This window comes from Tenrec ecaudatus, chromosome 2 (assembly GCF_050624435.1).
Source record: "Tenrec ecaudatus isolate mTenEca1 chromosome 2, mTenEca1.hap1, whole genome shotgun sequence".
Classification (NCBI taxonomy): domain Eukaryota; kingdom Metazoa; phylum Chordata; class Mammalia; order Afrosoricida; family Tenrecidae; genus Tenrec; species Tenrec ecaudatus.
In genome coordinates, this window is record NC_134531.1 from 175,535,911 (window position 1) to 175,607,999 (window position 72,089).

General features: G+C 41.3%; 1 protein-coding gene across 2 annotated transcripts; it reads left to right on the forward strand.

Moving 5' to 3' along the window:
- Nucleotides 1-1,575: 1,575 nt before the first annotated feature.
- MAT2B (methionine adenosyltransferase 2 non-catalytic beta subunit) lies at nt 1,576-19,297 on the forward strand. 2 transcript variants are annotated; one of them, XM_075541929.1, is made up of 7 exons: nt 1,576-1,728; nt 11,919-12,113; nt 14,276-14,390; nt 14,572-14,724; nt 16,752-16,945; nt 17,836-17,949; nt 18,326-19,297. In XM_075541929.1, exons 1-7 carry the CDS (start codon nt 1,699-1,701, stop codon nt 18,494-18,496), a joined length of 972 nt encoding a protein of 323 aa, XP_075398044.1. In that variant the 5' UTR covers nt 1,576-1,698; the 3' UTR covers nt 18,497-19,297. The 2 variants fall into 2 exon arrangements, with proteins under 2 accessions (XP_075398044.1, XP_075398043.1); XM_075541928.1 differs by lacking the exon at nt 1,576-1,728 and adding an exon at nt 3,998-4,154 and having other exon boundaries at nt 18,326-19,296.
- The last annotated feature ends 52,792 nt before the right edge of the window (nt 19,298-72,089 follow it).

The window sequence follows — 72,089 nt, forward strand, 5'->3', positions numbered from 1 at the left end:
GGTAGTATAATAGGTTACTCATTGGGCCATAAACCTCAAGCTCAGAAGTTTGAAACTATCAGCAGCTCCAAAGGTGCAAGATCAGCCGTTCTACTCCCATAAAGATTTACAGTCTCAGAAAACCCTAGGGAAAGTTCAGGCTGCTAACCACAAGGTCAGCAGTTTGAATCCACCAGGAGAAAGAAGTAGCTTTCTACTCCCATAAAGAGTACAGTCTCAGAAACCCATAGCTCTACTCAGTCCTTTAGGGTTGCTGTGACTTGGAAAATACATTTTATGGCAGGAGTCTGGTTTGGTGGAGTTTGGTCTCCTGATAACATGTCTAAGTATGTGGCTAAACATGTGCCAAGGAAATTACTTCATCTTGGCATAGATGTATGTTTAACTTTACAAAAACTGCTCAGTCATTTTTCAGTGTTTGCATTACAGGAAATTCCTAGGTTATAAAACCCACACTTACAGTAACTCCTACTTGTCCTTTAACAATTTATAAATTTGCCCTCATTTTGAAACTATTGAACAAATAGCTCCAAAACACTTCTATTGAATTGGTCTGACTCATAGTGACCCTATAGAACCGAGCTTAACTGCCCCTTAGAGTTCAGCATCTCTTCTTTCTCCATAATGTGGTTTCAAACTGCTGATCTTATTAGCAGTTCAATGTCTAATCCCTTCATCACAATCAACTTCACTTGAGGATAGCACTGCTTTTCATGGTTAAAAGAGTTTGAGCCTTTGCCTTCACCAAGCCCCCAAATCCAAACTCTCTACTCTCAGGTTCATATCGACCCTCAGGGTTCCTGTGGCTGTAACTCTTAATGGGATCAGAAAGCCTCCACTTTTTCTTGAGGAAAGGGTACGGGTTTCACACTGTTGACCTTGGGGTGTAAGGCCCAAGACTTAAGTCACTATGCCACCAGGCTAAATAACAGTATGCACCTGTTCCAATTCACTTACAAATTCGATTTAAAGGCTTAAAATAGTTGTGACTAGATCTTGTTGGTTGTCTATAGTTATTTGAAAAGCACCATACGGCCCTGGTGGTACTCAGAGTACATATTGGGTTGCTAAATGCAAAGTTCAAACCCACCAACAACTTGGAAGGCTGACCATGAGATTTTCTGCACCTGTGGGGATTTATAATCTTAGAAACCCTAATAGGATTACTGTGAGTCAGAATTAATTCAAGGCAGTGCTTTATTTGTTTAGGTCGGGGAGCTTAAAGTATTAGAGAATTTTGTTTAACATGTTGTAATAATACAAGAAAGCCATCATTTGCATTGTTGCTGTGCTTCCCAGCTGCTGATTCCTGCTTTGCTTCTGCAAGAGAAATTGCAACAAGTCTTGACTGGAAGATTTTGTTGTTCTGTTTTCTGTTGATATACTGCTTCTATGGTTCTGTTAGTGAACTCTTGCTGGCTGGCAATTAACCATGAAACTTCTCATTGGGTATTTTCAAGACTGCTGCAGGGAATCAGCTGCCAGTTTACTACAATGCGGAACACTGCACGAGGTCCTGGGATTGGAATAAAAATGCTAATCCAAAAGGTCAAGTCAAGCAGCAGCAGTGCCTTTTCAGATGAACGCGGGTTGGGCTGGCCGGCAGCAGCGGCGGCAGCAGACAAAGACAGTGTAAGAGGAGGCAGACGCACGCCTAGAGCCATCCGGATTTGGCGTCCCGGAAATATTTCTGGAATCATGCCTGAAATGCCGGAGGACATGGAGCAGGTAGGAGCCAGATACTCCAGAAAGGAAGCATGCTTGAATTAGAGTGCTTTAAAAGCAGCCCAGTGCACTCTTGCCAAACACAAAAGGGGTGTTTAAAGAAACGGCATAGTTACTTGTTTCAAATAGCAACAACAAAGCAGAAACAGAAATAAATCGCTGTCACAGAACAGGCCAATTTTAATTCTTGGCCAGATTATGGCGATCTCAGCAAAGCTCATTACTGTACTTACAAAAAGAAAGCAAGAAAGCAGCAAAACAGAACAGCAGTTGTATTTACTTAGCCTGCTTGCAACGCTGCCTGTGAAGGTTCTATGTAAATTCTGATTTAGTTGTATGTTGCATACTCCGATTCTGTGTAAATTCTAATTTAGTTGTATATTGCATACTGTAGCCTGAATTAAGTCCACCAATTTATCTTTAGTTCTCTTTCAAGTTGTAGGCTCCATGGACTAGGGTATTGTATGTATAACCATCGCGGTTTATTTACTTCCTACCTTTCATCATTAAAGAGGATGATAAAAAAGCAAGCGGGTATATGCTTTTAAGATATGCCCAACTTTTACCTGGCAAGTATCCAAATTCGGATTTTAAATGCAGGCAAACTCTGTTCCTCAACTCTAGACATAGCTGCATTTATGATTACAATGCTTGTTGTTCGCATGTCCTTAAATCATCTTCATGTTGAACATTTAATGTTTTGTTTGCCCGGAAAGGTTAGGTTGAATTATATGTTGCAATAGAAACTTAAAAACAAAATCCTCAGTGTTCGAGAGGAAGATTCAAGAGGATTTTATTCCCTCCTCCCCACTTCGCTGGCTCAACTGAGGGTACTGTGCTTGTAGTTCTGGGCCAATTTATAGTGCTCTCCTAAAGTAATGCTAAATTCATTAGCAAGAACAGCCTGGATTATTTTTTTAAATGGAAACTTGAGGAGACCTCATACTCTTCTGCTACTGCCCTTAAGCAACTAGGTTTTTACTGGAATAAGGAAATGGATGGGCTCTTGTTGGGGGTTGGGTAGGAACAGGATTTCGACATAGAAAACTTCTTTTTGAGAAAGCTGCTCAATCTTCAGCTCTAAAATAAACCAGAAAGCAAACAATGCCTTCTAAGAAAAACCCCAGTGGTGGTTACTTTTGTGGGCGATTTTTGGATCTCTGTGTCTCCGGGCTTGCAACACTGTGCGGTGACAGTCAGTCTACGTTTCATTTTGCTCTACTTTCTTCTTAAGTTTCCCAGCCGCGGGAAATCCCTTCCCTATTGGTTTTTTAAACTGGATGGGAAAAACTTGTTGCATACTCCAGGCTACTGTTTCTAATTGTTAATTTCAAAAAGCCGCCTTCTAAGGAGTCAATGTCAGTCACAGCGAACCCACAGGCAGGGATAACTGTCCCTGTGAATTTCCAAGACTGTAACTTAACAGAAATAGAAAGGCCCAACTCTGCCCCTTAGGTGGGCTAGTGGTTTCGAACTGCTAACCTTGCAGACCGCCCGCAGCCCCACGCATAACCATTAAACCAGCAGAAATCCGCTAAAATGAGATTCTCATTCTGAAAATCTGGGGCAAGGTCCAAGAATGCATTTTTAAGAGGTATCCCAAGACTCCCTCCTCATCTTTTTCTTTTTCAACTAGTTAAAATCTTCTGGAAGAGAAAATATAAGTGGAAAGGTGTGTAGGTGCTTGCTTGACCTTGATGAAATTTCACACAAGCTATTTTTAAAATTAACATCCCAGAAAGACAAATGGATCTCTGAAGTGTTAATGACTCAGGGCCAACACTTTTATTTTTATTCCTTCTTGTTGTTAACCCCCTGCTCCCTCCGGCCCCCACCCCCCTCGCCCAGTCTGTCAAAAGTACCTGTGTTGTGTGGAGATGAATGTCCGGCCGCCGCAGTCCCTGTCCTCTCCTCTCCCAGGACTTTTCGATGTTTTATTCTACAGTATTAATTACATGCGCAGTTGATTCTCAGGTACTGCGCAAGGTTTGCAAACTTGAAACCCCGATTCAGCTCTGCCAAAATTCAACCCTTTCCCCCAACCAAGGAATTAAAAATAAAAGCACGGTCCGTCCCTTCCAAATTGAATCAACTGTGTATTACTGGAGACCCTATCTGCCATGTATCACTTTAAGAGTTGCGCATAGGTTGGGCGCGTCCCGCACATGCCCCGCCCCTTTCTGGGCGTCCGCCAAGCGTGACCAATCAATGGACGAGGCAGTGACGGCGGAAGCCGGAAGCGACCCGCGGGGGCCGGCCTCAGCCTAGGAGGGGCGGGCCGAGGCGGAAGGCACTGCGGCCCGGCGGGGTCTGGAGCTGGAGCGCTCGGGTACGGCTGTTGCGGCGGCGGCCCTAAGGCGGCAGAGATGGTGGGGAGGGAGAAAGAGCTCTCCATCCACTTTACTCCTGGGAATTGCAGGCTGCTGGAGGTGAGGGAGTGAGTGCGGGCGTCTCCGAGGGGAGAGTGGGCACCGAGCAGGATGAGCCTGGGTGGTGGGATCCGGGGTCGCCCCCAGGAGCATGGGCCGGCCGGAGCCGCCATCCACCCGGCCCGGGAGCGGAGGGTGGTGCCACCGAGCTCGTTTGCCTGCGCGCCCGCCCGCCCGGCAGCGTTCCCCTCTGCAGCCGCTCGCTGCTGGAAGCAGGCACGTCGGGTGTCACTTTCCGCTCCCCACTCTCAGCTCCTAGGAATGAAGAGTTCCTGCTGCAGCCCTCAATTGCTTTTTCTCTTTGATTCTTATTACTCGAGCCTATCAGCTTCTAGCTCTAAGAATGGAGGGACGGTTCTCACAAATAAGTTACCGATGACGATTAAAAAAAAATTAGGCACTGTGGTTTGCACTCTATCGGCAATGGACGTAGTCTTCATGTTACAGAGGAGGAAACAGGCTTCGAGGTTGAATCATGTGCCTAAACTCATACAGTAAGGTTCGAGTGGGGATTCAAATCCAGGTCTGTTTGATTGCCTCAGCTCTGAACCCCTACTCGGGTTGCTTAAAGACTATTGAGATCGAGAGATGCACCCTTCTATAATCCGTACATTCCCACCTCCGCTTCTCCATTCCAGGTTTTCTAACATTAATTTAATCCACAGACTATCTGGGAGTGAAAACATGACTAATCCCCGGACTAGTATAGTTATGGATGTAAGCGATGACTTTGGTAAAGCTTCCTTTTTAAACCTCTTCAAAATGTAGCCTGCGTTAGTGCTTTCACATTCCTTTAGGCCTTTGAAGGCCTCAAATTCCAGATTGAGGAACATTTTAAATTTATATATTGCCCTTTTGTGCTGAGTGTATAGTGGGATGCCTTGTCTGTTTGCGTTAATGTGTAAACAAATCCGAGTTTGCATATGTGTATGTATAGCGTTTAATTGGTTTCCACAGTAAGAATTATGGGAACTAACAGAATTCGGTTTTCATGTTTTCTTTAAAATGATACACCCAGGAACTCTAGTGGTGGAGTGGATTGTGCATTATTGATCTGCCAACTCTAAGGCAGTGATCCGAACTCACCAGGTGCTCTGAGGGAGGGAGATGAGCCTATCCACTGTAAGGGTGTAAGATTCTTGGAAAGCCCAACAGGGCAGTTCCACTCTGTCTTGTAGTGTTGGGGTGAGTTGGAATCGACACATGGCAGTGAATTTGCGTTAAGAGCTCACCACCTGTTTGTGTCTTTCTCACAACCCTGGAGGCAACTGTAGACAACCCTAGACAGAGTGAGAGAAAATGAAGAATAAAATAGAAAGAAGGCCAGCCTCATGGTCCAAGAGATTGGTGGAACCCCAAGACAGGCTGCCAGACACCCTTCAAATCCTGGAATCAAAACCCACCACGCCCATCACCTGTGAGCAAACAACAGACAGGCCCAGAGATGAAAGGTAGCGCTCATATTCCTCGGAAAAATCAACCCTTCTAGACCTTTTGCCCCCAAAGAAAACTCAGACTGCAGAAAAGGCAGGAAAAAAGGAAGAGAAAAGGGGAATCCAGGGAGGAAACTGGAAGACTACTGTTACAGTTGATCAAATTGTAACTAATGTTATGAAACAAAATATGTGTAAATTGTTGAAAGGAAAACTAATTTTGTCTGGCTTTTCACCCAAACCACAATAAAAAAATAAAAATCTGTAAGGTACTTGTCTTAAATAGTTAATGTTAGGAAAGCAGCCTAGTGGGATATTTTTTATTATTAAAACTCTGGGGACAGTAAGTCCTGGAGGGGTATTGGCTTACCTGTTGAGCATGAGTTGAAAACACCAGCTGCTAGGGGGAGGAGGAAGAAAGACAGGCTTCTGGAGATTGATGTCTCCTCTGACACCCCTGACAGGATCAGTTCTGTCCTATAGATCGGCTATGAGTGGCAACTTACTTGGTGATGAGTCTGGTTTGGCTTGGGTGTTGGGGGACAATAAGGTGATGTTAGAAGTTAATGACTACTGGTTAATGACTAGTAGTCATTATATCTTAAAAGTGTTCTAAATCTCAGGAATTGGTCCTCTAGGATCTGCCTCACGGTGAATTTTGTGAGGCTTTGCCAAAGTTAGAGGTTCTTAAAATAACTACTTTATTACTTTTGCCATTAAAATGTAAGCTAACTCCTCAGCTTTTGGTGCTCGCTAGTACATTCTTTACTTTTTCTTGACCACATGTTAGCACAAATGTGCTGAATTGGACCTCATGATCCTGGAGCATTTTGTTGGACTATTTTGAAAGAACCAGCTATCTCTCACTACCAATACAATTTGATAATTTGCTCAAGTACCACACTAGGAAATGTAGTGCTACATTTATTTATGTATATATTTATATGTATTTATTTATTTCAAGCTTTTTTTCCTCTTTGTCATCTGGATGTAACTGAATTCTGCGCACTAAAGATCACCCAATGCGTGGCAAAAGGCTAACTTAAAATTTATGAATGGTCTGTTTTATCATATCATAAAAGTTGAGGTCAACTTTAAGTGGACAAAATATTTTCAGATGTTGTGGTTTGGATTAACAAAGCAGCTTTTTTTATTCTTCTAGTCTTAGTTCTTTGAGTGTTTGGATAATCTTATGTTTTGCTTTTGCATGACTAAAAAAATTGATGGTACAACAGGTCATAGTAATATTTAGAGGACCCTTTGCCCCTAATAAAGCAAAATGAAAACCTATGTGCCATAAAAAAACATTGAGTAGATACCTGCTTATATAGAAACTAAAGCATTAGAATTTTTTTTGTTATATATTTGCTCGCCTCTCATCTAGAAAGAAGTAAGAAGACCCAGTTTCGAGTCCCAGCAAAACTTTAATATCTCCAGACTTCAGTTCCTCACTGGAAATAATACCTACCCCACTGCATATCAAACAAGACTGTTGGTATGATCAAAAGGCACATATATTAAAAAAGCAGTTTATATCACACTTGATGGTCTCCAATAAGATTCTCCACATCACTGTGTCTCAGTAAACTTTTGCGTTTCAGATTCATACTCTTTGAATATAAGCAATCCTTCAGTACTGACATCCGATCACTGGGTACCAGTTTCAAATCTTCCTCCAGGGACCTTATATATCTATATTACTCCAGGTAAAAGGTGGCATACTCTCCATGCAACCCAACACCCCCGACAAAGTGCCTTGTTTTTCCCTTAATACTGCATGTCAGCTCTAAGACACTCCTAATTATAAGGTTATATGGTTCTTTTTTTAAGAAGCACTAAAAATGCAAAACAAAAACCACTGGTAAACAACAGAATCTGTAATAGATAATCCGTTGCATTTAAGAGAGACGTTAAAATCTGGGGAAACTGAAACAGAATGGATAAAATACCACTGAGATCTTAATTCACTGTATGTTCACTGTTGTGAACTGAATGTGCCTACTTGCTTAGCTGGGCCATGATCTCAGTGTTAAGGCATTCCCTTCCATTTTTGCAATTTGATAAATTAGTCTATGTATTATAAATCACCTCCAGAATGTTAATGTAACCAGTTTAGAGATAGTTAATGAGGCAGGATGCAGCCCACAGGCGTATATTATATCCTCCACCCACCCACCCACCATAGTTTGGATATATTGTTAGGACTGTCCTCCAGTCCCTGGAGAAGGACATCATGCCTGGGTAAAGAGGAGGGGCAATGCAAAAGAGGCCCTGCACAGGATGATTGGCATAGGGACTGCAGCAATGGGCTCAGCATGGGAAGAATGGTGAGGACTGCCCAGGCCACTGTGATGTTTCCTTTAGTGGAGCATAGGGCTACTGTGGCTTGAAACCAATGGGGTGGCACCTAACAACAACCTCCACTGGTCCTAAAAACGTGTCACCACCAGGCAGAGGTCATGTGAGACTTGCTCACTGCTGCTCACACTTTCAGCACACTGTCTTAACACTTGGCAGACAGTAAATGAACACTTGTTGACTGGAAGGGATAGGTAGATATTGGTAATGCCAAGGTCAGAGATTAAAATGTGTTCCTTGACCTTGAGCACCTGGATGAGTAATGCTTTAGGGAAATTCCATTCTTTCAATTACCTTAGTGAGTACATATTTTTATTGTAGTTTCATTTTACAGTTCTATGCACGTTTTGTTTTGGGGTCCCTTTGTTTCCATTTGTTCTTTTTCCTGGCCCTTTTTTCTTTCTGAACTTTGTTTATGCACAGCAAATGCTGACTGGTTGGTCTCCTGATTGGTTTCAAAGCAGGTGTGTTCCTCACTAGTGATTGCTTAGTGTATAGGCCTATCTGTTGTGTAGCTGATCTTGGGCAGTAGATCCCATTTCAGGTTTGAAGGGTAAGGCCAGAGACTCAGGAGTTCCACTAATCCCGACAGACCACCAACTCTGGTTTTTCTTTTTAAATGACTTAGAATTTGTTCTACATTTTTCTCGCAGGTTGACCAGTACCTCCTGTGGTTCTAAAATAAACTGGTCTGCAGAGGTAGCTAGACCGTCGGGTCTTCCAGTATTGAAGGCTTTATGTAGTTCACGTGCCCTGTGCGCTAGCCTTACGGACTTAATGTTTCTTTGAGCCTGCTTTTCTTCACCCTCCTTTCCTTTGGATGGGATGAGACCATTAAACACGAATGTCGGATGGCTACTTGCTAACTTAAGATCCCAGGTGCTGCTCAGCCACTGAAGAACGTTGTCTTTGTAAACTAGCTGTCCTGTAGACTGGAGGCCCAGTGGGCTAGGTTCATTTTGAGTCAGTCTCTTGAGATGTGAGATTAAACTGGCAATCAGAGATCAGAGGGATTCCAGACCACCAAGACAGCACCAGGAGAGTAGCTCCTGTGGAGCAAGAGTCCATGTGTGTGAACTTCTTAGGCCTAGAGAACGATGGGTTAGAAGGTCCTTCTCCTAGAGTTGACTGAGAGAGAACGCCTGTTGATGGCACCCTGAATTTGAATTTATTCTTTCTAAATTGAGAAAATAAATTTCTATTTACTGGTATTTTTTATAGCAGCACGAGGTAGCTAAGATAGTAAATTCTCTGGATTGCAAGATGCTTTTTCCTTTGGCTTTTATGCCCACTTTCTCTTTTTAGCGGGACAGATAACCATCACCAAGGACATAGGTAATTATTTGCTTTGTGTGAATTAGAGAAATGGATGTTTATCAGGCCTTGAGATTTGATTTCAGACTGCAGCCTCCAAGTCACCATCTTCAGTATCACTCTTGTACCTGTTAGCAGGCTGAGGACTCCTCACCTCCTGAATCTTAAAACTCAGATAATTCACTTTGAGAACCACCCATCTAAAAGCTTACCTATTCACTTTCTTCTTGAGAGTGAGGTAAACAGTAAGAAACCAAGAAGAAATCAAATGGTGCATCTCTTCATGTATTTTCCCAGGATTCCACAGCTTACTTTCATGTAAACTGGTTTTCTGATTATATCTACTAGATTTGGCATGCTTTCTCCTCTTCACAATTCAGTCCATGGAGAGCTGTTTTCTTGCCAAAATTAAGCTTGTTTTGTTGGCTGAAATTGTTGTTTCCTTAGACCAATTGGCTGAGGGTCAAGTCTAGATTAATTTTCCTTCAACTTTTAAAGTTTCTGGAAATTAGTAAAAGTAATGAAAACTATCTTCAGGAATTTACCTCTATACTGTTGTTTATTTCAGGTTTTTCCTCCAATGGAAATAACCTGACTGATTTTTTTTTTTAATGTTTCACTGGGCAAGTTGAACTAAATAAATGAATTGACCGGCTGACTGAAACCATGACACAGTATTGTTTTATTCTGTTACACAGAGAATCACAGTGAGTTAAAATGATAGTGTACAGCACCTAACATGAGCTCAGAAAAATCTTCAGATGTTTTCGCATAAAGCAACTCATAATTAAGTGACTATATTAAGACCACTCGAAATATTGACCTCAACTGTTTTGTTTTTTAGATAATAAATTTGACTATGTTCAAACATATAGGAGGAAACTTGGTGGCCCCCTCTTAGCAAGAAGGGGATAATTTGTAATTCTGCCTTGGAAACATAAAATGTATATTGTTTCCAAATCATAGTTGTCTTTTACTTCTGCACTTAAAGATTTTTAAAATTTTCCACAGCAGCATGAACCAATTCAAACCATTTCAGTGTTTTCTTTTTAGTCCTCTGTGTTTCTTCATGTTAACGTCTTGACGTAGGTAAATCTGGAACTTAATGCAGGAGTCTGTTGAACAGTTGGTTAATTTTATAAAGTATATTAGTGCTGTAAATACTAAATTTACATTTTTCAAAAGTCTTGTGAATTGCTGACGAATTCTGTAACTTGGGCCCATCAATATTTGGTATATAAATTGCTGAAGTTTTAAATAGAATCTGGAATTAAAAACTTGAAGACCAGACATGCCTGATGTGTAAAACATGGCAAAATACCAGCTTAAGTAAAAAAAATATTGCTTATAAAAAAGTATCAGAAAGTGAAGCTGTTATTTTCAAGATGCCCTTCAGCTAGGAGTGTATATACTTCTGAAGGTGGTGTTTCCATCCCTCCACTCTTTCCTGGAATAATTCTGTGCTCTTGAGTTTCCACCATGGAGACGGGAGTTTGGGCATTCTGGATCAACTCAAATCATGTTCCTTCTAAGTGTTCTTTGAGTTTAGGGAACGAGAAGTGTGAAGGAGAAAGATCAGGGTGCTGAGGTAGGTGGGATAAGATTTCCCAGTGAAATTCTTACCAAACAGCCATTGCTACATTTCAAAGAATGAGCAACTACATTATTATCATCTGATGTTGAGGAAAATTCCTGTGGACAGCCTTCATGGTTTTGTTCTCACTCATGTAGTTTTCATTAAAACTTTTTTCCGAAGTTTCCATAATTGTCCTGTGTTCTTCATGAAACTCTATCAAGGTCATTGCATTAGTGTTCCACAAGACAGCCTTCTGATGCCATTGCAGGGGTGTTAGGCATTGGGCTGCTAGCCACAAGGTCATCAGTTCTAAACCACCCCCAGCTCCCTGGGAGAAAGATTAGACTTTCTACTTTAGTAAGCGTCTACAGTCTTAGAATTGTACTCAGCCTATGGGGTTGCTCCTAGTCAGAATCCATGCCATAGCAGTGAGCTGGGCTTCTTGTAGTCCTCTGAATGGACCTCTCTGCCTTGAATTAAGTTGGTCCAGCATACTCCTCAAGCTGTTTGATTGGTCTTTTTTTTTTTAACCCTAGCTAGACTAAGACAAGTGTATGACTGAGCTGCCACCCCACTTGTGGTAGAGACCATCTCAAATCGGGTGCTGGTTTAGTCTGACCCCTGCAACTATGAGCTGGACTTCTAGTAGCAGTACTTTTTGACAACGGTGTAAAGTCCAAATGTATAATTAGGCTGTCAAATAAGCAGCATTAGTTGTGTATTTTTCTAAGTCGACAAAAATCATTGAAATTGGTGTTCCTTGGTCATTTGGAAATCATTGGTCATCATTAATGATTTTTTTCATTATTAACATGAAATTTGATTTATCCAATTATGATAATGCCTTGCAAATAGCATTATGAAATAAAATCTATAAATTGCTTTTTTATTATGATATATTAAGATTTTTCTTGAGTGGTAGCAACTATCAACAAAATTTGACTGATCTTTGTTCTAATTTAAGAACTGGCTTTTAAACATGAATCACCTGCTTAGACCTGAAGCATTTAGTAAACAATGATGGTGACCAGAGAGACTTATATTCAGAGGAATTAATCTCTTCTCCCTCCGTTCCCCTGTTAGGAGGAAGTTAACATCCCCAGCAGGCGGGTTCTGATTACTGGTGCCACTGGGCTTCTTGGCAGAGCCGTATACAAGGAATTTCAACAGAATAATTGGCATGCTGTTGGCTGTGGCTTTCGAAGAGCAAGACCAAAATTTGAACAGGTTAATCTGTTGGATTCTGATGCAGTTCATCACATCATTGATGATTTTCAGGTATGGTTTAAAGTCTGTGTATTTTAACACAAAGCATTTATTAAGTACTGTATATATTGGAATATAAGCCGACCCGAATAAAGCCGAGGTACCTAAGTTTGCCACAAAAATTGCATTAAAAAATGTGCTAAAAAACTCAGCTTATACTCAAGTAGATACAGTACATTCAAGCAAGTTGCTGTACTTAACAGTTGATGGGGAAAATCCATTATTTTTTAACTCCATGAGCTTTTGAAGTACTCTCTTTTATTGCTCTTTTCAGGGTTGGCAAGGTACTGATGTATACAGTTCTTAAAATGACTACATCGTTGATAGTGGAGGCCCCAAATCCACTTGTACGCGGATGGAGTCTCTGGGGACTCCCACTCACCATAGTCGAGGAATGTCAATTGTCTTAGTGTCAGACGGAGAGCATGCAAGAATGGATTTCAGCATCTGTCATTTGGCCGGAATGTAACACTTTGTCATTAGATCTCCCTTTTGACCCATTTTGAATTTGTTCTTTTTTATTGAAGTTTTTTTCTGTTTTATTTGGTATAATTGTTGCTGGGCTGTGTGTATGTGAGAGGGTATGTATGTGTTAGGGAAATCAGGATTTACAAAGACACTAAGGAGATTAATAATTACGTGGGGAAACTCAAGGGGTGGGAGGGTGGGGTTGGAAATGGGGAGCCAACAGCCTTGGCTACAAGAAGGAAGAAAATGTTCAAAAGCTGACTGTGACGAAGAATGCACAGCCCTTCTGCTATGATTGAACTGTTGAATTGTATGATGCTAATTATATCTCAATAGACCTGTTAAAATGATTAGGCTGAGAGGTCAAAAATGACTGAAAGATGAAGCATAATATTAAAAGTTAATATTGAGGGAATGCCTTCTAAATAGCACTTTCTATAAAATACTTTTTGAATGTTAACTCTAAACCTTACACACTGCAGACCAGGTGTCATCATTGCCATTGAGAGCCGAGAAAACAGGCAGACTCAGAGGCTAAGCAACAGAACATGCTGAAGGTGACTTGGGTTCTGATCTACCTCTGATCAAGTCTACAGTGCTTGTTCTCTCTAAGCATGGGCCAGGGAGCACCTGTGTCAGTCACTTGAGGAACAACTTCTCAGTCTGCACTCCTAGAGATTTTAATTCAGTAATTCTGTGGTGGAGCTCAGGACTCAGCATTTGTGAATAGGCACATTCACGTTGAAAACCACTGTCAGGCCTTCTTCATGCATTGTTGAGAAGGGAGGATTGGGGATGTGAGGATAATAGTCCTTTTCATCTGTGTCCATTTCAAATCTTAGCCTGGCTCATAACCTGTAGGAATTGGGTGATCCATCTGACCCTCTGCAGTCGGGTTTGAGACAGTTCATGCAGGCTACACTCCATGCTGAGAATTTGCCTTTCTATCCCAGATAGATTGAACCAGAATCTACATTTTAACTAGATCACCAAGTAGTTAAAGATCACATCCGGAGATCTATGCAAATCATTTTGAACATGTAGATTCATATACATCCATATATCTGGGTGGGAAAAGCAAATTTTCAATAGCAAGATCCAGCTGCAGTGAACAGTTCTGAGCCCTGCTCTGTAGCCTCTAGTTTAATTTCTAGCTCATTCTATTGAAACAGCCTCTTTAGCTGTATTTCCCCCTCTTAATGAGGTCCTTGCTTTTACAGGTCCTACCACAGATGCTGTACAAATGCTCAAAGAGAATATAATTTTCATGTATAGTTGATTTTCTTTAAAGAATTTGCCAGCATTGAATTTATGAACTAATATAAAGTTATTATTACTCTCCCTTTAACACAAATGTACTATTTAGTTTAGGCCAAATTAATCATACGACTTAGAGTTCCTTTTTCACATCCAAATTAGGGTCTGGAGCCTGTTTTGATGTAGAAAAAGCATTGTTGGCACACACAGCTTTCTTGGTAGGGATTACTAAATTGCTCTTTCATTTTATGGACCTATATATGTTTTTCAAGAAGATTGAGCCTCGCAAAGAAGCAAAATACAATTACATTAAAAAGGAAATTTATTTATTTCTTAGTTGAGGTAACAGTGACTTAACAAATATTTTTCTCTGACTTTACTTTACAAAGGCTGTAGCTACTCTTTCATTTCCATTTTGGCTTAAAAATGCGTCAATGCTTACCTTTCAGCCCCATGTCATAGTGCATTGTGCAGCAGAGAGACGGCCAGATGTTGTAGAAAGCCAACCAGATGCTGCTGTTCAACTGAATGTGGATGCTTCTGGGAACTTAGCAAAGGAAGCAGGTAATGATGACTGGATAACAGCATGATAACATTGAAAATCACGTTGTTTTTTAAGATTTAGCTTTTATACAATGCTTGTGAGAGGCTGCATTTTGTGTGTGTATGTCGTGGAGAATAAACCTTTATAAGTTCCTGTAAACAGTAATGGCAATTAATTTAATAGATATTTTTGTCTCTTTAGCTATGATTGGAGCATTTCTAATCTATATTAGCTCAGATTATGTATTTGATGGAACAAATCCGCCTTACAGAGAAGACGACATAGCAAATCCTCTAAATTTGTATGGCAAAACAAAATTAGAAGGAGAAAAGGCGGTCCTGGAGAATAATTTAGGTATGGTATAATCTTTTTAGCCTTTAATTAATGTTAAAAATAATCTTTTTTATGTTTATCTTTTAGGATGTATATTTTTTTTATTTGAAAAATTACCTAACTTAAATCACTGGAGTAAAGATAGAGACTAAAGAAAAGAAAAAGAAGAATCTTAGAAGTTCTAAAATGTAACTATTGTCTGGATCCTTTCAGACTTTGCTACATCAATATTGACATCTTTGTTTTACAGAAAAGAAATCATCTAGTACACATTTTTATAATCTATTTTCAAATTTTATAGTATATTGTCATTTTCCTTAGCATTAGGTATTCTGTTAATGTGCATCAAAGGAACCCTGGTGGCATAGTTATTTATTGGGTGGCTAACTGGAAGGTCAGCAGTTCAAAACCATTAGCCGCTCTGGGAGAAAGATGAGGCTTTTTACTCCTGTAAAGTGTTGATCTTGGAAACTCGGTGTTTGCAACTTTGCCCAATTCAAAACAAAACAAAAGTCACTGCCATGCATCAGTGCTGACTCAGAGCACCCCCCTGTGGGTTTCTTTGAGACTGACTCGTTCTGGAGTAGAAAACCCAGTCTTTCTCCTGCAGAGCTGCTGGTGGTTTCCAACTGCAACCATGCGGGTCACCAGCAGGGCTGCTTACTGTAGAGCGCAACTCCCCACTTGCACGAACCTGTACAGGCCGAGACTTGCTTCTCCACTGACACACAGGGGATGCTTCCATCTCGGTGCTGTTCTCTCGCCGTGTTAAAACATGTGTCATTGTCCTTTGTGTGTGCATGCGTGTCATGATTGGGAAAGGGCTCGGCAGCAACTGTTTTTTCCCTTTTAAGATTTTAATTTATAACGGGGTTTTCATTTTGCCGTGTCTCCTCCCTCTCCCCCCTCCCACATCTTTGGATTTCAGTGCATGGATCTCTAAGATACCTTATCTCGACGAATGCCTGCATAATACTTAATAGCTCCCCTGTACTAAACTGTTGCTTTGAGAAACATCCCCTAAGATCAAATCCCTTGTTAATGGATAGTTTTTCAGTTTATCATTCCTTTAGGATTCACCCTTGAATCTATATCTGAATATAATTGTCTAGTGAGGTAGTTTAGTTTTTAAAGAAAATGTTCATGGGTTTTCAATTACAAAGTAACTTATCCAACCACTAGCCCCTGGTTGGCACAGTTGGTGCTCAGCTGCAAATGAAGGGGCTTTGGTTTAAAAACGAGGAGAAAGGCCTGATGACCTGCTCTCATAGCCCTCTGCCCTTCCCTGCCCTCCCCAAAACCAAAGCTACCAAAAACCAGTGAAGCGTTGGCAACACACGGGTCCACATGAGTTGGCAGTGACTCGATTCCAGTGAGATCTAAAGAACATTGTAACCAACAACAGAGACCTATATAGAGTCGAAATAGCTCAATGTCATATAATCAGTCGTTGTGTGAATAATGCGGTTAATTCCCACACACCTTTCACGTAGATACACCAATTATTAATGTGTTTTGTTTCATTTATAAACGTTGACTGAACTCCGTGAAAATTAGCTGTATTTCAAACCAGAACCATGCTGCATAATTATAACACAATTAGCACATTAAGGGAGTCTTATATTAATACACACAATTGAATTTATAATGTATTAGACTAAACTGCATAGTCCATGTTGGAATTTTTCTAATTGTTACAATGCCTTTTATTGCTTTTTAATGTTGACTCTCGTATCCACCTAAGGATCACTCAGTGTGTTCCATTGCCATGTTTTTATTTTTAATGATGATAATATTTCCTAAATTATATATAATGATATTAAATATATATATATATAATATATATGTGACTATATAAATGCCAGAAGACATTTTAAAACATCCTTGATCACATTTGTTAAGATGAATTATTAAAGACAAGCATGTCATTTTGGTACATTTTTTATCAAATGCATCTTTCCTATTTTAATGTTTAAAGCCACACATTTTGATCTTACATCAAAACTTAAGAAGTAGTTTCAAAACAGTCTGCTTTTATTCATCTCTAGGAGCTGCTGTTTTGAGAATTCCTGTTCTCTATGGAGAAGTAGAAAAGCTTGAAGAAAGTGCTGTGACTATTATGTTTGATAAAGTGCAATTCAGCAACAAGTCGGCCAACATGGACCACTGGCAGCAGCGGTTTCCCACTCATGTCAGGGACGTGGCTTCTGTGTGCCGTCAGTTAGCAGAGAAGAGGATGCTGGTAGGAATCATTGAAAACCAGATTCCTAAAATCCGCTTTTTAAATATCTTGCCTCTCTTTCCAACTTAAATTTTTACAGTATACTTTGAGAGTCAATGCGTGGACATTATGGTGTTTTATTTAAATTACTATGTGAAGACTAATGATGCTTTTGTGTTTGAATTTATTTCTCAAACAATAAACCACGCTTATTGTTTCTTGCAAGATGGCTGAGAAGGTCTGCCATTTCTTTGGATAACAAAATAATCACCTAATGTCTTTTAAGAAGTTACTCTGATTGAAATATATGTAGCACCAAAGATAAATTTAAGTAAAAATTTGTATTTTTAGTCACTTTAAAAATAATTTGTTTTTGTTGGTTTGTCTTCCAAGATATTTGACTAACGGTTAATTTTAAATATTTGAAAACATTACAGCTAAATAGAATATAACAAAGATGAGAGCCTGATTTGGGTCAGAATATAAAGACCACATTTTTTATATATAAAAATGTATACAACAATTATACTACTTATGAATGTTCTGAAGAGATTATCTTGAAAATGATTCTATTAAGGTTTAGTTTTTGCTTTGGAGAATTAGAAATACTCATTAAATCAAACTCTTTCCATAAAACTCTAATTAGGATTCTCTCTGGTTAAATGAGATTTGAGCTGGTTTTATTTTCATCTTAAATAAAGCCTTGAAATTAATTCTAGGGTTTGATTTTATATTTTAGCCAGGATCATCTATAGAAATTTAATTTCAGGTATCTTGAGAGCTTTTCCAGAAAAGGAGGGGTAGATATTAATTCCTGGGCCTTTATAACTCGTCATCTTGTCAAACCTACCACCCCATTCAACTCAGATCACTGAAATTAATTTGAAATGTTTTTGGTCCATTTTTGTTAGGACCCATCAATTAAAGGCACCTTTCACTGGTCAGGAAACGAACAAATGACCAAGTATGAGATGGCATGTGCCATTGCAGATGCCTTCAACCTCCCTACCAGCCACTTGAGACCTGTAAGTACATGGCATTCAAAGTCAGTCACCGCGCATTCTGAAAGTTCTCAGGACAGTGTTTAGCATTGATAACATTGTTCTTCTTGCCCTGGACCACCTGGTAGATAACTTCATTTCCAGTACTGATTAAAATGAACTCTGCCTGTATATTAACACTTTATAGCACTACTTTTCTTAGGATTATTTTGAAAAAAGGAATCCATGAATTTGAAGTCAGTAGAAAAGTACTGTTTTGATTGTAGCTGGGCGTATGTATTAATTTTTCTAGGTTTGATCAAATCAGAATCCGTATGCAAACGACATTGTATAAAATATAAAACCTTAACAAATGGCCCATCGTCTACTGCTAATGTTTTATTTTCACTTTTCTTTAAAGATTACTGACAGTCCAGTATTAGGAGCCCAGCGTCCGAGAAATGCTCAGCTTGACTGCTCGAGATTAGAGACCCTGGGCATTGGTCAGCGCACTCCATTTCGAATTGGAATCAAAGATTCACTCTGGCCATTCCTCATTGACAAGAGATGGAGACAGACGGTCTTTCATTAGTTTGTGAGGGTGTGTATGTGTGCGCGCGCGCGTGTTTTTTAAGGAAAAGTGCAGTGTGTGGCGTGGCACTTTTTATCACAAAAGGAACTAGTTTTGTATCCGTGCTCTTTAATTGTGACACTTATGATCTTTCAGGTAAATAAGGCTCTTGCACTAGTGGGATTAAACTAAGGAGCCATGATGCTCTGCTTGAAGTAATGATGTTTCCTTTATCTTTTTGTTTGTCCTGACCGAATGATGTGCTGTTGGCCATAGTAAATTATGATTCTTGATTACTTGAGAGCCATGATGAAACAGATCTGCTGTAGACTTTGGTGTGAGGGGAGGTGATATGCATTATTTGTGCCCATAACCTCTACACTTTCAGGAGGTTTGCAACTGTTGGCCCTTTTGTGTTTATTGTTTTTTTTGTTTGTTTGTTTATTGTTTTAAAGCGTATTGAGTGTGAAAATCACTGGTATTCATTATTGCTTTTGCTTGAGCTCAAATCAGAATGTTTAAAGAAAGAAACTTTATTTTTGCAACATAAATGCAGTTTTTAATGCTTAAGATGTTTCAAAATGATATGTATATTTGAACTTCTGCAGCTTGATGTCGCCTGCTTGCTTTTAGTGTATGGTGAGGCCTTGAGAGAGAGTGTGTATGTATTGTATTTTTAAAACATATCTATATCTATAAAACTGTCCTTTACACTCCATGTTGCCGTGACGTTTCATGGGAATGGTTGTAGGAATAACAAGCCTTTGTACGTTTTTGGTCCATTCATGAATACTAATAAAAACATACTGCTAAGAATGTTTCGATTTCTTTCATTTCTTATTTTTAAATGTCAAGACCAAATTCTAAGCTCATTGTCCTGCTGCTTTAATTTTTTTAAATTACATTTTTTTCCCAGACGATCGTTTTATTGTTGCTGTTTGGGGTAAAGGGGGCACTCACTTTATAAATATTAAAACCAATAAAATCTGTACAAATTAAACTTTTTATATAAAAAATTGTTAAACAGTGAAAGTCAATGGCATGAAGATTCGGCCCCCTCACAATCGTTCCAACCTTTCCCACTGTCACATCTGAACTCCTTTCAGATTTTACATATATGTGTGAGTATGTAAACATATCGAGGCACTCGGAGGTGCTATACTTAACATTCAGCTGTGATCTGCACGGTCAGCAGTTCAAAACCACCAGCTGCTGCTCTGGAGAAAGCGAGGTTTTCCTACTTCAGTAATGAGTCTAGAAACTCACCAAGTCACTTCTACCGTCTTCCATGGTCACCATGTATCCACATCAGCTCCATGGCAGTGGGGTGTAGACTGTTCATTTCCCTGATAGAATTGGGACCCAATTACATATCCTCGTCAGTCTTTTTTCTTACATTAAAAAAATGGGTTTTTTTTCTTGGAAGCATACAAATCAAACTTACTCTTTTCATTGGCTGCTGGGTAATTGCGCTTGTCTCTCGTTAAAGCTCCAGCAGGTATCCTGCAGCCTGTAGCAAATACATAGCCTGCATTGGCGCACACATGAGTGTATCTCCCACAATAAAAAATTACATTTTTATGTAACATCTGATACATAAAATATAGCTCATATATATTGAGATATAAAACAATAAATGATGCTATTGAACATACTGCTTCAGATCAAGAATGTTATGTGCTAGCTGATATTGTGTGTGTTTGTAGTAAAAAATGTATGTAATAAATCTTGCCGTTGTGTATTTTTATATTTTTAAATGTACACTAAAGTGGCATTAATTTTCCTCACAATGCTGTGTGGACATCATCATGCCCAATAGTTTTCCATCATCTCAAATACAAAATATATAGGCTTTCAACAGTAGCCCCCTCTCCCTTTTATTCTGCTTTCTGATTGTGAATTTCCCTATTCCAGAAATTTCATGTGGTTGGTTTGACTATTACCTAAAAACTGTTCTATATGAGGGAGTACCCTCAAAAGCCGGAATTGTGCTGGACAGAGTAGAGCTTTTGTAGTACACATTTCCCCCCACTAGGAGAGCATGGAGCAACTCGCTCTGGGTTAGTGCACCCTGTGGCATCACCAGAGAAGCTTCTTTCTGGTCACTGAATTTTTTTGTATAAGCAGTTTCACTCAAACGTCGTTTTTTGGTGATGTATTTTAAAATGACAGCAAGTGGCTATGAAATTTTGTTTCCTGCTCGGGAACTTCTATTGTGTTGGTGAACACAGCTTACAAGGATAATGCTGTGAGAAAACTCCAGTGTATGAGTGGTTGTGATGACAAATCTTGTTCTTGATGTATGTCAAATGAGCGAAAGTGTTGACTCGTAGTGCATTTGTAGTTCATTCCACCAGGTCAGATTGTTAATCAAGCTTTCTATTTAGAGGTTCTGAAAAAATCGCATAACAGTGTGTGACAAAAAGGCCTGATTTGTGGCAGACAGAACTGGTTTTGCCACCACAACAATGCACTTGCGCATGCAGCTATCTCATTGCACCAGTTTTGGGCAAAAACAGCCTGCCTCTCCTGCCCCATGCACCTTACCTGATCTCACTCTGTGACTTCTCTTTTGTTTTTGCAAATGAAGAGGGACATGAAAAGAGCTATTTGAGGAAGTAGAAGAAGTGACAAAAACCCAAGCATGAGTTTGAAAAATTTTTCCAAGAATGGAATCGCAAATTTGACAAATGTATTAAGTGTAATGGAGAGTACATTGAAGATGATATGGTTGTTTTATTAGAAAAATGTTTAAATACCTAGCTTTGAGAAAAAAATTAGTTTTTTGGGGGGGCACCTCCTGGTATGTGTGTGTGTATATATATGTGTATGTGTGTGTATTACTGTAGTGTACATTCAAAGAGAATGATCCTACTGAACAATGTAGAATATTTATGTATACTAAATTATTTATAAGTCACTTTAGTCTCAATCATACTTTTAGTTCTTATAGAAAGGTGAGTGGCTTGTATCACTTAAATTGAGATCAGTGCAAATCCTGGATTTAGATTTTCTGGGTTATCCTCTGTCCCTGGATTTTTATTTTATTCTATCATTGGACAAAATGTGTTTCCTTGAATTTTGGGTTCATTTTGGATTTGAGTGGCGTGATTAAAGCAACTGTTCCAAAACCAAATCATGTATCAGAATCAATGGGATATTTTACTGATGTTTGAGCCATATTCTCCTAAACTGAACCAAACTCACTGCCCTCAAAACCAGTGGTGACTCAGCAACCCTGTAGAACTTCCACTCTAGTTTCTGAGACTAACTGCAAGAGTAGAAAGCCTCATCTTTGGAGGAGTGGCTTGTGGTTTCAAATTACAGACCTTGCATAATAGGTAAGCCCAACATGTAACCATTATACCAACAGGGATCGCTGAGAGCCATATGGTGGTCCAATGAAAAAAAACTTGTGAAATTGTAGCTCTTTGTCTAATTTTGATGGGTCCCAGGTTACCGCATTCTCTGTGTGTGGAGATTACTACATTTTACTTAGTATAAAATTTACATGTTCCAAAGAATTAAACATTTTTTCTCCCAAGCAGGTTTATTGAGACATAATCCACATAACATACAATTCATTAGTTCAATCATATCAAGAATTGTATAATCCATGATCACAATCAATTTTAGGACATTTTTCTTCATTATACTGCTTATTAACTCCACATTTACCCCCAATTTTCCCCATCATACCCCCAAGAAACCATTAATCTAAAGTGATAGGTAGGTTTATTGTGCCAACCTGGCCAATAGGAACATGTGGGATTAATCAAGTCGCAGTTTAATTGGAAGGCAAAGAGATAAATGGCTCATTGAGGCCTGCCCCTCTCTGGTGATAGGACCAGCATGTGGCTGCTTCTTGCTGCTGCTGCAAACATCGCTTGAGCTTGAGGCTGTTGGATCCTGTCACCTTGCTTTGCTCGAGTTCAATATCCCATCCTTCCCTGCTTTGCTAAGCTCCCGAGCTACTGACTATTGCTGACCCACCCTGCTGTTTGCTGCCTGTAGGCAGACTGCTTGCCTTGCGCAAGGGAGGACTCTGCTGTCTGCTCTTGAGCTTGGACATGGCAGTCCACATGAGTTGAAGGACTTCCAGTATATTAACTTCCACAGAAGTGAGTTGAACTGAGCCCTCTGCACTGTTGTGTGGAGTAATTAGCTGTTATATTACTTTTCATTGTATGAACCTAATCTTGTGTGTGTATGTATATATATACATAAACCTAATCTCATGTATATATATAAATGACTCCTTGCATTTGCTATGTGCTATTAATTTCCAATTGGAACAGTTTCTCGGCTTTTCAAAAATTTTTAATTAGCATTGTATTGGTTATTTTAGGTTCAGTACAGAGACATTATGAACAATTTGTACACAATTCCTATGCACATGCCAAAATCCTAAAGTAGCAAGATCCTAAAGTAGCATTCAGCTTTAAATTTGGAGGCAGTTTTTTTTTACTGTTTTATTAGGGGTTCGTACAACTTTTATCACAATGCATACATACAACGATTGTGTAAAGCACATTTGTACATTGATTGCCCTCATCATTCTCAAAACATTTGCTCTCTACTTAAGCCCCTGGTATCAGGTCCTCACTTTTTTTACCCTCTCTCCCCGCTCCCCCTTCCCTCAAAATAATTTATAAATTATTATTTTGCCCTATCTTTCCCTGTCCGACGTCTCCCTTCACCCATTTTTCTGTTGTCTGTCCCCTAGGGAGGAGGTCACATGTAGATCCTTGTAATTGGTTCCCCCTTTCCAACCCACCGTCCTTCTACGCTCCCAGTATCACCACTCACACCACTGGTCCTGAAGGGATCATCCGCCCTGGAGTCCCTGTGTTTCCAGTTCCTATCCGTACCAGTGTACAACCTCTGGTCTGGCCAGACTTTCAAGGGAGAATGCAGATCATGATTAGGGGTGGGGGGGTGGCAAGGGAAACATTTAGGAACTAGAGGAAAGTTGTATTTTCATCATTGCTACATCACACCCTGACTGGCTCATTTTGGAGGCAGTTTTTTTAAAAGAGTTTATCAAGTATCATTATCTTGAAATGTTGATAAGGTGTTAAATTCTAAGTCCCACTAATTCACAATCTATTGTCACACAACTGCATACTCAAATGTTCAACCCCTCACAGCGTATAACAACGTTATCAGGAAAACTGGACTACCTTGACCAAAGGTGTTACAGAATGCACACAGTTCTGAGAAGAAAGCCACGATGACAAATGGCTTTCAAGTAATACAAATGCATGACAGTGACTCCAAATTGCCATTAAATATGTTTAATATTAGTAATATAAAAACGCCATCCCATGGAATATTTTGTTGGCACCCAAAACAGTCAAATCTTCCCTCAATTAAACATCCCACTATTTTCTGATTGTACCAAATAATAAATAACCAGCAAATTATTTCACATTTTAAAAAATGCATTTACGCTTTCAATAACGGGATGAAGTGGAATTTCCTCCTTGAAAAAGTTTCTAGAGCTACTAAGAAACTTTGATTTACAAAATAGTTAGTGAAAAAAATATTCCTCTGGACTGTTCAAGAAGGGAGACCACAGGGTCCACTGGTACAAACAGTAGATAAACATTAATCAAACTTAGGTTTTTTTCTCTCCTGCTTCATCAGAGGTTGGACTCTCCCTGTTTTTCCATTTTCACAAGGTTTCTTGGTTGGCTGCTTCAGCCTGTTTTCCCTTTGCTCACCTTTCCCCTTCTGCTTATACTTTTTGTCTGAAGATGTATGCTTTCCTGCTGCTTTCTTTTGGCTTGTGTCCACTTTGTAGGCTTGGATGTCACTGAAACATCACCTATCTCCTCTTGCACCTGCCGCATCCTCATCTAAGCTTGGGCCCAGAATAGGTGAGGCGGACCATCATTCAACCATTGTGCCCTGCCCTACAAATGAGATCGCCCCTTCCCTTCCCACTGTCTCTTTGGGCTCTGCGCCCAGGGAATGGACGGGGGTGAGGTAGCGGTGGGAGTTGGCAGAGGGTCACAGGGGTCGCTCTCCCCTCCCTGTGGTTTGTTTAAAGCCAAGTAGCAAAGTCAGTTCCTCAGGCCTTTTCGTTCATCACCTTTTTTTTTTGATTCATTAGCTTTTTGGTTTTTAAAAAAAATCATTTTATTAGGGGTTCGTACAACTCTTATCACAATCCATTCATACATCAATTGTGTAAAGCACATTTGTACATTCATTGCCCTCATCCTCAAATTATTTGCCATTTAAGCCCCTGGCATCAGCTCCTCATTTTTCCCCCTCTCTCCCCGCTCCCCGCTGCCTCATGAACCCTTGATAATTTATAAATTATTATTTGGTCGTATCTTACACTGTCTGGCGTCTCCCTTCACCCACTTTTCTGTTGTCCATCCCCAAGGGAGGAGGTTATATGTAGATTCTTGTAATCAGTTCCCCTTTTCCAGCCCACCCACCCAGTACCGCCACTCTCACCCCTGATACTGAAGGGATCATCTGTCCTGGCTTCTCTGTGTCCCCAGTTCCTATCTGTACCAGTGTACATGCTCTGATCTAGCCAGATTTGTAAGGTAGAATTGGGATCATGACAGTGGGGGGTGGGGGGGAAGAAGAATTTAGGAACTAGAGGAAAGTTGTATATTTCATTGTTGCTACACTACATGGTACCTGACTGGCTCATCTCTCCGTGACCCCTCTGTAAGGGGATGTCCAGTTGCCCACAGATGTGTCTTGGGTCCCCACTCTGCACCCCTCCTCATTGACAATGATATGATTTTTTTTTTGTTCTGATGATGCCTTATACCTGATCCCTTCAACACCTCGTGATTGCACAGGCTGGTGTGTTCTTCCATGTGGGTTTTGTTGCTTCTGAGCTAAATGGCCGCCTATTTACCTGCAAGCCTTTAAGACCCATGAAACTATATCTTTTGATAGCCAGGCACAATCAGCTTTCTTCACCACATTTTCTTATGCACCCATTTGTCTTCAATGATCATATCAGGGAAGTGAACACAATGATATGATGGTTTTTTTTCTTTGATGCCTGACAACTGATCCCTTAGACAACTCGTGATCATGCAGGCTGGTATGCTTCTTCCATGTGGGCTTTGTTGCTTCTGAGCTAGATGGCCGCTTGTTTACTTTCAAGTGTTTAAAACCCCAGACACTATATCTTTTGATAGCGGGGCACCCACCATCAGCTTTCTTCACCATATTTGCTTATTCACATGCTTTGTCTTCAGTGCTTGTGTCAAGAAGGTGAGCATCATGGAATGCCAGTTTAATAGAACAAAGAGTTCTTGCATTGAGAGAGTACTTGAATGGAGGCCCAATGTCCTTCTGCTACCTTAATACTAAACCTATAAATATATGCACATATATCTATTTACACATCCTCATATAAAATTTATTTACATATGTACATGCTTTTATTTAGACCTCTATAAATGCCCTTTGCCTTCTAGCTCTTTCCTCTATTTTCTTTTACTTTCCTCTTACCCCACTATCATGGTCAGCTTTCATTTGGGTTTCAGTAATTCCTCTCAGTTACATTACTCTTGGCCACGCTATACCAGGCCTCCAACACCCTCCTCATTCATTCATCATCTTGAGACATGTGTTATATCAGCACGCATAGCATCACCATGACTTAGAAGTGAACGGACTGAAACTGGTATGTCTGTGGAGGCTTTAAAAAATTGTGGAAAAATTCCATTATTTTTCAGGTCAATTTTTCCACAAACCTTTTGAAGCCCCGTGTGTGTGTGTGTGTGTGTGTGTGTGTGTGTGTGTGTACTGAGCTCTGGTGGCGCAGTGGATTTATTTGTTGGGTTGCTAAGCACACTATTAGCAGTTCACATCCACCAGTTGCTCTATAAGAGAATATGAGAGAAATATACGGCTTACTGCTCCAGTAATGACTTGCAACACCAAACCCACTGACATGAAGTTGATGCCAACTCACAGCTACCCTATAGGACCGGGTTAAAAAGAAAGACAGCCTAGGAAGCACAAGTGGGCAGGTCTATTCTGCCTTATAAGGTTGCTATGTGTCAGAATTGACAGCAATGGGCTTGTTTGGTGTACATAAGAAGCCTAAGCTCACACAGCTCTCATTCTAGTCTTGTTCCACAGTTTATTTTAGGTACTCTACTTCTGTATTTATAATAACTTTCTCTAATTTAGGAGCCCTGGGGTCAGGGTGGGTTATGCATTGGGCTAACAGCAAGTTCAGCAGTTTGAAACCATTATATGCTCCAAGAGGGAAAAATGAGGCTTGGCTACCCCCATAAAGATTTATAGTCTAGGAAACCCACTGGGATAGTTGTGCTTTGTCCTATGTGGTCCTTTGTCATAGCGTTGAGTAGGAATCGACTCCATGACAGTGAATTTAGTTTTGCGTGTTTGTTTCTCTTGCGGAAAAATCTGGTGCCTAGCACTCTCAATATTTTTTTCCCATTCCCTCAATACATCTACAAGACTCATTCTGATCACACCAACCAAGTCTCCTCCACCCTCACCCTCCTGCCACTAGCCATTCCTCTTGCCACACAGCCAGCAGAGCATCCCCAGACCTCATGCTTCTGACACCGATGCCCATGATCATAGGAGCCACTGCACCTGGTAAAGGGCTACCACTCAGGGGGCACTGTGCCAACAGTCCCACAGGCCATCGCAAGCCAGTGGGGCACCAGAGAAGGAGCCAGGTCTATGACGACCTTTATTCCACTGCCTGAAGTGATGGCCTTTCAGTTGTGTGTCTTCCTTGAGCATGCTTTTAAGAAACCCAATGTGTAAAAGCATCCATGTTTGTGAAGCTATTACTCTGCTTTATAGTATATGCAACGAGAACCCAATGTGTCAACCTGAAGAATCAATGGAACTCGAAAAAAAATACTGTTTTCACCCAAATGAGAAAATAGCTTGAGTCATATACTTGACTATGTGAGGGGCAGAAAATATTGAAAATATTTCTCAGCTAATAACAGGTTACATGCTTAACATGCTGTTCCACGTAGCTAAAGGTATTTGCTTATTTCACTGGGAAGAAGTAGGAATCAACTGTCTAGTAGCAAAACCTTTTTGTTTTTTAAGGGAATTACTATTGGAATCCAAATTCTTCAAAAGCCAGATCATGTCAACAGTAAATATGGTTATAGGTTTTAACTGAAGTGCATAAGCAAGTCAAGAGAGAATGTCTGACTTGAAGGTAGGAGTATGTGTAATGTAATTAATCGAATCTGGAGTTGAATGTGATTCTACCATGTGCTGCTCATAAGTTTCTTTCCTAAACTATAGTTTTTTAAGGATGGAGTGGGAGGGCAATCACCTAGGTCCAAGGTCTACTGTAGAACTGTGTGGTTTGGTGCTGTCCAGGGGACCCTATAGAAAGAGTAGAATGGTTCCGTAGGGTGTCCTGGGGCTGGTAAACCAACATGGTATGAGACTACCATTTCTGTCTCCCATGGTGTGCTGGTGGGTTCAAACTCCTGACCTTTAGATGAACATCTAAGTGCTTAAACCTCTGCACCACCAAGATTCCTCCTAGAGTTACCTTGTTAGGTACTGTCGACTCAGCTCAACTTATAGCGACTCTGTGTCCAACTGTAAAACCCTACCTGGTCCTGTACTATCGTCTCAATTGTTATGTTTACGCCCATTGTTACAGTCACTGTCAGGCCATCTCACCCTTTTCACTGAGCTGTGGCTTACCGATCATCATGTCCTTTTCCAGTGACTGGTCTCTTAATAATATGTCCTAAGAATGTGAGGTGAAGTATCCCCATCCTCTGATTTCTCTAAGAGAGAGATCTTTGTTCTCTGGCAGCCCACAGTACTTTGAATATTCATAGTCAGCGCCATAATTCAAATGTATCAGTTATTTTCTGGGAAAATATGAAGCCCTCTGCTTGGAACAGAGTTGCTGTTTGGTGCAAGCAAATAGCACACTTGTTGCTAACTAAAAGGTTGATGGTTTGACTCCATCCAGAGACACCTTAGAAGAAAGTCCAGATAATGGTCTACCTCTTAAAATTCAGCCTCTGAAAACTCTACTGTGACATCTATAAGATTGCCATGAGTGTAGGCGTGGACAGTGATTGATGCTGCAAATACAGATGATTAGCTTATAGCTCTGTGAACGTACCAAGTACCTAAGGGAGGAGCTGTGGGGAGGGTACACCCTGTGTGCCCACACACCACACACTGTGCTTGGTACAATCAACAGTCATTTTCTGACATAAGACATTTGTGGGACGTTTGACCCCATACACAGGATTACCAGTGTTTTTTATTGTATTTGTTATATTTTCTAAATTTTCCATGATGAACACACTTTTAATATTTTGAAAATAAATTTCAAAGTTTTCAAAAGAAAAGAAATTATTTCTGTAACCTCTATTGTCTAACAATTTCTGAGAGTTCTGTACTTTACCACACAAATGATGGAAGACTAGAATTTGTATGCAAATAACTGCATCTGGAAGTTGGATCCATTCACGTACCTTCTTGCAGAGGAGTGAGAGGGCAAGCGCTAGTCGTGGGACTGCTCAGCTCCTACTCACAGCTGCCTGGCCTTCTGCCTCCGCCCTCACATACCTCCAGGAGTCTACATTTTCACACACACCCTGCATATTATTGACTAATTCCAAGTTTCCCTCAGTTTCTGTGAGGATATGAAAAATGCTGCCTTGAAATATAAAGTTGATTGAGCAGTTTCAGGATGCGTAGTGAGAGATGCTTTAGTGGGAGATCCTAAAACTTGGACATGGTAAGTTGAACACTGGCATATTGGAGGCCTGGGAATACTTCCTATTCTTCCTTATTCACTCGAACCCCCAGGCTTTATGTGCTTAGTGCATATGAGGTCCTTGGGTAGTTGAAAGATTGATGATGTTTCTGATCTTCAGGCGTGTTCTCTTATAGTTAGAATTCACCCTGACACGAGAGGACAAGGATGGATGATGGAAAACATCACGCTATATGAGATGACACCATTACCTCATTAGTTTGATAGCATGTCTCTCATCAACATGAGGGATATTATCTTTCATAATGTCAACTCAAAATAGTCTTAATTTCTATCAGTGACCGTGGCACATCCATTATCCATGATCCACTTAAGTCTGCCAAACCAATTTAAGTTAATACCATCTCCAACTACAGAAAGATATGCTAGGCCCACTAAGACTGCTTAGTTAAAGAACTAGAACATAACATATTTTAATAAGGTGCTTAAAAGAAATAAGCTTGGCTAAAACTTTGAAGGGTTGTTAAGAATGCTATATGGGAATACATTGGTTTCATCTGAACCTTATGCTTTAAAAAGAGGCTGGTGAAAATCATATCTACAAAAGAAGGTATGAAGTGTTTGTGTAGAGAATAATAATGGAGGAACTACCCAGACCCTTCCCACTCAAGAAACTGAACACTAGGGGGTTCCTTAAGCACTTGACTCCTAGGCCAAAGGTAAATGTTTGAATCTACCCTGAGGCACCTGGGAAGAAAGAGCTGGCGATCTACTCCCGAAAGGTCACAGCCACTGAAAATTCTGTGGAGCACGGTTAGTTCTTGTCCCGTCCGCGGGACATTCAACATGGATCCTGGAGGAGAAGAGAGAGTGGGAATTGGGGGGGGGGGAGGGGGGACAAGAGGCATGGAAAATGGAGACAAGACAGTATCCTGATCAAGTCTCGTTTAATGAACAAAGAGTTACAGCCTAGATGGGCCAGCAGTGGGGGAAGATCCCGTCGCACATGCAAATTAGGCTACATTGGTGACAGGCCACGCAGGGAGTTCAGGGGAGCGCGCCCTGCCCGTGAGTCAGTAAAGGCTTACAGTCTTCAACCAGGTACGTAGAGTGGCATGTTTATGCAAATCAGGTGCGGGTGAGGAACATCACACTTTGTTTGCTTAAGCTTTACAGGCTGGGTCTTTCTGGGAATGCTGACCACAAAACAGAATCTTACAGATAGAGACTTCCTTGTGTATGTCTGGCAAGCTAGGAATGTCAAACACAGCTGCAGTGCTCTGTCACGTAGGCTGGGGTTGAAGAATACCCAGAGCTCAGGCTAATACATTTTAAGTAGTGGCCGGGCCTCACGGCTCCGGACAGTTCTGCCGACACACCAAGTTGTCGTCAGTCAGAGTCGGCTCAAGGCAACTGGCTTTGCTTCGTTTGTTTTGGAAGTTTCCCTTTCTCCAGAGGAAACAATTATCCTAATGTTGTATTAGTCCTCACCTGCTTCTCCTTACTGTTTTCCTATCTGTGTACATGCGGGACTATATATATATATATTTTTTTTTCTGCTTCATGTGGTCTCTCAGTTCTTGCAGTGAGTCTGTCTCTGGGTCTTCTTTCTTGAGTACGTCTTTAAATTGCAACTGACTATTCAAAAGAAACCAAGCATCATTATAATTGTTTTTGTTGTTGTTGTTGTTGTTTTAGTGAGTGAGTGAGAGAATGAGTCAGTGAATGAGAATGAGTGAGAGAGTGAGTCAGTGAGTGAGAGTAAGTCAGTGAATCCGTGAATGAGAGTGAGTGAGTCAGTGTATGAGAGTGAGTGAGAGAGAGAATGAGAGTGAGAGAGTGAGAGAGTGAGAGAGTAAGAGTGAGTGAGAGAGTCGCGGGACTATATATTATTAAGCTGTGAGATGGTGGCAAGTGCACAGGCAACACTACCACTATGCAGGGCATGGAAGGCAGATGATACTCTGGGCCGAAGTCATTGGATCTTCAGGGTACACATAATCATAAGTGACCCGGTTACAGAAGATATCCTGGGGATGACAGCCCTCGGTTTATTTGCCTTAGCCACTTTACCCCAGTCTGGATTTCTGATCTCCCGTCCCCGATGTCCTGGCAGTTTCCTTTATCTCTCCTGTGCCTTGAATGGGAATGTGTTGCCTAACATGCATTTGGATAATGTCCATGATCCCCAAAGTTTTTTTTTCGTCCCTAAAGGAAAAGCAACTCTCCATTTGTTTATTATTTCTCTCTAAATGTTTTAAAGATCCCACACTTAGAATTGTATAGCACTGGATCATGGGTAGGATACAAGCAAGTGAGAACATAGGACTCTGGGCTTGGACCCTGAGGTTTTGTCCAGGGCAGGGAGCAGCGACAGCAGCTGCATGAGCTGCTTCTGCTGCTCAGGACAGGTAGAGTGGGCTGATGGCACACCCTGCCTCGCGGTCAGTCTGCTTCATCTTCCCGTACGTAGACTCATCCCTGCTCCTCTGTTCTGCCCTCGGTCAGATTCCTTTGCCCCGTCCCATAGTTTCCGTGCCACAGTGTCTAGTGTCCTCGGGTCTCAATCTCCAACACTACACACAGAGATCTCGAAAGTGCTCTTCATTGGGTGGCCCTGAGGTTTCTCTCTGTGTCCCACATGGCTTTTATACGTAAAGGAATGGCTTTGATGGAGATGTCATTTTTACCTTTAACCGACCATACCCCCAACGAAACAAAAGTTGTGACTTGGTTCATACCCTCTGCTAAAACCAGGATTTAATCCCACCATAATCCCATTTATAGAAGAGAACTCCCTCCAAAATGGGATTACAGCCACAGGCATATAGACTAGGGTCTGGGGCAATTGTAAATCGATAGGTACATAGGAATTATGGCTAGCAGGGTCATATTCTTTGACTATAAACTCAACATATCATACACACTAAATGATGCATAGCTGTAGCTCTCTTGTTCCACTTTATTGTTTTCATTTCTACCTTTGGCTATAATTTATCATTATTACAAATGCTCTGTATAAAATTCTAGTTGTGAAATCATTTTGAAGACATTACTCATCGTCTCTGTGCTTCCAGTTTTGCTATTGAGAAGTCCAGGCCACTTGTGTTTTTTTCCCCACTTTTTGGAAACTCATCATAACTTTGTCTCTGATATTCTGGAATTGTAGCAGTGATGTACTTAATTATAAGTCTATTTGCATCCATTTTTCCTAGCATTTGTTGTTGCTAGGTGCCATTGAGTCAGTTCTAGCCTGTAGCAACTTTATGCTCAACAGAACTTAATAGTGCTGGGTCTGTGCCATCCTCACAATTGTTCCTGCACTTGAACTTATGGTTGCCGCCATGGTGTCAGTCTATCCCCTCAAGGGCCTTCCACTTACGCTGCCCCTCCACTTTACCAAACACGAATTCCTTCCCCAGGGATCAATCCGTCTCTCCTGACCACATGTCCAAAATACATACGACTAAGTCTCCCCATCCTTGCCTCGAAGGAGCACTGTGGCCGTGCTTCTTCCAAGACAGATTGCTTTGTCCTTTTCGAAGTCCATGATATTTTCAACATTCTTAGACAACTCTATTAATTTAAATGCACTGATTTTTCTTAGGTCTTCTTTATTCAATGTTCAGTTTTCACACGCATATGAGGCAATTGAAAATACCATGGCTTGGTTTCATGTGCACCTTAGTCCGAAAAGTAACATCCTTGCTTTTCAATGGTTTAAAGAGATATTGTGTATCGGACCTACCAAATGCAACAGGCTTTTTATCTCTTGGCTGCTGCTTCTATGAACATTGTTTGTGGCTCCAACCAGGATAGAATCTTTCACAACTTCAGCCTTTTCTCCATTTATCATGATGTTACGTACTGGTCCAATTGTGAAGACTTTTGTGCTCTTTGCTCTGAGCTATAATCTACACTGAAGGTTGCAACCCTTGATCTTCACTAGCATGTGCCTCAGTTTAACACTTGGTGGGCCCTACTCAGTCTTTAAACCCAATCCTTTACGATTTCATTGATATTTGCCTTCTCGTCTATTCTGTCCTTCTTTGTAAATGTCATGCCACCTTTCTTATTGTAGAGCGGCCAAGGACCCTCCCGTGTCTCCTAATCCTTTGACACTGCAAATATTTCCTTGTGGGATAAGGGAGTTTGCAGTTGTGATTAAGTATCTTGAGAGAGGAGAAAATCCTATATTGCCCAGGTGGGCCCCATGTAACTACAGGAGCCCTTTTAAAAGGGAGGCAGAGAATCAGAGGAGTTTGAAGATGAGCTGATGGAAGTGAAAGGCTGGAGTCATGTAAGGGAGGGGTCACAAGACGTGGAATTCAGATGACCTCCAAAACTAGAAAAGGAACATAAATGAATTCTCCTCTTGAGATGCCAGAGCCCTGTCAACTGCTTGATTTCAGTCCATTGAAACCCATGCTGAATTTAAGACCTCCAGAGTTACAAAAGGATGGTTTCTGTTGTGGAAGACACCAATCTGCTGCCATGTGTTACAACAGCAATAGCAAATGAATATACTGATGCTCAGATTTCCATTTTCTTTCCTATTTTTCAGCTCTTCATCTTTGATCATTCTGGAGGATTGTCTCAACCGCTCCCTATTCCCCAGTATTTACTCTATTAAGATATTCTTTTCAATTACCATCTTATTACTCTCCTAAAATTTTTCTTGATTCTCCCAATGTTTTTATCTTCTTGTTTCAACAGCACAATTATATCCTTCTTGGTTGTATTCTCTTGACTCTATTAGATATTAGTTACACTTTAGTTTGAGTTTTCTTTCGTCTTCAGGGTATCTGTTTTCACCATATTGATTTTGTCTGTTTTCAGTCTGTTCCCTTTTATGTCAGTGGCTCTCCGCAGCAGTTGGGTCATCTTTGGCTGTCCGATCATTATTGAGAATGACATATCAAAGGCTATGTGGAAGAGCTGAGTCAGTGGTTGTTGCTGAGTGTGAGAAAAGGCTGTCCTTTGCATTATATGTTAAGCAGAATGCCCGTCTTCTGCCCACTGCATGGCAGCTACATCCATCTACAATCAAAACTGTTTTACAAGTATTGCCAGTGTCCCCTAGAGGGAAAATCATCCCCATTGAGAATCATTTTTGTAGAATAATGAAAATGGCTCCCTTTAATTGAAGATGCCTGCGATAGTTTATTGTGCCAACCTGGCCAATAAACACAAGTAGGATTAACTGAAGGCAGAGGGATAAATGGCTCTGTGAGCCTCGCCTTGCTTGTTCTGTGCCTCAGTTTAAAGGGGTACACTACCTGTGGGATGCCTAGCTTATGAATTGTGTCGTTGTAAGTTGAGGTCTCTTTAAGCCCACACGATTGGAATGTTCATCTCTGGAGCTGGGGACCGACAGTTGATGACAGTTGGGGACCTGCCTTGCTGTTTTCTGCCTGGATATATATAGCCCAGCTCTCTCTACAGAAGGGGACTGGCAACTGGCGGCTCTCAAGCCTTAAAGGACTGCTAGTGTCTCACTGCTTTATAATTTAACTGTTAATTTCTTATATTATCTATCTGTATGTAATTTAACGGTTCATTTCTTGTATTATATAGCTATCTTTATAAATATATTTTTATATAATTACTAGCAATTTGGTTTGTCTCTCTAGAGAACCCTGTCCAACACAATGCCAATTGTTGCTATTTCTAAGTTTTTCTTCTTAGGCAAGTCAGAGTCCCCAGGGAAGACTCTCCAGCAGATCTACCACTCCTGGAGGGTAGAGGTCTGCCTGCAGTGCTCTAGTGCTTGATGGGAAGGCAATTGGTGTCTACACCTTTTAAGTTATTTTAGTGAGAGTGCATCTAACAGAAATTTTATCACAACACAGCTGTAGGAGATGACAACTCAGCACTGCCAGCTATTATTATCACCAACTCAATGTGGCTACTTGAATGTTGTGTTGTTGTTGTTATTGTTGTAAGGTGCCATCTAGTCCATTCCAACCCATAGAAACAGACTTTAACCCTGCCTGGTCCTATGCCATTCTCACAATTGTTCCTGTGCCTGAGCCTTTTGCTGCAGCCACGTGTCAATCCATCTTACTGAGGGCTTACCTCCTTTTTGCTGCCACCTTACCAACTATGGGTCCTTCTCCAGGGACTTGTCTGTCCTGACAACATGTCCAAAGTATCTTAGACAAAAGTTTAGCCATCCTTGCCTGTAAGGAGCACTTTGGCTGTACTTCTTCCAAGATAGATTGGTCCGTCCTTTGAGCAGTCCATGGTACTTTCAATATTCTTCTCCAGCACAATTCAAATGCGTCAATCCTTTTTCTGTCTTCCTTACTCAATGCCTAACTTTCACGTGTATATGAACCAATTGAAAATATCATGTCTTGGGCCATATGTACCTTAGTCCTCAAGGTAACATCCTTGATTATCAACACTTTAAAGAGATCTTGTGCCGAAGAGTTATCAAATGCAACATATATTTTGCTCTTGATTGTTGCTTCTCTGAGCATTGATTGTGGATCCAAGCAAAACAAAATACTTCACAACTTCAATCTTTTCACCATTTATCAATGTTCCCTGTTGGTTCATTTGTGAGGATTTTGGACTTCCTTACACTGAGTGATATTCCATAGTGCAATCCTTGATCTTCATGAGCAAGAACTTCACGTCCTTCTCAGTTCAGCAAGCAAGGGTGTGTCATCTGCATATTGCAGGTTGTTTATAGCCTTCCTCCAAACCTGATGCCATATTCTTCTTCATATACTCCAGCTTCTCTGATTATGTGCTCAGCGTACAGACAGAATAAGTACTGTGATAGCATGCAGCCTGGTAGACACCTTTTTGATTTTAAAACATGCAATATTCACTTGTTCTGATTGCACACGTTCCTCTTGATGCAGGTATAGGTACCACATGAGCACAATGAAGTGTTCTGGAATTCCCAGTGTGCTCAAGGTTATCCATAGTTTGTTACGATCCACACAGTCAAATGCCCTGGCAGAGTAACTAAAACACAAATAAACATCATTCTAGTATTCTCTGCTCTCAGCCAAGGTCCATCTGACATCAGCAATGATATCCCTCGTCGGAATCTGTCCTGAACCGCTGGCAGTCCCAGTCAATGTGCTGCTGTAACCTGTTGTTTGGTGATCTTCACACACAAAAAAATTACTTGCAGGCAATATCAATGATATTGTTCCATACTTTGAGCATTCTGTTGGGTCGCCTGTCTTTGGAATGGGTACAAATATGGATCTCTTCCCTATGTGACAAGGAGTAATAAACTAGGCCAGTAGTGTAATCAGTCTAGCTGGAGGAGTAAAGGGGGCTGGACTCAATTATAGCATAATGGTTTCTCTATAGCATTCTCTTCCTACTCTGATTACTCCTTAAAGATGCCACAATTTGACCTGAAGAGCTATTGCTAGAACCATGCTCGCCTGTTATGTACTACGCTTTCTTACTTATAGGTGGGCGATTCCAGTAGCAGCTTGATCAGTGAAGTGGAGTCCACTCCCGTTCATGATGACCGCACCTGTGTCAGGACAGCACTCTCTCCTCACGGGTTTTTAATGGCTAGTTTTTCAGAAGTTGATTGCGAAGGCATTTCTTCCAAGTTGCCTATTAGGGGATTTTTAATCTCCAGTTATTGTACCAAGCTCATTAACCATCTGAAGCATCAGAGACTCCAGTAGATATTTAATCTTGTGATATTGTGTGAACTATTTTGGACACTGCTACCTTATGAGAGCATTCCCACACAGTCCAAAGCTTCTCCATTTAATATTCAGTCTTCATGTGCTCAGAGACTGTCTGTGTTAAATCACTCCAGAAAATTAAAAAACAAACAACAACCAAGAACCAAACTCCTTGCATCCATTTTAGCCCAGGGTGGCTCCCTGGGTTATACTTGTAGATTTCCCCCCCCATCCTCCACCCCAGAAGAATGCATTTCATAGGGCAGCACTGAAGCTGCAGCTCAGGGAGAGGGGCACTTCTTCTGATCAGGAGCAAATAAAGAGGGAAGGAGAGAGTGGAACACTTCTTGGCCCACCAATCCCCGAGGATGATATTATGCCTCAGAGCAGCCAAAGCACAGACAGGACCATATGGTTGGCCGCACCACGAGACAGAGACACGACATCCCTCATGGACCAATACCGCTACGAGGGACAACACTAGAGACACAGTGTGGGAATTGTGTTAGATCTCACCCCACCACACTGGGGAGAAACACTAAAGGCTTGTAGCAGAGCAGTAAAGGAAGCAAAGTAATGAAGTCCACGGGAATACCCAAAATAGAATTTGGGGCCAGGGTGTGGCACCCCATCAGACTCAACCTACTGGAAAACACTTCTTTTTTTCCCCTCCCTCCCTCCGGCGCCCACCCGCCACTCACCTGGAAAATACTTCTAAAGGTCAACAAAGAGACATGGAACTATTTATAGGCTTTTCTTTTTGTTGTGGTTGTTTGGTTCTCTTTTGTTGCTTTATTTTGCTCTGTCATGTGTGTGTGTGTGTGTGCGTGTGTGCTTATTATTGCCTCTACATGTCTATCTAGATAAGATAGGTGGGATAAACAATCCGAAGGAGAAAACAACAGGACTGACGATTCCAGGGGGACATGGTGAGGGGATGATAGGAGAAGGAGGGGGAGGTTTTCGACCACCCCAGGGATAAGGGAACAACAAGTGATCTAAAATCGATGGTGAGGAGGGTGTAGGATGCCTGGTGGGTGTTGATCAAGGACAATGTACCCAAGAGGAATTATTGAAACCCGAATGAAGGCCAAATGTGATAGTGGGACAAGAGGAAAGTAAAGGGAAATAGAGGCAAGAACTAGGAGGCAAAGGGCATTTATAGAGGTTTAAATACAGGCATTTACATATATAAATATATTTATATATAATGATAGGGAAGTAGATCTATGTACACATTTATATGTTAAGTATTAAGGCAGCAGATGGGCACTGGGTCTCTTTCTGAAGTACTCCCTCAGTGCAAAAACACTTTGTTCTAATAACCCAGCAGTCTGTGATGCTCACCTTACTAACATGATCGCTGAAGACAAAATAGGTGCATAAGGAAATATGGTGAAGAACGCTGATGGTGCCCAACTGTCAAAAGAGGTAGTGCAGTGGTTCTTAACCTTCCTAATGCTGCAACCATTTAATAGAGTTCCTCATGTTGTGGTGACCCCCAACCATAAATTTATTTTTGTTGTTACTTCATAACTGTAATTTTGCTATGGTTATGAATCATACTGTAAATATATGATATGCAGGATGTACTTTCATTGCTATAAATTGAACATAATTAAAGTATCGTGATTAACCACAAAAACAATATGTAATTATATATTGTAAAATATTTATTTTTAATTACAAATAAGCTAAATTTGTTCTTAAAGCATGAGTAACAGTCTTAATAGAACAAGAGCAAACTACATTGCTACATCTTGTGACAGTGTGTGTAAAAAGCCAACGTCGTTGCAAAGGCTGAGGTAGCTTCTTTCTCACCAGATCAGAAATTCTCAGGGAAATCTTTGCAAGAGCACAACGAAGGTCATCTTCTACAACAAGTCTACTGCTGTATTTACACTTGATAACCAACAAGCTGGAAAACCCTGCTTCACAAAGATATGTATGTCTACAGACACTTGATCCAGAATTGCGTAACTGGCATTACAGAGAAATTAGTTCTCGCTGCATCACTGTTAAGGAGTTCAGTCCTCTTGTGTTGTCAGGAACATCTTCAACTTCGACTGTGAATGGGCTTCTGGCAAGTGCAAATGGGGTGTCAGGTAGATTTGGAAAGTACGATGAAATTTCATCTGCAAGCACGTGCAAGTGCTCTTTCACAGAAATTATCATCGTAATCCTTGACACTGAATCCAGTTCATTGTCATGTTCCTCAAAGAAAGCAGATAAAGGAGGCAACATATAAATTTTATTTTCATCCATTTTTTTTGTGTGTGTGTGTGCCAAAGCTGAAGTTTCATTTGGAATGATCGGATCTTTTCAACAAATGCGTGTTGCATTTGGTCCTTGAGGTGAGAAATTTAACTCATTCAAGATGGTAAAGATGGCAACCAAGTAAGGTATTTTCTGCAGTCCACTTTTATTGCTGAAAAGTGCTTCCAAAAAGTCTTGCTTCTGATTTAAAAATGTGTTGAGTTCATCACGAAGCTCAAAAACATGAAACTCATGACAACTATATCACGTCAGTGTGAAATAGCAGAGCATTATTCAGCACATCTAACTTGTCGCACAGTTGCAAAAACAGTCAATTCTTTAAAGTGCATGCCTTTCCAAAATTGACAAAACTTATGACGCTTTCCATTACTTGTAACTCTTTGTTGCTAATATTTGCTGGTGAATCATACAGTGAGTTCTGATGCCTTTTGGTGACTCATTCAGTACCAAACGCTGAAATCCAGATTGACATCCTAGAATTGCTGGAGCATCATCTGCAAACACCACAAACTTTTCCCCAAGAGATGTTATGCTCTTTCATCAACCAACCATGTCAAATACATCACATGCAGTAGTTGTCATTGCAAGGGGTTTGCAAAAAGGAAACTCATCTTTAAAATCGCCATCATTAATATACCTCATGTAAACCAGTAACTGAATAGTTTGCAACGTCTGTAGATTCATCAACCTGGACACTAAATATTGAAAGTGGAGCAGATTTAATTTCGTGGATTACCTGATCAAGAATATCAGCAGACATGTCATCTATTATTCTGCAGACAGTGTCATTAGATAAGGAAATTGCATTCAATTTCATAACAAATTCATCTCCAATCATAGCTTGAATAATGTCTTTGGCTGCTGGCAACAGTAAATCCTTAGCAATGGTGTGAGGTTTCATGGCTCTGGCGATTGTGAGTGCCATCAAATAGGAAGCTTCCATGGCTGCTCTGTTTTGTTTGTAGTACTTGCCACCAGTGTCAAGTCTGGCTTCCTTGAGTCCATCAGCTTTGCTTCTAAAATAGTTGGTATCCTTGCCAGCAAAGTTCAGATGCTTGCTATCAAAATGGTGTTTTAGTTTGTTTGCCTTCATAGAGTCAGCCGATAAAACTTCACAACAACTAACACATTGTGGTTTCTCAATTCCTGCTGTAATTATTGAAGTAAAACCATACTGTAAAAAAGTCTCTACACAATCCATTGTCATAGGTTGCTTTGCTAATGAAATAATATATAACCATGGCTTTAGTAATAGAAAAGATGATACATGGCACAGTTCAGCCAAGATAGTTCATTAAACTTTCCTATGATTTATCATTCTCTGGGTTGTTGTTTTATATACATACCTGTTACTATCACAAGGGGGCAGTATTCACATCAACCACAGCTGAATATAAAAAGACCGATCAGCAACCAGATTAAGTTCCCATGGTACAGATTATTTTTTGTAATAGATGATTTTACAGTACATGATTTTACATTTACCCAGTAATTATAATTCATGAAGTGTCGTTTTACCTCCAATACTTCTGCTTTCAACACAGTAGCTGCTTTTAACAGAATGGATGTTCTCTACACATGCGTGACTGGTATGCATAAGTACATTATGGCGCCAACCCTGTCACATATACCTGTATTTGTATGGGCTGTATGTGATGTGGTTGACAGGATGATGTCATCATGCCGGGTACTCGTATGTGGGTGTATCTGCGTGTAGGCAGACCTGCCTGGAGACAGATAGAGGAGCGGTCTCTCAGCTCCTAAGACTATCAGAAATATGTGTTTTCCAATGGTTTTAGGTGACCTCTGTGAAAGGGTCCTTCGAACCCCAAAGGGGTCATGACCCACAAGTTGAGAACCGCTGATATAATGTCTAGAATCTTAAAGGCTTGAAGATAAACAAGCGCCCATCTACCTGAGAAGCAACAAAGCCCACATGGAAGAAGCACACCAGCCTGTGTGGATCAGGTATCAGGCCTCAAAGGCCCAGAACAAAAAGTCATATTGACATGGAGGGGGGGGAGCGCAAGTGAAGACCTGCGGTAGTTACAGGATCTGGTGTCAGTTGAGGAATACGAATGTAGGGGCGGAGTCGAGCCTGTCAATCCAGAGATAGTCAATGAGTCCTCTGTGCGGGCATGGCCTTCTCCTGAGAATTCTGGGCACGGCTGATTTTCCTCCTTGAAGAAAGGAGATACTTTCTCTGCTGACTCCCTGGGAGACATTGTAGCTGACAAGATACATGGAACTACGCTAGTGCCCTGTGCTGGAGCATGCACATGGACCTAATCTGATGTCACCAGACCTCTGAAGCTGGAGAAACCATGTAGAGACCCTTGCCAGCCCTGAGATACTTACAATGCCACTGGATCCACAAGACTTTCTACCCACTGGCCTGTGATCATCTTGCATTTGGTGTTATTGCATGTGTCTTGTGAGTCTGACAAGGACTTTATAGATTGGTATTGGACATATGGGCTAATATCGGACTTATGGGCTTGGACTAGAGTGGGTTGGGATGCTTTCTTAATGTACAATTACCCTTTATATAAAACACTCTTTCATACACATATGAGTTTCTATGGATTTGTTTCTCTTGTCTACCTGGACTAACACAAGACCCAAAGTCCATCTGTAGACAATTGGACATCCCTCTACAGAGGGGTCACAAAAAGAGATGAGCCAGTCAGGATGCAGTATAGCACTGATGAAACATACAACTTTACTCTAGTTCTTTAAAGCTTCCCTTCCCCCCTCCACCCCCAATATCATGACCTCAATTGTACCTTAGAAACCAGGCTAAATTAGAGGATGTACACTGGTATAGATAAGATAAATCCCTCAGGACTAATAATGAGAGTAGCAATACCAGGAGGGTAAGGGGAAAGTGGAGGCAGGGGAGGGGGAACCGATTACAGACAACAGAAAAGTGGGTGAAGGGAGACAGTGGTCAGTGTAAGACATGAAAAAAATGATAAATTACCAAGGGTTCATGAGGCAGGAAGGGTGGGGGAGGGGAAAATGAGCTGATACCAAGGGCTCAAGTAGAAAGAAAATGTTTTGAAAATGATGGCAACATATGTACAAATGTGCTTGACACATGGATGGATGGAATGTGATAAGAGCTGTACGGTCCCCCAATAAAATAAGTTTTTTTAAAAAAGCACTGATCCACAGAATTTTTCTGATTGTCCCTGTGTTAGTTTGGGTACATTAGGGAAACAAATCCACAGAAACTCATGTATAAGAGAGAGCTTTATATAAAGGTTAAATGAGCATCGAGAAAACATCCCAATCCAGTGCTGCCCAAACTCAGAAGTCAAACATTAACCCATTAGTCCAACACTAGTCCACAAAGTTCTCCTACATTTCACAAAACAGTTGCAATGATACCGACTACAGGAGGAAAGTTGAGTTAGTGAATGTGTAAGCATCTCAGTGCTGGCAGCGGCCTCCTCACGGCTGCTCCAGCACCCAGGGCTGCATCGGGATAGGTTCATGTGGCTTCTCTTCAGTGATATCTTGCAGGAAGTGAGTCTTACAAGCTGAGGCAGGGAACTGGCTAAAGCAGCTGCACCCTGGTCCCACCATTAGAAAGCAAGAGACCTGAGAACTAGAAAGGCGAGGCTCACTGAGCCATTTATCCCTCCGCCTTTCAAATAACCCCACATGTGTTTATCGACCAGGTTGGCACAATAAATGAACTACCTCAGTCCCTTTAGTTGACTTTCAACACAAACCTTAAACTAGCAGTGGAATACAAATCATTTACTCATATTCAAAGACCTCTCGATAAAATAAAACTTGCTACATTGATTCTGACTCCTAAAGCTCCTATAAGACAGAGTAGAACTGCCCTATAGGATTTCCTCAAAATTGTCACATCTCCCCCTTCTCCTCTCAGAGCAGATGGTGAGTTTGAACCACCAGTCTTTTGGTTAGCAGCCAATCCTTTAAAAAACGGTGTCACCAGATAACCAGGGCTCCTCCTTCGGAGATTATTGTTCTTGTTAGGTGCCTTTGAGTCATTCCCAACTCAAAGTGGTCTGAGATACAATGGAACAAGACACGTGCCCAGTCCTGTGCTATCCTCATGATGGTGCCATCCTTGTAGTTGTCGCTGTTGTATCTGCTATGTAAATCCAGCTAGTCGACGGTCTTTCTCTCTTCTGGCTGACTTTCTTCCTCACGCTGCACGGTGTCCTTCTCCAGGGGCTGGTCCCTCCTGCTGACATGTGCAAAGCCCATGAGCTAAGCCTTACCGTCCTCACTAAGGAGCACTGTGACTATACTTCTTCCATGATGGATTTGGTCGTGCTCCTGGTAGTTCATGGTATCTATAACCATCTTTGCCTGCATCTTGGTTCAAAGGCACCACTTCTTCCTTTATTCTCTTTCATTGCGTAGCTCTTCTCTGGCATCTGAACGTAACATGGTTTGGGTGGGACACACTGAGACTTCAATGTGAAATCTTAGTTTTCTGGCACGTCGACGAGGTCTTTTGCAGTAGTTTTTTCCAAAACAATACAGTTTTTGATTTCCTGACTTCTGTTTACATGGATGTTGATGATGAATCCAAGCAAATAAAATTAAATTCTTGACAACTTCAATTTTTTCCCCATTCATTATGATGTTTCTTATGGACCCAGTTATGAGGATTTTGTTTTTCGTTATATTGAGGTCTTATACTTAAGGTTTTAGTCTTTAATTTTGAGAGAATAAATGTCCCCTACTTCAGAAGTGCTATGGAGGCAATCTGGGAGTCTAGTTTCACCCAGTCTCATTTTTTCACCCAAGTTTCAGCCCTGTATGGTATGGAACCTTTCTAGGAGTCTCAGAGTAAATGATATTGTTTCTTAGCTTTCCCCAATCATGATGAAAATTAAAATTGGGGGATCAGCCTTTGCAATTAGTTCACTTGCTTAAAATTGTGTTATCGTCGTCTCCTTTTTCTGTTCTCCCTCTCCTTGTTAATTTATATCTTTTTAAAAAAAAGGGCAGTTACAGGGTTTAGGTAGGAAGCAAAATTTGATGCTCATATTGTTTTCATGTAAAATGATCCCTCCAATAACTTTATAGACTTAGATCATGAATCTCTCGACCCACTTTGTGAGCTTAGCACTCTCTGTTTTCTTTAGCTTCAACCTTATGTAACAGTTTGTGAGCCCTTGACTCACTTGAAATGATACTCTTTACCATTATATCTTTGGTAAACTTCATTAAATATAATCGGGGCATAATTATGTTAGATAGGGTTTAATACAAGTGAAGTACTAAACTCGACATTTGAGGCTTGGCTGTTAAAATCACCTTCGTCCACATTAAAAATATGTCATTGTTAGCCATGGATTTTTATAGTTTTTTTAGAATCTTTTAGTTGAAAAGATCTAAATAATCCTCAAACTCCCGTGGACTCTCAAGGCTAAGCTTTAAAATTGAGAACAATCAATTTCTCTGATTTCTGCCAAGGCAATTCTTAGGAGATGATGAAAGGTCAGCATGCATATTAACATTGTTGTTATAAAACAAAGCTAATAATTTCCATCCTTTACCCTTTGTCCCAATGTTCTTAAGTTAATAATGTCAGCTTCCTGGAATGAAATTAGTGCTTATATTTTCCATTTGTGAGACCTAATTTAATGTGATTTTAGCAAGCATTGCACAGGGTGGTGCTGACTAACTTTTAAATGATATTATTAAAATTAATATTAAATGTCTTGTATGCGAGCACTTCAGGGATGAAGTGCTATCTATACTACCCTACCAAGATAGGATAATATGCTAATGTGGGGGGAGGTCAGTTGCTCACAGGCATCCTCCCTGAGGGCGATCAGTTGCCAGACTGCAGTGGGCCCCACTCCCTGCTGTTAAGGACAGTGGATGCCTGCAGTCATCTATTTGGTTCCTGTAGGTGGGGTTTACGCCCTACTGATAATGGTTGCTATGGAAATCTAGAGAATAGGTCAAAGTTAAGCTGCCATCCTAAACCTACGATCCGTCCATCTTGTCACATGTATACCCCCAATCCCTCCTCTTCCTATTGAGTGTATGTCCCTAGACCACCCCCCTTACTACTGTATTACCTATAGCACAGCCCCTTTCCTGTGACGTATGTCCTCACCTGGAATTAGGGGGCTTGCATGTTCCCAGAGAAGATAAAAAGCCTGGGCCAGCATTAAGCTCTCTCTCTCCCTCCACGTGGACCATCAGGCGGGGCAGAGGTGAGCATGCTACTATGAATCGTGTCTGACTCCATTTATTTCAATACTTCTATCTCTCATGCTCTCTATAACTTTACTATGATCTTTACTTATTATCGCTGTACAATTGTGTCTACCGGACCCATAATGATGTGTTAGGGGCTGGCTTCCCCTGACATGTTATATGTAGCATCCTTAATTTCTGTGCTTTTGTAACAAATTGCTTCAAACACAGTGGCTTACACAATATATTTATTATTTCTGTCAGTCTGAAAAGGGAGTCACTTGGCTCACATTAAGGCGTCAGCTGCATTGTGATATATACATGAAAAAGGGCATCTAATCTTAGGTACAATGGCTGACTAAAGCTAAGGGTTCACAGAAACCTTCACATACATTCAAGCTTTCTTCCTTAGGAACCAGCCCTATTAAGAAACTGCTTTTTTCCCCTTAAGTCAGGCTAAGAATTTAGTACACATCATGAGGTCTATAGCCAACACATTATCTAAACCATTTGTACTAGGTCATCACCAAGAGATCTCGTCCTATGGCTCAGGTAACTTTTTTTTTAAAACATTTTATTACGGGCTCATACAACTCTTATCACAATCCATACATATACATACATCAATTGTATAAAGCACATCAGCACATTCTTTGCCCTAATCATTTTCAAAGTATTTGCTCTCCACTTAAGCCCTTTGCATCAGGTGGCTCAGGTAACTTTTAACCTGTTCCTGAAAACATTCATCATGCAATTGTTGTGTGATCAGACATGAGACCCCTCTGGACCACATTCTTCATAATTACATATTTCAGCTCATCGATGTTTTTGTAGCTACGTGGCGCTGTAGTGATGTCACATTAGTGTGCTCAGCCATACGGGATCACCAGCTGCTCTAAGGAGGAAAATAAGACTTTCTCTTCTCTTGAACTTTAGGGCTTAATGGATTAAAACCTCGGATATCCACCATGGGAGTTCTATCCTGTCCTATAGAGTCACTATGAATTGAAATCCCTTGATAGCAGTTTTCTTTTTGTTTTTATATTAATATAACCAAATATCATAATAACCATATTTTGTTTTGTCCCACTTTGAACAGACTAAACTGTGGTAAATCAACCACAATAACCTATTTTGGAGTTCCTTGGTTGGCACTATAAATGTGTGACTTGTAACATCTCTTGGATTTTGAGGTTTTCCCAGTTCTTCATTTGAATATTTTGTCTTCAATAACTCTGTATGGTTTCCTTTAACAGAGTTAGAGTCTTTCCTCTAAAACATCTTGACAACATTGTTGTTGTTTTCTGGAGGTAGAGTAAAATCTTTTGGGGTGTTGGTCAACTTCAGTTATTTATGCCTCTAAGGATGACCCCTATTTTCTTCCTGGTTCTAAACTGGGGGCTATTTTCAGCCTCTAGTGTCTAAAGGTCACCATATTTTTTGGCTTATGGTCTTCTTTCCCCTTCAAAGACAATCCCAGGGGATCAACATGTCAAACTTCTCCAATTCTTCTGTCTCATCACTCTTAGAGCACATCTGGGAAAGATTCTCCTGTTCACTCATGTGATTCAATTTGGACCACTTGGACACTGTAGAAGAATCTCCCTACCTCAAGGCTGTTGGGCCATGTGAGGGGACACAGTCACAGCCTCTGGAGAGTAAGGAGTGCGCACATTGGCGGGGGTGGGCATTTTTTGTACACTATACTTATGTACAGTAAAAATGGTTTGTTCTGTCATTTAAAAAAGTGAAGTTATTTACTATTGGCAGTTCAAAAACCCAAAGTATCCTATTTCAAAATCATTTAATCAATTACCTAAATCTGGATAGCAGGGAATACAACCAGTTTATAACAAAATTAACTTTTTATTATCAATTATGTAAGGGTTTACACAGCTGTTCATCCTTTTGAGGGTAACAAAGTTGTACACATTTCATTTAATCTCAGCCAGCGCAAAGCCCTCACTGTACCTTTACTTGTTCCCCTTCCTCCTGCGTCTCCTATTTCCACACGCCCTTTCAATCCCTGCATGCTGACCCTGGGTAAATACTGCCCTTTTGTTCCTACATTGTTCATTATTCTAAGGTGTGGGTACCAAACGAGTCTTCTTGTTCCCTATTATTTTGCTGAATGAAAGGGGTCAGTTCATTTGCAGACATGAGGGGTGACTAAGGTTCATCGTTTTGAGAGTTTCCCAGTCTCTTCCTAACCAGTAAGCCTAGTCTCTCTTGTAGTTTTGAGTTTTGTTCTGCTTTTTTCTCCTACTCTATTTAGTACCTTCAAATGTATTCCCATTTGAGCAAATGGCAGCGATAGCAGGGCACCATCTAATTCTTCTTGGTCTCAGGATGGTGGAGACTGATGTTTGTGTGGAACATTACCAGTAGCTTGTGACAATACTTCCTGTCCTCCCGCGTTGGTGTGTTGGGTCTGGAGGAGTCGCAGCATAGCTAAGACTGTGCATGTACTCCAAAGTAACAGCTTTGACAATTAGGCATGTATCATTTTGGTATTCTTAAACACTAACCAAGTCATTTAAATAGAAACTCAATTGAAACTGAGATATTGAGTAGTTTCAGAAGCAAATGCAACTCTTTTTTGCTATCTTTCACCCCCAAACTTCAGTGTGTGACCCTAAAACAGGCTGGCAGGATTGTCTGTCTTTTATCATTCTCCACCAAGCCGTTGATTATCTTGGAAGGGCTTCAAAAGCAATTAAGACAGTCCCTTATGTCAAATTACATTTCAGACAGGACAAATGAGATGTATGGGGACATGTCCTGATAAAGTCCTGGAGAAATAATGAGTCTGTGTACCATTTGTAATTGCTCTGGCAAAAAAATTTACAACATAAAAGGGGATGTTAACCTGAGACTGGAAGCTCAGTGATGGGCTGTGCTTTTCTTTCTTTCTTTCTTCCTTTCTAAAAAAATTTTCATTACAAATGCAATTGCCCTTTGATATTGAGCCCAGAGCATTTTTAAATGTTCAAACATTGTTTATTACATTTCTGTCTGGGCTCTTCACTGCATCACAAGCCGCTTTACAATGTTGGTTTTCAGCCAACAGCTCTGCGAGGAGAAATGGCTGATTGGCTCACTAATGGAGAACAGGTCCTAAAGGGCGGCTCTGCACCAGGATGAAGGGCCAGGGCGAACACAGTGCCAAACAGAGGAAGGTGATGGATGGTAATTGACAAGACACTTTCATTGTAAGTGCCTTTGGTTGCTGCTTGATGCTTAAAGACAGACAGATGATCTTCCATCTGCATAACCCCATCACTGAGACTACAGAACGGAGCAGGCTTGTGGCTCCTCAATGAGGGGCTGGTGGGGGCGAGGGCTGTTGGTTTGGGTCCTGCAGCTGAGGATAGTCAGAAAGAAGCATCATCCAGACAGAACACTTTTATCACCCGGTTGGGAAATTCAAATGCAATTTTCTTCCCTTATGAACTGCTATTCCCCTCTGAGTAATACGACTTCAACTCTTGCAAACTATTTGAATTTTATCCTCAAGTTCCTAACTTTTGAAGTATGGGTGTGCCCATCGCAAATGTTTCCCACATGATCAACTTTAGCAAGGGGGCAGTTATTATAGGGTTATTATGCAGTATTTATAGATGACTTTTATTTGTGAAGTGTTTGAAAGTCTCTTAAATATGAACTATTTCCAAATAACCTTGGGCTCATTTTTCATCTTGATCCAAATCCCATGGAAGCAAACCAATCATGAAGCTCTCTTAAAAGTCAGTAGGAGCCCCAGGCTCCACACCCAGCTGTGCAGTGTGAACTATTAGGCCCTGTGCTGCTGGAAGCTTCAAGTAACTCTGAACCACAGGGACTGATGCTCATTTCTGAATCAAAGCTGGTGCTTTGTTTCTGGAAGCCTTTGCCTGAGCTGAGCAAGGTGGACTCCATCCTCATAGGGGTTCAAATTGTCCAGACTTCTTTATTCACAATTGCTTTTGAGATTATTCAACAAAGTAACGTCTTTTCTGTTTAAACAACAGGAAACAACAACCACAGAGTCAATCCCCAAACAAACTTCAGAACATTCCTCTCCACAGGACAGCTTCTGATTTCCATGTTGTCTTCATCAGCAGTCTATTCCACTTTCAGCTGTCCCTATTCTGTCTTGGGGAACGTAACTCCCACTCCTGTTTTCAAATACGAGGGTAACTTAAAGAGTAGTACTATGAGCAATTAGATAAACCTTTCTTGAACAAACGTAATAAAACTCTGAGGCTGTTTCCTGACATATCCTCTAAGTCTACACACTTAAAAAAAACAAGTGTGAATTGAGTGAAAGTTTATAGAGAAACATAAATTCTCTACTTCACAATTCACATACTTTTTGAATTATATCATTGATTGCCATCCCCCAAAGTAACACCACTCATTCCACTTCCACGCCTAGACTGCTGTTTTCATTTCGCCCCCTTCCCTGATCATCTGGCCTTCTGAACTTTTGTCTTTGGGCAAATGCTGTCCTTTTGATTTCAAAGGTTGATGGCCCTAAGGAAGCCACGCCTCCTAGACTCTTTGTGTACCTTACTATGGTCCCCACTCCTCTGAAGGCAGGGAGGTTTCCATCTCTTTAACCCTTCCTGGACGAATTCTGAGCACTTGCATTTACAACACGTCAATCTGACATTCTTGACTCTAATAGTGTTCTTTGAGTTTGGGAATGCAGAAATCTGAAAGGGAAAAATCAGTGCTGTAGGGTGGATGGATTAAGGTTTCCCAAAGAAATTCTCATAGACATCCTTTGCTACATTTAAAGAATGAGTCGGTGCATTGTTATGGTGGGGGAAAAAATAGTTCTTCTGCACAACTTTCCTGGCCTTTTTCTCACCAATTCATCTTCCCAGTTTTGTAAGACTTCTTTATGCTAAGCCCATGATCATCCTGTGCCCTTCGAGAGAATCAATCAAGAGCACCCATTTGGAATCCTGAAAAACCAGTTGCCAAGTCTTGGGAACTATCCATCTCCTTTGAAGTGAATTGGCTCAGGAGATTGGTTTGGAAGTCATGGTTTTGAAAGAACCTTGTGGTGTGTGTGTGTGTGTGTGTGTGTGAAGGCACCCTAATGAGCCTAAGACAAGTCATCCTCTGAACACAGAGACATGTGTAAACATTACTTGTTTGGAATGAAGCCATGCATGTATGAACTGGAGCAGTAGTAGTGAAATTTCTGGACACATGCTCTTACTGCCACAGGTCCGTACACCAAAGCCTTCCCATTATTTCTCTTCCCTTGATAGTTTTTCTGATGTACAGTCTCAGTATATTCTTTTCTGTTTCTCATCGGTGCATGCTTGCTCTGATTCGCTCCGGGGTTCAGCATCGGACAGCATCATCATAGTGTTTACTAGTATGACTGTAAGTGTTTTACTTCTATCAGTTAATTTTACGCAAAACAACCCTCCTAGCCATTAATGGTTTGTATGCCCACTTTCCAGGTAGAGGGACGGGAGGCACGAGAACCATGTTTAGGTCTCAAGCTGCCAAATGATAGAGGCAGGATGCATGCCTGTGTACCCTGGATCCAGAGCCCCACCCTGCTTACCGCATCTTCGCACCAGCCTCCTGCATGGAGATAGCATCAAAGTTAGCTCGAATCTAGGTTTTAATTTTGGACAAATAGTTGTTTGACCTTTGGCAAGTTACGCAGCTTTCCTGAGCTATTTGCTTAGCAGTTGTTGTTGTTGTTAGATGCCATCGAGTGGAGGTTCTGACCCATAGCGACCTTGTGCACAGCAGAAGGAAACACTGCCGGCCGGAGCCGTCCTCACGGTTGTTCCTGTACTTGAGCTCATTGTTGAAGCCACAGTGTCAGTCCATCCCACTGAGGGCCTTCCTCGCTTCCCTGCCTCCACTTGACCACGAATGGTGTCCTTCCCCAGGGACTGGGCTCTGCCGACAGCGTGTCAGCACTAGAATAGGGATATGTATATGAAGAACGTGTGCAAATTCTCTCAGCTGCTAAATAAGAGGATGAAGATTCGAGGCCACCCAGAGGTGCCTTGGAAGAAAGACTTGGTGATCCACTTCCACAAACATCTGCCACCGGAACCCTCTGGCGCCTAGTCCACTCAGACACAGAGGGGCCAGAACCGACGTGACCACAGCTGCGGGCTTGCTCTTTGAAGAAAACTGAGATAATCTTAAGAGTTCACAGTAGGTACTCCATATGGTTCAAACTATTTCCTACCCCTTGTCTCCTTCGGTAATTTCTCCCATTACACAATTTGCAAATGAAACCATCGCATTGATGTGTGCTGATAAGAACAGTGTTCCACCTGCGGCGCCATGACTTTCCAGATCAGTGGCCTTCCCAACACCTCAGTTCACCTAAGTTAGCGCGCTGTCTTTCCTGTCATCGTACCAATCGCACATCCGTGAAGGCACTTCTCTTTGATCTGGAACGTCTATGTTTCTCTCTCCAAGTGCTCATTGCTATAATCCCCAGGAGCGGGGTTGATTGAAGAAAGGAAGAGGAGCAGCAACGCCCTGCACGTGCTTCGGTCCCTGGGCAGGAGGCGCTGGTGGGCTGGGTGGGAGCTCTGAGCATGACAATGACCCTGAGCAAATGCTTCCGCAGCAGTCGGAGGCCTCCCTGGAGACGCGGCCAGCTGTTTCTGACTTCACACCGTGTGGAAGGAAGTTCCCTTTCCAAACCGTCCTGTTCTTGGAAGCACACGGCTATTAACTTTACATTGGCAAATGTAACTGCAGATGGCTGTGCGCAAGACTGAGTTGCAAGGATAAACATGAGGAGTTGTCTGCTTTCTGGGGATAAAATGAAACGCTGTACCGTTCCCGTTGTACTGATCACAATAGCAATGAGAGCGCACAGGTTGTTAAGTAACTTTCAGTTACATTCGTATGTGATATTGGAGACAGGAAAAGCTTGTTGTATTTGAATACTTCCTCACATGAGCTCCCAGATGTTTTTCTTTCCGTCTTTTCATTCACCCAAATAGGGGTGAATCCGGTTCTCTCTGTACTCCTATCTTTGCTGTTTTTATCACACACAAATCTAAACATGCTAATCCACAGACAGTTATTGAATGTGGGTCCGGTATAATTTCTGTACACATGGGAATCTCAAGAAGAATCAAGCATGGTCTTTTTCCTTCAGGATCTTGAAATCTAATAAGAGCTAGGGCCAAAGTATAAAAAACACTATGGACATATATGAATATTTTTTGGAATAACAGCTATTTGCAAGCTACCAGTTATTTAGAGATCCATCCAGAGAGATTCTATGCATATATTTACATATATTGTCCTTGTAAAAATTTCAGTTGAAAGTAAGTTGTATGTACTATGTTCATTCTTTTATTCTTCATTGAACAATATGTTTTGCAGATAACCCATTGTTTCACATATATTTGCTTTATTTTTTCAATAGTTTCAAAATATAACCAATTCCCAGGTTATAAACATCTGAATCAAAGGTTACTCCTGGCCTTTTAATGTTATGTTAATGTGCCTTCCTTTTAAAATGATTTCACCCAGCCAACAACCAAATCTTCATCACAAAAACACTACATGTAGAGCTTTTAATTAATTGAAAGCCTTGTGAACTTTTCTTATTTGGCACTAAACTAAAACTGAATTAAAACTATAAGCACCTGCTCTGGCTCACCTACAAATTCTTAAAGACACAAGTAGGGATGTAATTCACTTGGAACCTAGGGAATACCCATTCCATTATCTGAAAACCATCGCATTCATTTACTATTTTCTTATTGGATTATCTTGAGGGGTGGGCATCAAGTTTGTCAGCACTGTGTAAATTTAATTGATTTTGGGGGAAAAAATTTGCTTTCAAAGAACAACATTTTGATAACATTGAGGGGTTTGATATATAAATTTGAAACCTCACTGCAACATGTATATATTTTAAATTATTTTGAATGGCTGATAAACACAAGTGGGATTAATTGAAGGGGGGAGAAATAAATGGCTCCTGAGCCTCGCCTTTCTTGTCTCTCGCTCTTTGATCATCAGACGAGTATGCAACTGCCTTGCTTGTTCTGTGCCTCAATTTACAGGCTACACTACCTTTGGGATGCCTAGCCTGTGGACTGTGTCACTGTAGGTTGAGGTCCCTTTAAGACCACATGACTGGAATTTACATCTCTTGAGCTGGGGACTGACTGTTGGTGACCTGGCTGACAGTTGGTGACCTGCCTTGCTGTTTGCTGCCTGTGCTGGGATAGCCTAGCTCTCTCTACAGAGGACTACCTGGCGGCCCTCAAGACTTGAAGGACTGCCAGTGTCTCACAACTCTTTCATGGGAGTGAGTTGCACTGAGCCATTTGTACTGCTTGATAATTTAACTGTTCATTTCTTGTATTATCTATCTATCTGTGTATAATTTAACAGTTTGTTTTTTGTGTTATATATCTATCTTTATATATATATAATTATCATCAATCTGGTTTTATCTCTCTATAAAACCCTGTCTAATACAGATAGTTTCGTTATTTGGATGTATATTCAGCAGCAGCATATAAACACATGCATTCTTCTATCTTGTTTATTCAGTGACCAACTTTTACATGCATTTGGAGCAAGTGAAAATACTATGACTTGGGTCAGGCACACCTTAGTCCACCAAGTAACATCCTTGCTTTCCAATATTCTGAAGCGCTCTTGTGCAGCAGGTTTAGCTAATGCAGCATGCCTTTTGATCTCTTGCCTGATGATTCCATGAGCATCGATTGTGGATCCAGCAAGACAAACTCCTTGACAACTTAACCTTTTCTCCATTTACCATGATGGTACTTACTGATTTAGTTGTGTGGATTTTGGTCTTCTTTACATTAGGTTGTAATCCATTCCGAAGGCTAAAAGCGTGAATTTATTAACAAGTGCTTCAATTTCTCCTCTTTCAGCAAGGAAGGTTGTGTCATCTTTATTGAGCACTAAGGTTCACCTGACCCAAGCCATGGTATTCTCCATTGCATCAAATGTGTGTGAAAGTTGGACATCGAATAAGCTTGACTGAAGAAGAATTGATGCATTCCAGTTGTGGCGTTGAAGAAGAATATTGAAAGTCCCATGGACTGCTAAAAGGAAAAAAAAATTATTTGTGTTGGAAGAAGTAAGGCCAGAGTGCTCCTTAGAGGCAAGAATAGCAAGATTTTGTCTTACATACCTTGGACATATTGTCAGGAGGGGCCAATCCCCGGAGAAGGACATCATGCCTGGGAAAGTGGAGGGGCAGTGAGAAAGAGGAAGGCCCTCGACGAAATGGATCAGCACCGTGGCTACAGCAATGGGCTCGGACAGAGAAACAAGTGTGAGGCTGGCACAGGGCTGTGCAGGGCTTTGCTCTGCACAGGGTCACTATGGGTCAGAATTGACACGATGGAACCTAACAACAATATTTATCTTTATGTGTTTTATTCCATTTTTCACGACTTCGTATTTTCCTAAATTTATACTATATAGAGTCCATGTTAGTAATGGCTGTTACTAATATGGGAAGATCATCCCATTTCCCTGGCAAAAGCCATTAGATTGGACATGAGCATATACTCGAGTTATGGATTCAGTCTTTCTATGGGATTTTGTTGGAGGCAAACACAGAGTCCCAGTGAGGAGGAATGTGAAATTCAACAGAGAGAGAATTTCTTTTTAAGATTATATAATATTGTTTATTGTTAAATATTTTAGACTAAAGATTTGTGTACAAGTTGTTCATTGATTGCAAGAGTAAGAAAGTAGAATCTTAAGAGTGTCATTATATTGTAGACCTAGCTCATGTGAATAAATCAGAATCTTGTAAATTAAAGCCAAATTTGGGTACTTCTTTTATGGAAGTGTGGGAATTTCCAGGGCTTCAAAATAAATTGTTCTGGTTTGACATTGAGCTGAGAATTTATATTCCCACCTCAGATAAGTTGAATCAGTCTGTATTTTAACAAGATCCTCAGGAGATTCTTTTTTTTTTTTTTGCTATCAAACAATAGTTGTTTTTAATATGATTGGAGACACCTCTTTCTGATAGCTGGGCACCAGCTGATTTCTTTTCTTCTTCTGCTTTTTTAATCATTTTATTGGGGGCTCATACAACTCTTATCACAATCCATACATACATCAATTGTGTAAAGCACATTTGTATATTCATTGCCCTCATCATTCTCAAAACATTTGCTCTCCACTTAGGCCCTTGGCATCAGCTCCTCATTTTCCCTCTCCCTCCATGCTCCCTCCTCCCTCATGAACCCTTGATAATTTATAAATTCCCAATGTCTTGCTTATTAAAAGGCCACACCCTCAGGGAGACATTACCAGGCTACCACCTGATTGACAGGTTGGACTTCACTCTTACACTTTTTCACAGAAGTTCAAGTTGACATAAAATCTAACTGCCATGTAAGCTTAAGTAACATTTGTCCCTTCAACTACTATATGTAGATAATATGTAGATAATATACTTAACTACATTATGTAGATAAATGACAATAACCCAGAAAGATTTGAGAGAAAAAAATTGAATTCCTGATGACAAAAGTTGAATCCTTTGATTCACCTGAGCTTGAAGAAGCTACTTTGCCTTGAAGTTTCCAATAGCTTGAGTATCCTTGGAGAAATGACTCATTTCAGGGTTGAACCAGAGAAATTACAAGAATACAGGAGTGCTGGAATTTGAGGAAGTGCTCCAAATTAATGTCATGTAACAAAACAAGCAAACAAACAAACAAGCAAAAACCCATAGATAGGAAGCAGCTTGGAGAATATTCCAAAGGTCAAAAAAAAAAAAAAAAGAGGAAAAGGACAAGTGATCCTAATGGATTATCCATAGAATAGGTAACTATTTTTTAGTCCCTACTGATATAAACAAATAATTATTTGGTTCTTGTTGTAGTAAGTCTTTATTCAATTATACTTGAATAAACAAATCAGGTGATAAGATGGCTCTTCTTAAAAAAAAAAAAAGATGGCTCTTCTTTCCAGTAGAATTTAAAGGAATAAATGTTGGGTGCATGTAGGGTAGAAAGAGAAATTTTCCATTCCTCAAAAGTGACAGTAATAATTGTTTCAGGTAAGAATCACTGGTGTATGCTACGATCAATGGGTGAAAATATGATGAGAAATAGCATATTTGCATGGTCTGAAAAATATCACCCCACAAAATTCTTACAAATTACAAAGGAGCAAAATAAAGGAGAAGCCTTGTAGATATCACCTTACACCAGTGATTCAAGTTAATATCACCAGCAGTGGACATTAGCAATAAACAGCCATCTCATGATTTGATCCTCTGAGAAGAGCACAATATAATTTCTATGCTGCTCTTACCAAACATGCATACCTCAAAGCAAATAATGATAAAATATTTGACAAAATCAAATTGAGGGCCTATTACAAAGTAATTAGCCAGTCATCTTCAAATTTGTAATGGTCATGGAAGACAGAGAACGAATAAGGAAACCCGAAACCTCAGTGCAGCGGGAACTCCAAGACCCAAGCAAGACATCGATAGGAGACTTAAACCGGACCTGCACATTGAGTGTCTGATCAATATTCATTTCCTGGTTTTGATAACATTGTGTATATTTGTGGAAGCTGGGAAAAGTGTTCCTTTTGGAATTTTTCTAAATGAGACATTATTATCCTCATTCATTGTAAAGTTGGGTTCCTCTTTCCTGAAACAAAAGAAAATGAAGTTCCAATTTAATAAAATACATTTAATTTCATTAAATTTTCTCTACAACTCCCTAAGGCTAGGTATGTTGTCCTGACTTACAGATCATGGAAGAATGAAATCTTAACATTGAAGGAGTTCAAGTAACTTGCTGAATGATACAGCCAGGATTTGAACCTATGGCTGCTTGAGTTTAAAGCCTATCTTTAAATTTTATGCATATTCCAAAAATAATTTACTCCTTGGGTAAGTAATCCTGTATTTCTAAAAACCCTAGTGCGTTTCAGAGAATAATTGAGGCCAAATGTTTAAGCATTGGCTATAGGGTAGGAGACACTCAGGCCAAAGATTAGGAACGCTTTTGTTTTTTTGGGTCTTGTAAGCATCCAGTGGAACTCTATAATGATGTGCTGTAGCAAGGCTTACCAAATAGCCTCACTATAGAGCTTCTATAAAAATATTAACATTTGACATGCAGTGTGATTAAATAAACCTGATAACTGATGCATTTTTCCTATGGGATATATACTTGATTTAAACCGTTGATAAACTCTTTTCTACATTAGAGTAGTTTAAATGTAAGGAAAAGCAAATAGTAGAGCATGTTAAAATATCCATTAACTAAAAAGCCTGAAAGGGTATAAAATACTTCCAGATGCCAAAAAACAATTAGGCTGCAAACATGCCTTTGGTTACCTAACCACACATTCCCTAAACATTTAGCTCTAATTAATTTTCTTCATTACACAACAATGCTGCTCCTAATTACACTAGAGAAATTCTATAAACCTACCAGCTATTCAAAGTCTTTATTGCACAAATTATTCTGGTCAGTTTCTACTATAAGCAAACCTCACTCTCTAATTTATACATATCTCATCTCAGTGGACATGGGCTACTTAGCAAACCCTTGACAATCTGACAAACTCATACTGTGTGACCATATTCCTAATTAGAAATTTTAGGGAGATAGACTAGCAAGACTGGATAATTTAACATATATCAACATGAAAATAAATATACAATGCAAGAACTATGCAGCATCTGAATTCACACATGTGTTGCTGCAGGGACAGTGAATTATTTAATGAAGTCCTTCTAGTCAAAGCATCTAACTTCCACCAAACAACCTTCTCCTGTGTGGGTCTGGGAAGAACATGGGGGAAGATAGTGATAGGATTCACCTGTGAGTAATGGTTAGCAGGATTTATTGGATTGCCATCCTGCTGCGTATAAAATGAGTCCTCTGAGAAGCAGAGCGATCTCATAACCAGCAAGAGTTAGGAGCGGAGCACATCCAGTGGGGCCAAGATTCCTCCTTAATGAATCTTCTGGTTCCAGAACACAGCAATAGCGTCAGAGGAGCAGCAGCAGTACCAAGAACCAGACCACAGAACAGAGTGCTGGACTTGCCCACCCACAGATAAAGTAAAGCTGAGTGCTTTTGTGCAGGAGTGGGGTGCCTCTGGACGCTTAGTTGGGGAACTTGAACTTGCTGACCCACAGAAGTGGAGCTGAGTATCTTCAGACAGAGGCTCACTGGAGTGCGGTGCCTCTGGGCACTTAATTCAGGCATCTGGGTTTTGCTGAGCAGACCTGAAAGAAACTTATAAACATGTCCTGATAAACAACTCAACCCTGAGCATTTCTCACTGATATTACAACATGTTAACTTCTTTAATAAACCCTTAATCATGAATTTTGTCCTGAGTAGCCATTGCAATAGATATTAGAACCCAGAGAAGCAAAATATAGAACATTAAGAACACAGTTGCCAAAACCCGTGATCCCTGCATCAATAATAGAGGCTGACTCAAGGGCATACAATTCCTAAAATTTGATTAACTCAAGTACACCAAGGTAAGCAGGGTTAGCTTTTAGCAAATGCTTGAATTATTTCATACCAATTCAACTACCAGCTGAGAATTTGCATTTCCACTGCAGATATACTGAATTAGAGCCTACAATTTAATAAGATAACCTAGGAATCTATAAGAATCACATAGGGATTTTGTTAAATTAGATTCTGATTCAACATATCTGGGATGGAAATGCAAACTCTCAGCAAGAGGTTGACTGGGAATGAATTGATTCATAGTCCTGGTCTTTAAGCATCAAAAGCCATACAGCAAGTATCATAAATATAAAGAATGAGGGTGATCATAAAACCACAGGTTTTGTAGGGTAGGTAAAGACCTGTATTTTACCACTCTGTAAATGAGGAAATCGAGGTGTGGTGAATTAAACTGACAAGTTCATGATTTTACATACTGTGATAGTTAAAGCTTATTGTGCCAACCTGGCCAATAAACACTGGTGGGGTTAATTGAAGGGCAGAAAGATAAATAGCTTGCTGAGCCTCTCCTTTCTAGTTCTAGGGTCTCTTACTTTCTGATGGTCGCATCAGGGTGCAGCTGTCGTAGCCAGTTCCCTGCTTCAGCTGGCAAGGCTCACTTCCTGCAAGACATCCCTGAGGAGAAGCCACATGGACCTACCCAGATGCACCCCTGGGTGCTGGAGCAGCCATGTGGAGACCCCTGCCAGTGCTGAGATGCTTACGTGTTCACTGATTCAGCTTTCCTCCTTGTAGTCAGCATTATAGTGTGTGTTTTGTGTGATGGAGGAGGACTTTGTAGATTGGTGTCAGACATATGAGTTAATGTTGGACTTGTGGACTTGGGCAGCACTGGGTTGGCATTTTTTTCTTGATGTGCACTTGCTCTTTATATAAAACTCATATATATGAGTTTCTGTGAATTTGTTTCCCTAATATACCCAGACTAACACACATACCATTGTTATTACCTTCAACTCAGTTGATCCTAGACTCAGGGCCCCATGCATATAAGAATACAATGTATTGCCCATCCTGCAACATCACCGTTACCCATGGTTCTATATGGTAATTTTTGAAAGTATATCATCCTGGACTTTCCTGGTCTAAAAATGCCACTGAAACCTTTCCAGCATACAATACCTTGCAAGCCTCCATGGTCAGTCTATTGGTGGCTGTGCTTAAGGTTCCTTGCCTGGGAAGAAAACCACTCTCTAGGATGGAAAGCCAGATTTCCATCATTGAAATGCTGCTGCTCCTGGAACTAAAAGTAAGACTTCCCAGGAGCCCAACCAGAATCATCTGTTTAATACAGAGTTGCTCTGAAGAGAGATCAGTACAATTTAGCCAACTGGTGAGAGTGTCTGTAGGTCAGGCCAAGAGCGTTGAGCCCTGCCAAGTCTTTTCCCAGCTACACAAAAGTTTATAAACTTTGTTAACAGAGTTTGGGAGAAAGGAATGTGAACTGATTGGAACAAATGCATCCTTAGTATTCAAAGCCCAAAGCCAACGGATGCTGTTCCACATCCTTCATTTTCTATGCCTGGAGCATGCTGATTAACCAAACAGTCTATCCCAAGGCTAAAAATCGGTTTCTGAGTATATATATTTAAAAATACAAATTTTCTTTTGTGATATTAAATAAAAGAGCTGTTACTCAAAGTGTGGTCTGTGAATCAGCAATATCAACATCACTTGGGAGATTATTACCTCCCTAACCTATTAAGTCAGAGTTTGCATTTTAACAAGCTCCCCAAGTAATTCATATGCACATGGAAGTTAGAGCAGCACTGATCTCTAATCTGGAACAGGGTCTCAAATTTTAGCCTGTATTGGAATCCCCTGGAGGGTATTCTATCCCCAGAGTTTCTGATTCAGTAGGTCTACACTGGCGTCAAGTGTTTGCATCTCAAACACATGTCTTTAAGGCTTTTAAAATCAAAATTGTGGTGGGAATATACAAAACAAAAACATTCGGCAATTCAACAATTTTACATGTATAGTTTAGTGACATTGATTGCATACTTCATGTTGTTCAACCATTCTTTTTCCAAATTATTACACCACTATTAAAATAAACTTTATGCCCCTAAGCAAAACTCCCCCTTTCCCTTACCTTTCCACCCTGGTAACCACTAATAATCTTTGGCACCTATATATTTATTTATGATAAATAAAACCATACCTATATATATTTATGGTAATTAAAACCATACAGTGGTTTTCTTCTTGTGCCCGGTCGGCTTCATTCAAAAGAGCTCCGATGACACAGGGAGTTCACAGTGGGACTGCTAGCCATAAACCCAATGGTTCAAACCCATCGGTTGCTTTGGGGGCAAAAGGTTAGGCTGTCCACTCCTGTGAACACCGAGAGTCTCGAGCAGCCATCTCACGTGCAACTATTGATGTTTTTCTGGTTGGAAGGAAAGAAGATTGATGAAAAATCAAAAGGCACTTGGGAATACTTAGTCCAGTGGGCCAAGGGACCTTGCAAACATTGGTCTCCAGAACCCCGGGACCAGAGAGCTAGATGGTGCTGCCTACTGCTGCTCACTGCTATGCAGAGGATCACATTAGAAGGGCCTGGACACAATGGAAGAAAAACGCAGATAGGACCCCAAATCATGAAAGAGCCTTGTAATTGGATAGCAACTGATGGGACCTCCAAGACGAGGACCCTTAATCACCATTGAGGTATGGAACGGAACTCCCCTAGTGTTAAAATTACGAACCACTCAAAGTCAAAAGGGCAGCATTTCCCCAAAGACAATGTGGAGAGGGCTGGGCAAGAAGGGGGCTAGAAGCAGGAAAGAGATGGGTGACGTGAGGGGTTTCGGTGAAGAGTTGAATCAAAGTGTGTATGAATTGTTGAGTGTAAAACTGCTGATATGCTCTGTAAACCTTCACTTAATTCACAAGAAAACGTTAAAAACAAAAATGAAACTATTCATAGTCTTGGAGACCCTGAGGAGCAAATCTGCGCTGTCATACACAGTTGCTGTGCATCGGAATTGACTCATGAAGGTGAACTTGGGTTTTGTTCCTCTCAGCACGACATTTTCAAGATGCACCCATTTTGTGGCATCTCTGTTTGGTTGGGCAATTTTATGGAAAAATGGAATGCAAAAAATAGTGGAATTTCCCCACAAATTGCGGGAGCTCTTTGAAGCACTCTCGTATACACATCTTATTGATTCCTTTGTTGACAGCCGGTTCCCTGCTTCCACGTCTTGGCCACGGCGAGGAGTGTGGCAGGGCGCCGTGAGGTTTCTGCTTCCACTTCGTTGGAGCACATACCTAGCACTGGGACTTCTGGGTAATGTGATCCGTCTAAGATCAGCTCTTTGAGAAACCACTAACAATTTCCCACAGCAGCTGTACTAGTTCATGGTTACGCCAGCAGCGGGTGAGCATAATTCCTTCACAGCCATGGCAACCCCCATTTTGTCTTTGTTTTTGGCTTTTGTGTTTTCTGGATGGCTGTCATTTGAATAGAGGTGAGGTCTGGATTCTTCTTACCGTCTGGATGGCTGTCATTGGAATAGAGGTGAGGTCTGGATTCTTCTTACCGTCTGGATGGCTGTCATTTGAATAGAGGTGAGGTCTGGATTCTTCTTACCGTCTGGATGGCTGTCATTTGAATAGAGGTGAGGTCTGGATTCTTCTTACCATCTGGATGGCTGTCATTTGAATAGAGGTGAGGTCTGGATTCTTCTTACCGTCTGGATGGCTGTCATTTGAATAGAGGTGAGGTCTGGATTCTTCTTACCGTCTGGATGGCTGTCATTTGAATAGAGGTGAGGTCTGGATTCTTCTTACCGTCTGGATGGCTGTCATTTGAATAGAGGTGAGGTCTGGATTCTTCTTACCGTCTGTATGGCTGTCATTTGAATAGAGGTGAGGTCTGGATTCTTCTTACCGTCTGGATGGTTGTCATTTGAATAGAGGTGAGGTCTGGATTCTTCTTACCGTCTGGATGGTTGTCATTTGAATAGAGGTGAGGTCTGGATTCTTCTTACCGTCTGGATGGCTGTCATTTGAATAGAGGTGAGGTCTGGATTCTTCTTACCGTCTGGATGGCTGTCATTTGAATAGAGGTGAGGTCTGGATTCTTCTTACCGTCTGGATGGCTGTCATTTGAATAGAGGTGAGGTCTGGATTCTTCTTACCGTCTGGATGGCTGTCATTTGAATAGAGGTGAGGTCTGGATTCTTCTTACTGTCTGGATGGTTGTCATTTGAATAGAGGTGAGGTCTGGATTCTTCTTACCGTCTGGATGGTTGTCATTTGAATAGAGGTGAGGTCTGGATTCTTCTTACCGTCTGGATGGTTGTCATTTGAATAGAGGTGAGGTCTGGATTCTTCTTACCATCTGGATGGCTGTCATTTGAATAGAGGTGAGGTCTGGATTCTTCTTACCGTCTGGATGGCTGTCATTTGAATAGAGGTGAGGTCTGGATTATTCTTACCGTCTGGATGGCTGTCATTTGAATAGAGGTGAGGTCTGGATTCTTCTTACCGTCTGGATGGCTGTCATTTGAATAGAGGTGAGGTCTGGATTCTTCTTACCGTCTGGATGGTTGTCATTTGAATAGAGGTGAGGTCTGGATTCTTCTTACCGTCTGGATGGCTGTCATTTGAATAGAGGTGAGGTCTGGATTCTTCTTACCGTCTGTATGGCTGTCATTAGAATAGAGGTGAGGTCTGGATTCTTCTTACAGTCTGGATGGTTGTGTTTGAATAGAGGTGAGGTCTGGATTCTTCTTACCGTCTGGATGGCTGTCATTTGAATAGAGGTGAGGTCTGGATTCTTCTTACCTTCTGGATGGCTGTCATTTGAATAGAGGTGAGGTCTGGATTCTTCTTACCGTCTGGATGGCTGTCATTTGAATAGAGGTGAGGTCTGGATTCTTCTTACCGTCTGGATGGCTGTCATTTGAATAGAGGTGAGGTCTGGATTCTTCTTACCGTCTGGATGGCTGTCATTTGAATAGAGGTGAGGTCTGGATTCTTCTTACCGTCTGGATGGCTGTCATTTGAATAGAGGTGAGGTCTGGATTCTTCTTACCGTCTGGATGGCTGTCATTTGAATAGAGGTGAGGTCTGGATTCTTCTTACCGTCTGGATGGCTGTCATTTGAATAGAGGTGAGGTCTGGATTCTTCTTACCGTCTGGATGGCTGTCATTTGAATAGAGGTGAGGTCTGGATTCTTCTTACCGTCTGGATGGTTGTCATTTGAATAGAGGTGAGGTCTGGATTCTTCTTACCGTCTGGATGGCTGTCATTTGAATAGAGGTGAGGTCTGGATTCTTCTTACCGTCTGGATGGTTGTCATTTGAATAGAGGTGAGGTCTGGATTCTTCTTACCGTCTGGATGGCTGTCATTTGAATAGAGGTGAGGTCTGGATTCTTCTTACCGTCTGGATGGCTGTCATTTGAATAGAGGTGAGGTCTGGATTCTTCTTACCGTCTGGATGGCTGTCATTTGAATAGAGGTGAGGTCTGGATTCTTCTTACCGTCTGGATGGCTGTCATTTGAATAGAGGTGAGGTCTGGATTCTTCTTACCGTCTGGATGGTTGTCATTTGAATAGAGGTGAGGTCTGGATTCTTCTTACCGTCTGGATGGTTGTCATTTGAATAGAGGTGAGGTCTGGATTCTTCTTACCGTCTGGATGGTTGTCATTTGAATAGAGGTGAGGTCTGGATTCTTCTTACCGTCTGGATGGCTGTCATTTGAATAGAGGTGAGGTCTGGATTCTTCTTACCGTCTGGATGGCTGTCATTTGAATAGAGGTGAGGTCTGGATTCTTCTTACCGTCTGGATGGCTGTCATTTGAATAGAGGTGAGGTCTGGATTCTTCTTACCGTCTGGATGGCTGTCATTTGAATAGAGGTGAGGTCTGGATTCTTCTTACCGTCTGGATGGTTGTCATTTGAATAGAGGTGAGGTCTGGATTCTTCTTACCGTCTGGATGGCTGTCATTTGAATAGAGGTGAGGTCTGGATTCTTCTTACCGTCTGTATGGCTGTCATTTGAATAGAGGTGAGGTCTGGATTCTTCTTACCGTCTGGATGGTTGTGTTTGAATAGAGGTGAGGTCTGGATTCTTCTTACCGTCTGGATGGCTGTCATTTGAATAGAGGTGAGGTCTGGATTCTTCTTACCGTCTGGATGGCTGTCATTTGAATAGAGGTGAGGTCTGGATTCTTCTTACCGTCTGGATGGTTGTCATTTGAATAGAGGTGAGGTCTGGATTCTTCTTACCGTCTGGATGGCTGTCATTTGAATAGAGGTGAGGTCTGGATTCTTCTTACCGTCTGGATGGCTGTCATTTGAATAGAGGTGAGGTCTGGATTCTTCTTACCGTCTGGATGGCTGTCATTTGAATAGAGGTGAGGTCTGGATTCTTCTTACCGTCTGGATGGCTGTCATTTGAATAGAGGTGAGGTCTGGATTCTTCTTACCGTCTGGATGGTTGTCATTTGAATAGAGGTGAGGTCTGGATTCTTCTTACCGTCTGGATGGTTGTCATTTGAATAGAGGTGAGGTCTGGATTCTTCTTACCGTCTGGATGGTTGTCATTTGAATAGAGGTGAGGTCTGGATTCTTCTTACCGTCTGGATGGCTGTCATTTGAATAGAGGTGAGGTCTGGATTCTTCTTACCGTCTGGATGGCTGTCATTTGAATAGAGGTGAGGTCTGGATTCTTCTTACCGTCTGGATGGCTGTCATTTGAATAGAGGTGAGGTCTGGATTCTTCTTACCGTCTGGATGGCTGTCATTTGAATAGAGGTGAGGTCTGGATTCTTCTTACCGTCTGGATGGCTGTCATTTGAATAGAGGTGAGGTCTGGATTCTTCTTACCGTCTGGATGGTTGTCATTTGAATAGAGGTGAGGTCTGGATTCTTCTTACGGTCTGGATGGTTGTCATTTGAATAGAGGTGAGGTCTGGATTCTTCTTACCGTCTGGATGGTTGTCATTTGAATAGAGGTGAGGTCTGGATTCTTCTTACCGTCTGGATGGCTGTCATTTGAATAGAGGTGAGGTCTGGATTCTTCTTACCGTCTGGATGGCTGTCATTTGAATAGAGGTGAGGTCTGGATTCTTCTTACCGTCTGGATGGCTGTCATTTGAATAGAGGTGAGGTCTGGATTCTTCTTACCGTCTGGATGGCTGTCATTTGAATAGAGGTGAGGTCTGGATTCTTCTTACCGTCTGGATGGCTGTCATTTGAATAGAGGTGAGGTCTGGATTCTTCTTACCGTCTGGATGGCTGTCATTTGAATAGAGGTGAGGTCTGGATTCTTCTTACCGTCTGGATGGTTGTCATTTGAATAGAGGTGAGGTCTGGATTCTTCTTACCGTCTGGATGGTTGTCATTTGAATAGAGGTGAGGTCTGGATTCTTCTTACCGTCTGGATGGTTGTCATTTGAATAGAGGTGAGGTCTGGATTCTTCTTACCATCTGGATGGCTGTCATTTGAATAGAGGTGAGGTCTGGATTCTTCTTACCGTCTGGATGGCTGTCATTTGAATAGAGGTGAGGTCTGGATTCTTCTTACCGTCTGGATGGCTGTCATTTGAATAGAGGTGAGGTCTGGATTCTTCTTACCGTCTGGATGGCTGTCATTTGAATAGAGGTGAGGTCTGGATTCTTCTTACCGTCTGGATGGTTGTCATTTGAATAGAGGTGAGGTCTGGATTCTTCTTACCGTCTGGATGGCTGTCATTTGAATAGAGGTGAGGTCTGGATTCTTCTTACCGTCTGTATGGCTGTCATTAGAATAGAGGTGAGGTCTGGATTCTTCTTACAGTCTGGATGGTTGTGTTTGAATAGAGGTGAGGTCTGGATTCTTCTTACCGTCTGGATGGCTGTCATTTGAATAGAGGTGAGGTCTGGATTCTTCTTACCTTCTGGATGGCTGTCATTTGAATAGAGGTGAGGTCTGGATTCTTCTTACCGTCTGGATGGTTGTCATTTGAATAGAGGTGAGGTCTGGATTCTTCTTACCGTCTGGATGGCTGTCATTTGAATAGAGGTGAGGTCTGGATTCTTCTTACCGTCTGGATGGCTGTCATTTGAATAGAGGTGAGGTCTGGATTCTTCTTACCGTCTGGATGGCTGTCATTTGAATAGAGGTGAGGTCTGGATTCTTCTTACCGTCTGGATGGCTGTCATTTGAATAGAGGTGAGGTCTGGATTCTTCTTACCGTCTGGATGGTTGTCATTTGAATAGAGGTGAGGTCTGGATTCTTCTTACCGTCTGGATGGTTGTCATTTGAATAGAGGTGAGGTCTGGATTCTTCTTACCGTCTGGATGGTTGTCATTTGAATAGAGGTGAGGTCTGGATTCTTCTTACCGTCTGGATGGCTGTCATTTGAATAGAGGTGAGGTCTGGATTCTTCTTACCGTCTGGATGGCTGTCATTTGAATAGAGGTGAGGTCTGGATACTTCTTACCGTCTGGATGGCTGTCATTTGAATAGAGGTGAGGTCTGGATTCTTCTTACCGTCTGGATGGCTGTCATTTGAATAGAGGTGAGGTCTGGATTCTTCTTACCGTCTGGATGGTTGTCATTTGAATAGAGGTGAGGTCTGGATTCTTCTTACCGTCTGGATGGCTGTCATTTGAATAGAGGTGAGGTCTGGATTCTTCTTACCGTCTGGATGGTTGTCATTTGAATAGAGGTGAGGTCTGGATTCTTCTTACCGTCTGGATGGCTGTCATTTGAATAGAGGTGAGGTCTGGATTCTTCTTACCGTCTGGATGGCTGTCATTTGAATAGAGGTGAGGTCTGGATTCTTCTTACCGTCTGGATGGCTGTCATTTGAATAGAGGTGAGGTCTGGATTCTTCTTACCGTCTGGATGGCTGTCATTTGAATAGAGGTGAGGTCTGGATTCTTCTTACCGTCTGGATGGTTGTCATTTGAATAGAGGTGAGGTCTGGATTCTTCTTACCGTCTGGATGGTTGTCATTTGAATAGAGGTGAGGTCTGGATTCTTCTTACCGTCTGGATGGTTGTCATTTGAATAGAGGTGAGGTCTGGATTCTTCTTACCGTCTGGATGGCTGTCATTTGAATAGAGGTGAGGTCTGGATTCTTCTTACCGTCTGGATGGCTGTCATTTGAATAGAGGTGAGGTCTGGATTCTTCTTACCGTCTGGATGGCTGTCATTTGAATAGAGGTGAGGTCTGGATTCTTCTTACCGTCTGGATGGCTGTCATTTGAATAGAGGTGAGGTCTGGATTCTTCTTACCGTCTGGATGGCTGTCATTTGAATAGAGGTGAGGTCTGGATTCTTCTTACCGTCTGGATGGTTGTCATTTGAATAGAGGTGAGGTCTGGATTCTTCTTACGGTCTGGATGGTTGTCATTTGAATAGAGGTGAGGTCTGGATTCTTCTTACCGTCTGGATGGTTGTCATTTGAATAGAGGTGAGGTCTGGATTCTTCTTACCGTCTGGATGGCTGTCATTTGAATAGAGGTGAGGTCTGGATTCTTCTTACCGTCTGGATGGCTGTCATTTGAATAGAGGTGAGGTCTGGATTCTTCTTACCGTCTGGATGGCTGTCATTTGAATAGAGGTGAGGTCTGGATTCTTCTTACCGTCTGGATGGCTGTCATTTGAATAGAGGTGAGGTCTGGATTCTTCTTACCGTCTGGATGGCTGTCATTTGAATAGAGGTGAGGTCTGGATTCTTCTTACCGTCTGGATGGCTGTCATTTGAATAGAGGTGAGGTCTGGATTCTTCTTACCGTCTGGATGGTTGTCATTTGAATAGAGGTGAGGTCTGGATTCTTCTTACCGTCTGGATGGTTGTCATTTGAATAGAGGTGAGGTCTGGATTCTTCTTACCGTCTGGATGGTTGTCATTTGAATAGAGGTGAGGTCTGGATTCTTCTTACCATCTGGATGGCTGTCATTTGAATAGAGGTGAGGTCTGGATTCTTCTTACCGTCTGGATGGCTGTCATTTGAATAGAGGTGAGGTCTGGATTCTTCTTACCGTCTGGATGGCTGTCATTTGAATAGAGGTGAGGTCTGGATTCTTCTTACCGTCTGGATGGCTGTCATTTGAATAGAGGTGAGGTCTGGATTCTTCTTACCGTCTGGATGGTTGTCATTTGAATAGAGGTGAGGTCTGGATTCTTCTTACCGTCTGGATGGCTGTCATTTGAATAGAGGTGAGGTCTGGATTCTTCTTACCGTCTGTATGGCTGTCATTAGAATAGAGGTGAGGTCTGGATTCTTCTTACAGTCTGGATGGTTGTGTTTGAATAGAGGTGAGGTCTGGATTCTTCTTACCGTCTGGATGGCTGTCATTTGAATAGAGGTGAGGTCTGGATTCTTCTTACCTTCTGGATGGCTGTCATTTGAATAGAGGTGAGGTCTGGATTCTTCTTACCGTCTGGATGGCTGTCATTTGAATAGAGGTGAGGTCTGGATTCTTCTTACCGTCTGGATGGCTGTCATTTGAATAGAGGTGAGGTCTGGATTCTTCTTACCGTCTGGATGGCTGTCATTTGAATAGAGGTGAGGTCTGGATTCTTCTTACCGTCTGGATGGCTGTCATTTGAATAGAGGTGAGGTCTGGATTCTTCTTACCGTCTGGATGGCTGTCATTTGAATAGAGGTGAGGTCTGGATTCTTCTTACCGTCTGGATGGCTGTCATTTGAATAGAGGTGAGGTCTGGATTCTTCTTACCGTCTGGATGGTTGTCATTTGAATAGAGGTGAGGTCTGGATTCTTCTTACCGTCTGGATGGCTGTCATTTGAATAGAGGTGAGGTCTGGATTCTTCTTACCGTCTGGATGGTTGTCATTTGAATAGAGGTGAGGTCTGGATTCTTCTTACCGTCTGGATGGCTGTCATTTGAATAGAGGTGAGGTCTGGATTCTTCTTACCGTCTGGATGGCTGTCATTTGAATAGAGGTGAGGTCTGGATTCTTCTTACCGTCTGGATGGCTGTCATTTGAATAGAGGTGAGGTCTGGATTCTTCTTACCGTCTGGATGGTTGTCATTTGAATAGAGGTGAGGTCTGGATTCTTCTTACCGTCTGGATGGCTGTCATTTGAATAGAGGTGAGGTCTGGATTCTTCTTACCGTCTGGATGGCTGTCATTTGAATAGAGGTGAGGTCTGGATTCTTCTTACCGTCTGGATGGTTGTCATTTGAATAGAGGTGAGGTCTGGATTCTTCTTACCGTCTGGATGGCTGTCATTTGAATAGAGGTGAGGTCTGGATTCTTCTTACCGTCTGGATGGCTGTCATTTGAATAGAGGTGAGGTCTGGATTCTTCTTACCGTCTGGATGGCTGTCATTTGAATAGAGGTGAGGTCTGGATTCTTCTTACCGTCTGGATGGCTGTCATTTGAATAGAGGTGAGGTCTGGATTCTTCTTACCGTCTGGATGGTTGTCATTTGAATAGAGGTGAGGTCTGGATTCTTCTTACCGTCTGGATGGTTGTCATTTGAATAGAGGTGAGGTCTGGATTCTTCTTACCGTCTGGATGGTTGTCATTTGAATAGAGGTGAGGTCTGGATTCTTCTTACCGTCTGGATGGCTGTCATTTGAATAGAGGTGAGGTCTGGATTCTTCTTACCGTCTGGATGGCTGTCATTTGAATAGAGGTGAGGTCTGGATTCTTCTTACCGTCTGGATGGCTGTCATTTGAATAGAGGTGAGGTCTGGATTCTTCTTACCGTCTGGATGGCTGTCATTTGAATAGAGGTGAGGTCTGGATTCTTCTTACCGTCTGGATGGCTGTCATTTGAATAGAGGTGAGGTCTGGATTCTTCTTACCGTCTGGATGGTTGTCATTTGAATAGAGGTGAGGTCTGGATTCTTCTTACGGTCTGGATGGTTGTCATTTGAATAGAGGTGAGGTCTGGATTCTTCTTACCGTCTGGATGGTTGTCATTTGAATAGAGGTGAGGTCTGGATTCTTCTTACCGTCTGGATGGCTGTCATTTGAATAGAGGTGAGGTCTGGATTCTTCTTACCGTCTGGATGGCTGTCATTTGAATAGAGGTGAGGTCTGGATTCTTCTTACCGTCTGGATGGCTGTCATTTGAATAGAGGTGAGGTCTGGATTCTTCTTACCGTCTGGATGACTGTCATTTGAATAGAGGTGAGGTCTGGATTCTTCTTACCGTCTGGATGGCTGTCATTTGAATAGAGGTGAGGTCTGGATTCTTCTTACCGTCTGGATGGCTGTCATTTGAATAGAGGTGAGGTCTGGATTCTTCTTACTGTCTGGATGGTTGTCATTTGAATAGAGGTGAGGTCTGGATTCTTCTTACCGTCTGGATGGTTGTCATTTGAATAGAGGTGAGGTCTGGATTCTTCTTACCGTCTGGATGGTTGTCATTTGAATAGAGGTGAGGTCTGGATTCTTCTTACCATCTGGATGGCTGTCATTTGAATAGAGGTGAGGTCTGGATTCTTCTTACCGTCTGGATGGCTGTCATTTGAATAGAGGTGAGGTCTGGATTCTTCTTACCGTCTGGATGGCTGTCATTTGAATAGAGGTGAGGTCTGGATTCTTCTTACCGTCTGGATGGCTGTCATTTGAATAGAGGTGAGGTCTGGATTCTTCTTACCGTCTGGATGGTTGTCATTTGAATAGAGGTGAGGTCTGGATTCTTCTTACCGTCTGGATGGCTGTCATTTGAATAGAGGTGAGGTCTGGATTCTTCTTACCGTCTGTATGGCTGTCATTAGAATAGAGGTGAGGTCTGGATTCTTCTTACAGTCTGGATGGTTGTGTTTGAATAGAGGTGAGGTCTGGATTCTTCTTACCGTCTGGATGGCTGTCATTTGAATAGAGGTGAGGTCTGGATTCTTCTTACCTTCTGGATGGCTGTCATTTGAATAGAGGTGAGGTCTGGATTCTTCTTACCGTCTGGATGGCTGTCATTTGAATAGAGGTGAGGTCTGGATTCTTCTTACCGTCTGGATGGCTGTCATTTGAATAGAGGTGAGGTCTGGATTCTTCTTACCGTCTGGATGGCTGTCATTTGAATAGAGGTGAGGTCTGGATTCTTCTTACCGTCTGGATGGCTGTCATTTGAATAGAGGTGAGGTCTGGATTCTTCTTACCGTCTGGATGGCTGTCATTTGAATAGAGGTGAGGTCTGGATTCTTCTTACCGTCTGGATGGCTGTCATTTGAATAGAGGTGAGGTCTGGATTCTTCTTAC

Excerpts from the sequence above, each read along its gene's own strand:
- MAT2B (XM_075541928.1), top strand. The coding sequence starts at position 4,092 with ATGGTGGGGAGGGAGAAAGAGCTCTCCATCCACTTTACTCCTGGGAAT. Across the intron at positions 14,725-16,751 it reads GGTCCTGGAGAATAATTTAG|GAGCTGCTGTTTTGAGAATT; the intron begins GTATGGTATAAT and ends ATTCATCTCTAG. Across the intron at positions 16,946-17,835 it reads TAGCAGAGAAGAGGATGCTG|GACCCATCAATTAAAGGCAC; the intron begins GTAGGAATCATT and ends CATTTTTGTTAG.